Raw genomic sequence first — 72,089 nt, forward strand, 5'->3', positions numbered from 1 at the left:
CTAAAAACTATGAAAAATTATAAAAAGTGCTTGTATAGATTTGTAAGCTAAATAATAATGAAAAAAAAATATTTTAAAAGTATATATATTATTTTAAAAACTATGAGGGCAAAATTGGGTATCAACAGCTGCCCTCTTTACCCGAGAATGATGAAAGAGTTGTCGGGTAAAGAAAATGATGACCAATTTTGGCCGAATTGAATGAGGGATGATATGATTTGAAAAAATGGGGTCCGAACCCTGGTTCCTAAGTTGCCTACATATCCCTGGTGTTACGAAAATCAGGCCGTGTGTAGTTCTGGATCCTACGGCGAACGAAACCGAGGGAGTTGTTATAAGAATGATCGTATGTTTTTAGAAAGGGTTCTTTTGGACAGGACAGTATCGGATGAATTTATGCGAAATCATGAATGTGAATTTGAAATGTTGCGGATATATCACTGAACAAATATCTGAACGGTCATAGAGTGAAAGGCGGGAATTGATGGTGGTCGATTATGTTTGAAATAATTGCAGGATGTGAACGTTGTGAACGAAAATCGGAGCGAAGATTGCTCCCGTTTGGAGAACAGTTACCTCCTGGATTACCTGCAAAACTTAAAACATGTCGCATGCGAATATATACGGGTTATTGTGAGAATTTAAACGTGATGCAAATTCCCTTTGGACCATGAAGGTTGTCTTTGGACGGTGAGGATGATGTCCTTAGACCATGACGTCCTGGGCCATGAATCGTGTAATAAAGGGATTTGCAGGCCATAAAATGATATCCTCGGGCCATGAGGATGGTGCCTATGGACTATCACGCCTTTGAATAATGATGTGCACTTTTGAGAGATCCTTAGTCCATGGAATGGTGTCTCCCGGCTATGAGGATGATGCCTTCGGACTATGGCGCCTTTGGACAAACTGGCGATGTTTCAGCCCATAAAATGTAAAGATATGATGCTTGGTCATATGCGAAATGAGACAAGAAAAGGCTTAGTCTTGTATAAGATGAGGGCAGTGCTTAGCCCTAGGTGAGTAGAGGATAGTGCTAGGTCTTAGATAGCGTAATGGAGATAGTATTTAATCTTATGGGAGGAAAAGGTAGTGCTTAGCCTTATGCAATTAGGGAGGCAATGTTCAGTCTCGATGCGAAGAAAAGCAGTGCTTAGCCTTATGCAATTAGGGAAGCAATGTTTAGCCTCATGCAATTAGGGAGGCAATGCTTAACCTTATGCAAGAAAGGCAGTGCTTAGCCTTATGCAAGAAGAGGAGACAATGCTTAGTCTCATGGAGATAGTGTTTAGTCTCATGCGATTAGGGGAGACAATGCTTAGTCTCATAGAATTAGGGAGGCAATGCTTATCCTCATGCAAGAAGAAGAGACAACGCTTAGTCTCATGCAGGAAAGGCAGTGCTTAGCCTCATGCAATTAGAGAGGCAATGCTTAGCCTCATGCAAGAAGAAGACACAATGCTTAGTCTCATGCAGGGAAAGGCAGTGCTTAACCTTATGAAATTAGGGAGGCAATGCTTAGCCTCATGCAAGAAGAAGAGATAATGCTTAGTCTCATGCGGGAAAAGGCAATGCTTAGCCTTATGCAATTGGAAAGGCAATGCTTAGCCTCATGCAAGAAGAAGAGACAATGCTTAGTCTCATGCGAATAAAGGCAGTGCTTAGCCTTATGCAATTAGGGAGGTTAGCCTCATGCAAGAAGGGAGGTAGAGCTTAACCTCATGCAAATGATGAGAAGGCGGTGAGAAAGTAAAGTATTTCTTAGCTAGAGGTGTTTGCGCTAGGTAATTTGTCGCCATGAAGGTAGTGACTTGATGTATATGCGGATAATGTTGTTTTATCGTGCCTGCATCCAAAGAAAAATTGTGAATTTTGTGGGGGCAAGGTTGGTTCGTGCTTTTGTCTTCTTGCTCGACCTTTCCTCATGTCTTGGGATCCAGTTTAAGTTACCCTAGGCAACATTGGGCAACACTTGGCTGTCATAGAAACAAAATTTTTGAAAAATATGCAATGTATTTGATAAATATAGTTATTTGAAATGTAGTAGTATGCGACATCAAATAATTTAGATGAATCGGTGACTGTGACACATTTTAGAGACATTGCGACCTCCTCCCCCTCAAAATTCTACCCCAGTTTAAATGCATACTTCTGACAATACTTTTGGTTGTTCCGCATATGACGGAGTTGGCTGAACTTGCGATCTTGCCCCAGTTTTTGATCGTGGGGAAAATGAAGATTTTATTAAGATGTGACCGAACCCACAGGGCTGCCTACGTATCCCTTCTTAAACGGAAATCAGGTCAAGCATAGTTCAGTTACATTAAGTGAAGACATGTAAATAATTCTAAACATAGTATCTCTTGATTGCATCCGAGTTGATAGGTTTTGGCCAAATCTCTCCGTCCATTTCTGTAAGTATGAGTGCTCCTCCTGTTAGTACTCGATGAACCATGTAGGGACATTGCCAGTTGGGTGAGAACTTCCCTTTGGCTTCCTCCTGATGTGGGAAGATCCGCTTTAGCACTAACTGCCCCGGTGTGAATTGTCTTGGTCTAACCTTTTTATTGAAAGCTCTTGCCATTCTATTCTGGTAGATTTGACGGTGACATATCGCATTCATTCTTTTGCCATCGATGAGAGCCAGTTATTCATATCGGCTCTATACCTATTCTGCGTTGCTGAGCTCAGATTCTTGTATGATTCTTAGAGAAGGGATTTCTACTTTGGCAGGGATAACTGCTTCTGTACCGTAGACCAGTAGGTAAGGAGTTGCCCCAGATGATGTGCGAACCGTGGTACTATACCCGAGCAGAGCAAAGGGCAGCTTCTCGTGCCATTGTTTGTAATTGTCTACCATTTTCCTTAGTATTTTCTTGATATTTTTGTTGGCGACTTCTACAGCTCTATTCATCTACGGCCTGTATGTGTGGATTTCTTATACTTGATCTTGAAAGTTCCACACATGGCCTTCATTAAATCACGGTTGAAATTGGCGGCGTTGTCAGTGATGATTGACTCTGGTACTCCAAACCGACAAACAATGCGATCCCGAACAAAATCTGCGATGACCTTCTTAGTTACAACTTTGTAAGATGCGGCCTCAACCCACTTTGTGAAATAATCTATGGCCACTAGAATGAACTTATGCCCATTTGAAGCAGCGGGTTCGATTGGACCGATAACATCCATGCCCCAAGGGGAGAAAGGCCAGGGTGCACTTGTTGCATTGAGTTCATTAGGTGGCACTCGTATCATATCAACATGTATCTGGCACTGGTGACACTTCTGGACATACTTGATGCAGTCTGTTTCCATAGTCATCCAGAAATATCCTGCTCTTAGTATTTTCTTGGCTAAGACAAAGCCATTCATGTGCGGTCCGCAGGTTCCGGCATATATTTCCTCGAGCAATATGGATACTTTCTTGGCATCGACACAGCGTAATAATCCCAGGACTGGAGTCCTTCTTTACAGAATTCCTCCGCTTTGAAAGAAATGGTTGGCTAACCTTCGGAGTGTGCGCATTTGAGTATGAGTTGCATGTTCCGGATACTCTCCCTTTGCCAAATATTCTTTGATGTCGTGGAACCAAGGATTCTCGTCACTTTCTTCTTCAACATGAGCACAATAAGCCGGTTGTTTATGAATTCCTATTGGGATAGGATCGATAAAGTTCTTGGATGGGTGTTGTATCATGGAAGACAAAGTGGCCAATGCATCTACGAACTCATTTTGAATCCTCGGAACATGTTTAAACTCTATCTTCGTGAACCTCTTGATCAGCTCTTGTACGCAGTACATATATGGTAATATTTTGGTGTTCTTGGTAGCCCATTCTCCTAAAATTTGATGCACCAAAATATCGGAATCTCCAATCGCCAGCAACTCCTGAACATTCATGTCAATGGTCAACCTGAGTCCCAAGATGCAAGCCTCATATTCTGCCATATTGTTGGCAAATGGAAACCTGAGTTTTGCAGATACCGGATAGTGTTGGCCAGTTTCTGATACTAAGACAACTCCGATACCCACTCATTTGTAGTTTGCAACTCCGTCAAAGAACATTCTCCAACCATCATATGCTTCGGTGATATCTTATCCGACGAATGATACCTCTTCGTCGGGAAAATACGTTTTCAATGGTTCGTATTATCCGTCCACAAGATTTTCTGGCAAATGATCTGTCAATGCTTGCTCTTTTACCGCCTTCTGAGTTACATAGATGATGTCGAATTCATTTAGTAATATCTGCCATTTTGCTAACTTTTCCGTAGGTATAGGTTTCTGGAAGATGTATTTCAGCAGATCCATCCTTGATAAGAGATATGTAGTGTATGCACAGAAATAATGTCTCAACTTTTGAGCTATCCATGTTAAAGCGCAGCAGGTGCGCTCCAGCAAAGAGTACCGGGCTTCGTAAGGTGTGAATTTCTTGCTCAAATAATATATTGCCTGCTCATTTCTTCCAGTTTCATCATGTTGTCCCAAAACGCAACCGAAAGCTCCATTCAGTACAAACAAATAAAGCAGTAGTGGTCTTGTAAAGGGGTCGTTTGACTTTGGGCTGGGGTTACTGGGCTAAGGTGTTGGGCCATTTTTTAGTCCGAAAATTGGTTTAAAATTTGGGCCAGCCTTTTAACACACATAATTTATCAAAATAATTTATAAAACTAATTAGTAAATGAATAAAAATATTTTTATGTACTAAAATTATTTAAAATAATGATTTAGCATTATAAAAATATAAAAATATTATTTTGATGCCAATTATATAAATAAGTAGCATTTGTATATGAATATAGGCTATTATTGCAAGATTGTACAAATAGCTTTAAAATGCTAATGCAATTATATATAAAAAAAATGAAGTGAAACTATTATGAGACATATATGAGGATACAAAATAGTAACTTTTGGATGATTAAGTCATCACAAATAATTCAAAGGGATAATTACTAAATATTTATGTAATTTAAATGCAAGAAAATTAATTTTAAAGCTCTAAAAATTATGAAAAATTATAAAAAAAAAAATGCTTGTATAGATTTGTAAGCTAAATAATGATGCAAAAATAATATTTTAAAAGTATATATATTATTTGAAAAAATATGAGGGCAAAATTGGGTATCAACAATGAATTTACTGTCGATTTACATAGATTAAGAAGAAAGGGGCTGACGATGGAAAGGGAGAGAAAGTGAGGGGTTCAGATAAGTGGGGGAGGTAAAGGAGGAGAGATAAATGGGTACATGAGATTAGAGATGAGTAGCGTGAAGTGGCAGGAGGGGAGGGGGTCGAGTGACTTGGCAGCTGACATGGAAAAAATTGAGGGATTGGGTGCCACGGTGTAAATCCGTTAGGGTTAAGGGCAATTCTAGAAAGTTTGTTAAAGGTAGGGGTGGATCTGAACGAAAAGTATAACGGGGGACAAACTTAAACTATATACCATAGTAAAGGGGCAATTTTGGACATTTTTCCTTTGGACAAACATCTAAATTGGGTATTATTTAAAAAAATATGAGGGCAAAATTGGGTATCAACAATGAGTTTACTGTCGATTTACATAGATTAAGAAAAAAGGGGCTGACGATGGAAAGAGAGAGAAAGTGAGGGGTTCAGATAAGTGGGGGAGGTAAAGGAGGAGAGATAAATGGGTACATGAGATTAGAGATGAGTAGCGTGAAGTGGCAGGATGGGAGGGGGTCGAGTGACTTGGCAGCTGACATGGAAAAAATTGAGGGATTGGGTGCCACGGTGTAGATCCGTTAGGGTTAAGGGCAATTCTAGAAAGTTTGTTAAAGGTAGGGGTGGATCTGAACGAAAAGTATAACGGGGGACAAACTTAAACTATATACCACAGTAAATGGGCAATTTTTGACATTTTCCCTTTGGACAAACATCTAAATTGGGTATTATTTGAAAAAATATGAGAGCAAAATTGGGTATCAACAATGCGTTTACTGTCGATTTACATAGATTAAGAAGAAAGGGCCTGACGATGGAAAGGGAGAGAAAATGAGGGGTTCAGATAAGTGGGGGAGGTAAAGGAGGAGAGATAAATGGGTACATGAGATTAGAGATGAGTAGCGTGAAGTGGCAGGAGGGGAGGGGGTCGAGTGACTTGGCAGCTGACATGGCAGCTGACATAGAAAAAATTGAGGGATTGGGTGCCACGGTGTAGATCCGTTAGGGTTAAGGGCAATTCTAGAAAGTTTGTTAAAGGTAGGGGTGGATCTGAATGAAAAGTATAACGGGGGACAAACTTAAACTATATATCATAGTAAAGGGGCAATTTTTGACATTTTTCCCTTTGGACAAACATCTAAATTGGGTATTATTTGAAAAAATATGAGAGCAAAATTGAATATCAACAATGAGTTTACTGTCGATTTACATAGATTAAGAAGAAAGGACCTGACGATGGAAAGGGAGAGAAAGTGAGGGGTTCAGATAACTGGGGGAAGTAAAGGAGGAGAGATAAATGGGTACATGAAATTAGAGATGAGTAGCGTGAAGTGGCAGGAGGGGAGGGGGTCGAGTGACTTGGCAGCTGACATGGCAGCTGACATGGAAAAAATTGAGGGATTGGGTGCATTGAGAATATGAAACATCTTTATACCAACGGATTAAAGTAAACTATAATAACGGTAACAATCTATAATATGTCTAATTTGATGACTTAAAAAATAAAGTAAAAGAACGTGTTGTAAGAGGTGGTAAAAATATATCAATAGTATAAAAATTCTTTAAACTCCCATTCCCATTGCATATAGGTTAGAATAAAATTCAAATTTAATTCTGTTGAGGTTAAATGACTTGCTTTACAGAGTCCATTCCCTAGTGCAAAGAATTTTAGACACGATTCAAATTCCAAAGTGAGCACTAAGAATTTGACCAACGAATTCACCACCTTAATTAGCAATTATAACATCACCTACTCGTTGGACGTTAACTATAAGATGCGGAATCATGATGGACTTTGCAATATTGCTAAGGATTGACGACGACGACGACGACGACGACAATAACAACTCAGTAAAATCCTACTAATGGGGTCTGGGGAGGGTAGTGTGTACGCAGACCTTATCCCTACTCCGAAGGAGTAGAGAGGCTGTTTCCGAAAGATCCTCGGCTCAAAAAAATAAAAAGACAAAATGACAAAAATGAGACAATATTAGTATCACAACAATAATCATAGGATAAATAGGAACACCATGAAATCTACAAGAAAGATGCAAAGCAAAAGGAGACAATATTAGTAAATATTAGTATCACCACAACAATCATAAGAAAAATAGGAATATCATGAAATCTAGAAGAAAGATGCAAAGCAAAAGCGATAGCTAGTAAATAGGACATGCACTGAAAAGCGAAATAGTAAGCCACAACATTGCCACTAGCTATCTTAGACAAAAACCCTACATGGCTAGTCTCACAATGGTATGAAGTAAGGCACGACTCAACTATCTCCTAACCTATAACCCTAATACTCGACCTCCACATCTTCCTACATGCTAAGGACTGACAACGATATATGATTATCAAGTCTATAGCACAGACAGAGGGGGGGAAATGTAAGAATAAGATAGAGCAAGTGCAGCTAATTAATTGACAATTGTCATATGTTATGTTGCTCGAACTCGTCAAAAATGTTGATGGGTATTGTATGTCGAATCTTTCAAAAATAGAACTTTTAAAAATCTAATATAATTAAAAAAATATTTTTGAAGAATTCGAGTAACATAGAATATAGGCCTAACTACTGAACGTCACCTTCCTAGAAGGATAGCTTAATTTTCCAGTTGTAATGCTCAATCCTTCCAAATTTATATGACATTATTTTCATTTGAGACATCTCGAGAAGTTTGACCATTTGACAGTAGTAATTATTCTAAACTGCTGATTTAAAATGAAACTTTAGGGAATTTGGACTCACCCAAGATTTGTCCCGAGTGCAGGCAAACTATATATCGAGGAGTTAATTAATACATTGATAGGTGAGGCAGTCGCTTCAAGTTGTGTTTAATGTCTTGGATTGTATTCCTATAACACTTGTCTTGTACGCCTAATATACTACGTAAGTTAAAATAAAATTTAAAGTTTGTAATTAAACAAATATTGTCACATAAAATAAGATAGAAAAGTAAGAAATAAGTGAGCAAATAGTGCGTCTGAAATATCACGTCAACCATAGAAGACAAGAGGGCGATTTTTAAAAAGCATTATAAGTGAAGCCTTGGCGAGAAAAATTACTAGTATCAATATTGATGGGAGATAATAAATATCTATCAAAATAATTAAGATATGCACACGATAGTTGGGACTTGGGACATCATGTACCTTACTTTAAAAAAAAAAAAAAAAAAAAAAAAAGCATTATAATAAGACTGGATTGTTAATTTCAGGGGCGGAACTAGGATATTAGGTATATGTTCGATCGGTCGAATTTAATAACTTTTGTTTAAATTCTATATTTGTATTAAAAAATTTATTAAATATATATAAAATAATTACGAATTCAGTAAATAAGACGAGGTATGAATTTCGTAACAAGTTCAAAACAAAACTCATAACTTCAAATCTTATTTCGGGGGTCGGCTGATTGAGGGGGTGCTAAGGTGCTATGATTGAGTTTCAAAGAGAAAGCAAAGCGTGCTGTGGCATATGGCCACCACAAAGCAAAGGAAAGAAAGAAAAGCAGACATTTGTCATTAAAAGAGTGAATTCCAAGAAAGAGGCAGAAACCTCCATTTCTCCACTCCCACTAATAACCATTGAGATGAAAAGGAATTTAGGGTAGGTGAGTTAGTGGCTATTTGTGGTCTTCATTGGTTCTTAGGGCTTCCCAAAATTCCATGTCCAAACCCTATCCAATCAAAAGGCAACATATGTGAAGAACTTCTAGTAACCCTTTCTTGTTATTCAATCAACTTTAGAAGAATCTTTCCCTTTTCATATTGGACCATGGACGCACCTTTGACAAGGATATTTCTAGTCTACCATAGTTGTATATAACAAGCGCAAATCTCGAAAGTATTGGAACGAAATAAACTTAATAGAGACGAATTTATATAGAGAATTAGTTCATATACAATCAGACATCTCTATAACATCATTCATATATAACAGTAATTCACTAAAAAGAACAAATTTCATTTATAGCCGGTCGGTAGAAAATATTATCACTCGCTAGCCATGAATTGATCTATACAATTTATAGCCCCAAACAAATTATAATGGCTATAGCCTAAATTGATCTTCTCTGCATACTGTGTAAAGCCTAAATCGTTCATCCACTTCTCATTAAAGCTGCTGCATGTTCCTTAGGCTACCGTTGGTTTACTCCGAATTAACTTCATCATCCATCTAATTTCCTTTTTTTTTTTTTTTTTGAACAAACATTTCCTGTTGGTTCTCATTAAACAATTGTAAGGCCTAAATTGTTTATCCACTAGTAGAAAATATATGACTTGGCCATGATTAATTTTTGTCCTAACCTCATCATGTTTGGTTTTTGCTTCTGTGCACGCTAAAGCTAATAAGAAGCAAGTTTAAGAGCTGGAAATATTATGTGTTCTTCACTTTGAATGAGGGATTTATATACGCAAAGTACTTATAATTAATTGATTTCGTTGATGCTACCTATGAGGTTTCTGTCTTTTTCGAGTTAATGGTTAAGGACTCAAAGCCTCATGTATTGTAGACCAGAATAACAAGGGGAAATACTTTATACTCTCTGCATTTTATTTAACTATTTTAACACGAAATATAATAAAGAAAGAAATATATTCAAAACTTATAATTTTAAATATGCCATAGTATTTTTTTTTTTGGATAATGGCGTTCGGGATACATTAAGGATATATTGTAAAATGCACGATACACTTTATATATATAAAATTTATACATCGTAGAACAATCTATACACTTTGGATACACAAAAGCGCTCGAGATACATTAATGATATATTATGGATACATTGCAAGATGCACGATACACTCTATATATAAATTTTATGCAATGTATATACTAAATAGACTGTCACTATACAAAAAATATACTAAAATAGACTGTCACTATACAATTTATATACAATAGACTGTCATTGTACAAAATATATACAAAATAGACTGTCACTATACAAAAATATAGTAAATAGACTGTCACTATATAATTTATATACAATAGACTGTCACTATACAAAATATATACAAAATAGACTGTCATTATACAAAAAAGACTGTCACTATATAAAAAATATATAAAATAGACTGTCACTATACAAAAAATATATAAAATAGACTGTCAATATACAAAAAATATACAAAATAGATATTTTCGAGCTATTAGATGCAATAAGTTTGGGCCGAAGGGCCATTTCATGTCAGTGGAAAAAAACATGGGCTATTAAAATTTTGAGGGGCTATAGAGGGTAGTTTTCCCCACTAAAAAAGTCAAGTTTTTTGAGAACTGATTTTTTAACTTATATTTTACCTCTTTATAACAACTTTTTACCTATAACAGCAACAACCATATTTATAGCAGAACGCTCTTTGTAAAATTACCCCTCTATAACAGCCATATAGAATCTTTAAGGTTACTAATAATAATTCTAAATATATACACACAATCTTTTTCATTTAACTAAGTTTCTATTTTGCATAAGACATAAGATTTCAAGATTTGCATATGATATCTTTTCCATTGGACAAATGCCAAAAAATATTTAGATAGAAGATTTAATTGTTAAGCTCTTAGATTGTTTTCAAGGGAAAGCTATTGGATACCTTTTTGCTGAAAATTTGAACAAAAATCTTCACAAATTCAAGCGTTATATTGCTAGTAAAATAATAAAATCTATGAAAGAAGCTACAATTACAAAGTTCCTCCATTAATCTTGAAAGAATTTATTTTCCTAAGTAGCTTTAAAGTGTGTGGTTTAGAGTTTAAATTTTTATACGTTTAGTTATGAATTTATTAATAATGTATTAGCGTTCTTCAATACTTAACAAGTGAAATATGCATATCTTTTGAGATTTTAAATTTGAATAATTTTCTTATCTTTTATATGCAACATTGAAAAAGGAAAAATAGTTGATTTTGGGATAATTTTTATCTATAACGGCCAAAATAATTTAAACCTCAAATGTTGTTATAGGTATATAACAGTCATTCACTATAAAAGTCAAAAACTATCGGAACAAACAAGACTGTTATAGAGATGGTTGACTATAGTCAAGACATAATTGATTGATTGTTGCAAACAATGTAGGAGCACTATTAATTAACAAAACTTTATCTTCATCTTCATTTTTCTAGTTGCTTCTCTAAATTGACCCCATAAGATAATAGTACTACTATATACATGGTTCTAGAGAAAGTGATACTAAATTCCTTTCAATTTATGTGAACTTATTTTTTTTTTAGTCTGTTCCAAAAAGAATGACTCATTTCTAAATTTGAAAACAATTATGCTTAAACTTACACAATTCTACCCTTAATGAGAAACTTTTATAATCACACAAATACTCTGGGGCCCTTTTTAAATTGTTTAGGACCACAAATTCCAAAAAAAAATATTTTTTCTTAAACTCCGTGACTAGTGCGTTGCGCCAAAAAGGTTTACATGGAGAAATAGAAGGAAATACATGTATAAGATCATATAACCTGTACCTAACAAAGAATAATATTAAGCTCTTCATATGGAGGTCACTAAAATTTGTAGTCAAGTGAGGACAGAATGACAGAGTGGGAATGTGTCTGAATCTCCTTGGCCCCATTATCCTAAGTAGAAAATGGGAGCAAACTGTATTCATCTCTAATAATATAATTTTGCATGAAGCTAGATAAGTTTATATTATACTATAAATTATAATAATACAGCCACCTACAATACTAACACCACTATCTCAAATAAACACGTTCATATTTTCCTCTTCCAATAAATTAAATATATATTTAGAAAAACCATGCAACTGAAAAAAGTTAGATTTCGGAGTGCCTATAAATAGGAAGACTACCTTCAACTTGTCATTCACGATCATAAGTATTTCCTCTCTTGTCAAGTGACACGTTCCTTAGAAATATTGCATTAACACAAGTAATTATTATTCTACTTGATAATAGACTGCATTTGGAAGTTTAGAATGGGGTATTCCAAAATTATAGGAGCAGCATTATTGATATTGCTCTTTGTTGATCTTGCTTTTGCTGCAAGATTTTATGGCGCAAGAGGAGGCGGTGGAGGTGGCGGAGGTGGAGGAGGAGGTGGTGGTGGTGGAGGGTCAGCCTTGGGTGCAGGTTCAGGTTATGGTTCAGGGTATGGCTCTGGGGAAGGCTCTGGATATGGTGAGGCTGATGGAGTGTTTGGAAGTGGCGGAGGTGGTGGAGGTGGCGGAGGAGGCGGTGGTGGTGGTGGTGGAGCAAACTCGGGAAGGGGTAGTGGCTCTGGATATGGCTCAGGGTATGGATCGGGTGGAGGATAGGAAGGGGTGGTGGTGGTGGAGGCGGAGGTGGCCAAGGCGGTGGCGGTGGTGGTGGCGGCAGCTCAGGAAATGGTTCAGGATATGGTTCAGGTAGTGGTAGTGGTTCTGGTTATGGAAGTGGTGGTGGAAGAGGAGGAGGCGGTGGTGGTGGAGGAGGAGGTGGCGGAGGAAGAGGTAGCAGCAGCGGCAATGGTTCAGGCTATGGTAGTGGCTCAGGGTATGGATCAGGGTCTGGAGGCGATGAACCTTGAAGTATTAGATGAAGTTCGTTTAAACATAATTCTATTTTTGCATATGGATTTAGAAGTTTGTGAAATAAAATGCATGGTTTCACTTGCCTTATTTCTGTGGTTGGGGAACTTTGCATGAGTGAGTGTAATGAGCTTTTCACTGTATATTTTATATTTGCATGTTCAATACCATAATTTTCTGGCTTTGGTTAATAATATACCCGTAATGAAATTTTCTTTTAGATGTGTTTGGTACAACATTAGTCATTTTTCAGGAAAATTCACTTGTGAGCAGAATGTTATAAACACTTACACATCATTATTAATCTTTAGTACTAAATGATTTTTCCAACAGTCCAATTTACTAAAATGAATGCAGTAATTAGTCATAGAATGGAAGTGCAATTCTGGAGCTTACCCAAGTCTAAACTGATTCTCAGGCGAATTATAAATGCAGACTATATATAGAGAGAGAGAGAGAGACTGTATATATATAATTGTTTCATATATTGTTGCTAATTGATGCATAAGCTTAAATAGATGTTGATATTGATGCCAATGACCATTTCTCTACAAGACATGATAAAGGAATAAAAATAATGTATCGTACCGATCCAAGAAGCCTCTCATCTCACCTCAATATGTAACCTACTGAAAAATTAAAACTGTATCGAATGGTCATATATTCAGTCAATTGAATCAATTGCAATAGTTTTATTGCCGTAAGCTTTTGTTTCAAGAGAACAAAATTCATGCACTGTTCTCTTTCACTGAAACTTCTCGTCTGCCATGGATCAGCCTTTCACAAACTCATCACTGTATAATTGTCAACATAGTTCCAAAATCACCACATGAAATTCCAGCTATCCATTAAGAAAATAATAAACAAAAATCTAGAAATAGAAATCACCCACGTCACCTCTCAGAAACTCTAGCTACTTTCTGAGATATCATGGACTCGGCCATGCTGATCGCTCTTTGAGATCCTGTAATAGTTACCTTCCTGCAAAAGTCAGGAAGTTTTTTAAAATATTTGTATGCTATTTATATACTACATATATCAACACGCAAACAGAACAAATAAATCGAGGAAATCTTACCTGTCTGAAGTACCTGAAATGAAATCACCCCTATCTGATATCTTTATTCTAGCTCCACTTTGCTGCAAAGACAGCAGATACTTTAATTAGAACATATAGGACAGGAAAAGATTGCAACTTCTTTACGCACCTGACTGATCTCCATTATACTCCTTCCGTTCCGGCCAAGCACTAAACCAATATGCTCATCAGCAACACCAATAGTGACAGAATTGTTCCTATCTTCCTGCAAAACCACCGTAGTGCAGGTCAAAACTGATATCTAATCTGACAGGTTTAAAAATTTTAAAAATAAAAAGCAGAATCTTATCCAGAAACATGATAAGAACATTTCCATTATCAGCTTCAAAGCCAATACAAAGAAAAAGAATAAGTTGACTTCAAGTAAAAACAGGTTGCAAATCCAGTCAAAAGCATTAGGGCCAAAAAAATTGTGTCCTCACAGAATTAGACTGGACGTTGTTCTGATATCTGTTAGCCGGAAATCTCCCTCCGACTCCATTTCGTGGTCCATAGTTCATTCCAACATAAACTGCTAAGAAAATAGGCGGAAGTAAAAGTAGAATTCGTAATCAGAATATGACATTAAAAACAACTTTTAGATGCTGCATCAACTACTACGATGATGTCCTAAATAAAACACCTAATAATTTGGAAAACATTACAAAAGAGATGGCCATTACTGTAGTAGAAAAGTACGCCAAACAAGAAACTAGTACTGTCTTCCCTCCAATAATTCATTTACATGCCCCATGTACTGTAGAAAGCGCTACCAAAAGAATTGCACAAGCACAGATAATGATTAACACAGGGGAGCAGATCCTATTCCTCCTGAGCTATCACTTAAATGGAAGTATTACAAATTAACTAAATTTGAACAATACCTGCATAAGGAAACGGAGCATTCATGTTCTGTATATAATGAGAGTCTTCAGCCAACTTATGTAGAATCAATTCAATAGCCCGCATCTGCTCCCCAAGAGTTCCAGTCACTATTACTAACCTATCATGCAGTCCTGGAAAATTGTCATCCTGAGATGATATTTTTATGCCAGCATGAGAGTCTTCAATAAATGCCCTGGAAAAGAAAACCATATGTGTTAACACTAATTTGATGATTTCGTCGACCATCTTTGTTCTGCATCTCAAAGTTGTACTTAGAATATAGTAAAACCTGTTCTGTTACCTTTCTCAAAAAAAAAAAAAAAAAAAAAAAAGTAGTAAAACATGTTTCCTTCATATAATTTTGGTCGCAGATGAAGTTCACGCACTTTCACACTATGGTTACAACTTCATTAATTAAAATAGTCAGTGCTGTCTAAGGGAACCCAGCCAGATCAACAAGAAGAATTGAACCAAAGCTTCTAATCGAACATACAATTTGTTTTAAAGGGGTAATAAACTAGGATGCAATGCTTGCATGGCTCACGCAGTTGATCAAACTTTACTTAAAGTGAAAAATGGGAATATCTTTCTTGTCAAGGTAAAGTCAGCTAATTCATTCCAGCGCAAGGCTATGCCACTGCATACTCTATAAAACTGCAAATGCAGGTTGATTATTATCATTATTAAAAGCAAATCAAGCATCTCCAGATCAGTAAATCTTTGCTCGGTGGAAGAGCTAGTTATTTTAAATGAGTTATAAGACTATGAAACCTGCATGCATTTTCAGGAGCAACGTATTTTGGGGGAGGGGGAGCAAGCAAAATGCTTATAGGACAAAAAATTAGGAAAATTCATACTTTATCATAGCTCCTCCCTTCCCAATAATTCCACCACAAGAGCTGTTGGGCACAACTAGTCTAACTTTTGATCGCGGGTCAACATTACCACCATCTTCAACATAAGACTGAATTGGAACAAGATAGTTGTTTTAATCAATCTGTCAATAACAGTACAGCAAATAGGATTTAAAACATGATATTACCTCACATAGCAGTTTATTAAGAATAAAATCAACTGCCTTGAGTACATCTTCAACAGGCCCAGATACCATTACAATTCTATCCATGGTACCAGGGAAAAATTCATTGTTGCGTGACAACTGAATTCTTGCCCCAGAACGAATCTGAAAATCACTGATTGTTGAGCCACCCTTTCCAATAATTGAACCAGCCTCAGCATTTGATAGAAGGAACTTGACAGATATTGTGTTCCCCTCATGGTCTGGAAATAACACAAACACAAAGGAGAAACATCAGCATTAAGTCAGAAGGGAATGAGAATCTGTGGCATAATCAATTAAAAAGTTTGAACAAATTACTGTAAACATGACGAAAGAACTTGATGCTCGAAATAATAAAATGTAAAATGAAATCATATACACATTGCTAGTGTAATGATACCAAGCATCTTTACAGGCATAACCCCTAGTAAATGAAAGAGAGTTAGAACGTATCCTTACTTCTCAAAAGCAGCAAAAAAGACACATTCTTGTTTTAGGTACAAAACCGATAAGATACATGATCTCTCACTACAGCCCATTAAGCACATACTATCATCACAATGCAGGAAATCAAGTCAACCAGAAAATAATCAGACAGCATTTGACACATAGTTAAAAGTATATGCAAAATATAATTTTGTAATTACCAAATCTCTGAATATGAGGAAAAACAATGTAGCAGAAAGATAATTCTTTTAATTGGTAAATCTCAGCCTGTTAAAGACATTTCTTCTCGCCACAAAATGGATGTAAGATTAGAAATGCCTACAAAGAATTATGCCCATTCACTGTCTGACATGGTTCCTTTGACCTTAATGAAATTGCTGCTTTTAAGGTAAAACATTTGGCATAAAAGAAAGTGACTAGGAGGACTAGAAAATTATTATTAGCAATGATGTTACTGAACCTACTAGGTTGCTTAACTTGTAGCTTTTGTACATGCTTGAACCTCCTTGTTGCCTCCTTTTGCCACACAACACTAGTCTGACTTATCAAGAGGGGGAGGAATAGTAAGAGACGCATCACCAAGGTGCATTGACGCATCAAAAGAGAGTTCTTTTCCCACGGCTATATAGTTAATAATGGTAACAATGCAGTTCTGCAACACAATTAGATGCGAGACAGGCTTTCGAGATCAAGCACCTTTTTTGTTTAGTATTTCCGGAAGCAAAAACTTCTCCTCCAATCCGTAATGTAATGTGTTTGAAAGACAATATTCTATTTGGAAATCAATAACGACCTCATTAATAGCAGCACATATTTAGAATGTCAAGGCTCCACGTAAGGAATCAAAATGCAATGAAGCTCAGTGAGATACATTATGTGACAAGGATCAAAATCTTTGTCAAATAGCGTGTGTCTTTAATCAGAAACACCATGTGACCAGGATTGCAGCTCTCTCAGCTAAATATGAAGATGAAAAATGGAAAATGAGCCTTCATCTCAAGACATAGGAGAGGTCATGCCCTTCCAAAAAGTTATCATAATATCTTTTATAGAAGTTAAGGCTTCCTTCCAACAGAAACTAAAAAAAATCAATTATACCAAGAAATGCTTCTCAAGTTAATTAACACAACTAAGCTAGCCAAAACTGTTTTCGTCTCAAGACAACAAACAGGCACGCTGCACAGAAATGAAAGAAGCGCCAAGACATCTGGTTGAAATCTCAGACTTCAGTCCAGTAAATACCAAGCTTACTAGTCTCATTCTAAAGGGTCCACCTCACAAACAGAATATTGAGCATGCAACAAAACTACGCAGATATGTACTGTATGCAGGGAAGTACTTATCATGGTTGAACCAAACATCCCATCATTAATTCACAAACTGTCCACAAACTTGCAAGCTTCAATTATCCTTATGGAGTGTTTGGCTTGAAGCCCAAAACACTCATTTTGAATTTAGTTTATCAAAATTGAAGGCAAAAAAATCCTGTTTTGCATCACTTTTTGTAATTCTAAAATTGAAAGACTGACATCTTTTCTTATTTAACTCCCTAAATTTCTAAATGATCCTTTTTTTTTTGGGGGGGGGGGGTGTCTATTGTTTGGATCTGATGGCCGGAAAATCCACCCCCTTCAATCATACAGTTCGGCATGGACATGCTGAAGCTGAATATCATCAAATTAAAAGAAAGGAGCTGTGCCAAAAGATTGAAAAATTTGATCCTCATCATCCTAATTCTACATGCCCCATGACAAAATGGAGACCACTTCCTAAAGATATGGACCTTAGGGTTCACTTCAATGACAAAAGGGATACTCAACACCTTCAGAGCAGATACAGGACAATACCAATGTGTCCCATGTCGAGCATGCAACAACAACAACAACCCAGTAAAATCCCACTAGTGGGATCTGGAGAGGGTAGTGTGTACGATCTTACCCCTACTCCGAGGGAGTAGAGAGACTGTTTTCGAAAGACTCTCGACTCAAGAAGACGAAAAGAGACAATATATCAGTATCATCAACAGATACCATAGGAATAATAACAGCATCATAAAGACCAGAAAATAGATGAAAAGCATCAGCCAATAAATAGACCCGACACTATGAAAAATGAAAGAGCAGTGAGAACACAACATTAACCACTGGCAGTCTAAGACAAAAATCCTACAAGACTAGCCTCACGTAGGTACGAAGTAGAATGTCGAGCATGCTCAACATCAAATTATCCCAAAATATCTTGTACAAGCTATTGCAAAACCCTCTGGAAATTGAAGTGAAGAATGTTAGCCCTCCTATAAAGCATAATGTCTAGCAACGAATGTATGCGCAAATGTCCGAGCAGGCACTTCTGCCTATTCAGTCAAGGGAAAAGGGTCAAATTTACCCTTCTACTTTCAAATATTGACTACATTTACCCTCCATTATACTATCCGGTCAAATTTAACCTTACGGTTATAGTATCTGGCCAAATTTACCCCTACCTCTAGCAAACTTTTAAAAATTACCTCCACTTCTAAAGGCAACCCATAATAGCCCTAGAATATGTACTCGCGCGATGCGCGGTGAATGTAAAAGAAATTAATCATAACAAATTATAATTTTAAACACTATCTATAGCAAATTGTCTATTAATACTAAATTTATAAGATGTTAAAAATAACTTCTAAAAAAAGTTTAATATAATACTCCTTTCTATTAAACATACTTGGAGTTTCTCAATTGTATTAATCGAAACATGAACTAATACATTCATGTTATTCCAAATAAAACAAATTACGTACTATACATAAATTATAGCATTCCACAAAAACACAATCAAATATTATAGTACTAATTATATGCTTCTATAAATGTTTCAATGGATGTTTCAGAGATATTATTAGCAATTAAAATAGAACAAATTCTATTTCTCCAATTTTACTCTTCCCAAAAAGTATGTATGGAATCTGGACTGTATCCACTGCACTGATGTGAGATCAGCTTATTATATTTGAACTCCAAAGATTTTCATTGATCGTAATAACAGGAGAGTACATTAAAAAAAATTATTAACTCTAGGAAATATCCAATCACCACTCAAGAATTAGTTAATTGATCAAACCAACTTACGTATTATTTTATCCAAAAGAATACAACTACTAAAGTTTAGCATCAGAAGAATGTAGTTTAAGCTTCTGTATGGTTGAGGGTTTTTTTGTGGCCATTTACTCGTTCAATTAAATCAGAAGTCCTTTCATCTATCTCGGCAAGCTTTCCATTGTCAGGAAGTTTTATTCCTCCTTTCTATTTCTCCCCATTGCATAATTAGGTTCATTAAATTATTTTCTTCAATATAACAATGTAGCATTTCAACCTAGTTAAGCTTTAATTTTTTTGCAACAACTGACTTCAAATTGTCAATGTAGCTGCTTGAAGCAAAAAAAAAAGTGCCTTTGATAAAAGAAAGTTGGGAGATTGTGGGTAATCATTAGAACTTGGGGTAATTTTTAAAAGTTTGCTAGAAATAAGGGTAAATTTGGCAGCAATACTGCGTGAAAGAATTTGATCACCTAGTCCATTTGTATCTGATCAGGTTCTACTTACTCAAGGTACTTTGCATGACCATGTTACCTTTGGTCCTAACTGCTATACATAATATTTTTTTATGACACTGAAGTGGAAACTGAGGATATGGATGTTCAAGACAAATGTATCATATCCCCGCATCCTTGTTATTCCATCTATGTTCCAAAGTGAATATCTTTATCCTAAAACTTACGCAGCAATTAGATGGTATGCACACCCTTAGGAAGAATTGTTTTGCTTAGAATCCAATAGAACATTGATACAACTTTTCAACAATGTCTTGAGGAGGTAGGCAGCCAACTTCAATTGGATTGTTCTCTGAATGTTCCTATTTTCTTTAAACCTGGCTAAGAAGAAAGAAATGAAACTCATCTTGATATGACTCATTCAATCTTTTATATTTAGTTTTGGAACTCTTTTGTATCACTATGGGTAGTCGATAATCTTTTTTTCATGATAGTGGTGTCTTTGCCAGCTTGCATGCACCTCTACTATTCATTGGACTTGCGCGCACCTGACTATTCCACTATGTAGTTGCTACCTCCCACTAGCACAAGTATCGGCTAACTCTAACCACCAGGCTTAGGCAGATGAGAAGAAATCCTTAATCTCCAAAGTTTACACCCACTTCAATGTCCACAAGGCCACACCGTTGAGTGCATTATGTTTAGTCTACAATCTCAAGGTCAATACCGAAATATTTCTACCTTATACATTTTTTGTTTCCTCTATCTTAACTTAGCTTAGTTAGGTTAGATTGAATGTGCTACCTACCTCACGCATTGCTTCTAATTTCTTTCTTTGTTTAACATAAAGCAGCCACCTTTGTTTTAAAAAAAGGATAATTGCACTTTCGAGCCCTCAGTTTCTCATTTTGGTCCTTGTGATATTTCACTGCGCATATATTCCTTGAATTTATTTCATCGTGCATGTATTAGCTTGAATTTATTAAAACGTGTGTTATTAATTAATTCAACAGTTAATAATTGTTAAATTTGTGAAGATTCTATCAGAAGAATCAAAAATGCATATTTCAATTAATTGAAGGCCGAATGTGCTTAACAAGATATCACAAGCATCAGAATCAAAATTTGTCCATATATAAGGGAATAAAAGTGCAAATTCTCCATAAAAATCTAAAGGAACTTGCTCATGTTGCAAGTTCACACAGTTTCAGCCGTAAATAGTCAACAATTTGCAAAATCAGAATCTAAAACCGCATTATTAATAAAATTTAACAACAGCTAAACAACATAGAGCAGATCCGAAACCTGAAGAAGGAGGAGGAGAGAGAGATTTGCGAGGCGAAGAAGAGTGCTCCTGCAGACCTTCAGTAGACGAATTGTAGTCAGATTGTGCTCCTCCTTCCATTGCCATTATTATCAGAATAAATTATGTGTGTAAAAATACAGAATTTATAGAGAATATATGGAGAAGCAGAAGTTGAAGCTGAAGATGTGATTATGTAAATATCTCTCCGAGGAAATGGAGAGAGAGAGAGTGGAAGCATATGCTAAGGAAGTGCTAATATAAAGAAACTTCAAAGAGAAATAGACTTTTCTTTTTTCGTTTTTTATTTCTTTTGCAACTTGTTTCCCCTTTTGTTTTTGCCAATAAAACCCTATGTACAGTAATTTACTTCGAGGTACCCTATCTGATTTTTCTTTTCTTACACAAGTTTATCGAGTGAATTTGTAGGTTACAGTAGTCAAGTTGTCATTGGATTTGAACTCGTGTGAAAATGATTAATTTCGTACTTTCTTAAATTATGTTTAAGAGTCTAAATAACAGATGCTTTAAATTTTTCACAAAAATTATATTCGAAATTTAGACTCACTTCTTCAAGTTTATTCAACAATGATGATTATTTTTACAATCTAATCTTCACCATCCAAATTTTATAAAATTAGTACTCTAACCATGATTTGAGCTCCAAACATAACAACAAATCAAATTTTGTCGACTAACAATCAAGAGGTTATTGCGTGAAAAAGATAAATAGATATATTCGATATACTTTTTTATTTTTTCAGGTGATATGACTTAGTGATAGTGAAAGTAGTGGAAGAAAGTATAAAAGGAATAAATAATGATTCGTGATAATTTTCGTGATAAACATTGTTAGTAAGAAAATTAAATTTATTATTGTTTCTATAGCTCCTCTAATTGGATGTGCTTGTATGTACTTTTTTTTTTGGTAAACTAAATAATTTTAATTAACTAATAATTACATCACATCCATGTTTGTTTATAGAGTTGTCTAGGCGGTCAACATTGTAACCAAAAATACTAGCAATATTACATTCCGTAGTTTTTTTATCAAATGTACCTAAGATATCGTCCAAACTGCATTATTAGGTATTAGCAAACACCAAAGAAACTACTAAAATCTTTGGTTTGTTAAAAAACTTCGTCTTTGCTTCTTCTTTAGCTAGAAGGTCTGCCACTCGATTGTGCTCCTTGTAGTTATAGCTAATAATTGGGTTCCCTGGTTGAGCTATCAACAACCCGCATTCAAAAATAATAAAATTATAAGGCAACTGTTTTGATTTCAACATATTAATAATTTTCACTGAATCAGTGTTGATGTGTAGTGGAATCAAGTTTAAATTCCCCTGTAATTTTAAGACCCTGTAACAAAGCAGTTAATTCAGCTAGGTTATTAGTGATCTTAGGAACACCTTTCATGAAGCCTACTACCCACAGGGGCGAAGCTACGTTGGTCAACTGACCACCTTTCGCCGAAAAATTATACTATGTATAAGATAAAATATTACTTGTTGTTGATTAAAAATAGACTTTGAACACCCTTACATAGTCCATTGGCAATTTGAACACCCTTATTGAATTTCCTGACTTCGCCACTAACTACCCAGTCTCTATTATTATCCCTGAAGACCCCACATATTCCTCTTATACCTGAATTTCCAAATGAAGACCCATCAGTGTTGAATCTTATGCCCAGTTGTGTTGCTATTAGTCGCATAATGATATTCTAATGCCATAGTAATCAGAATATGGACTAAGATGGGATCCCTCTTGTTGTTGAAGAGATTATTGTTCATAGTGAGCCATATGCTCCAAAAATAGAAGGGAATGAGCAGTTCCCACCAGATGTTATTATTGAAATCTTTGTTCCTCATATTTGACCAAGTGACGTTCCAAGAGTTTTGATCAAATTAGAGGGACTATACCGGAGGTTGATTAGTGGATTTAAGGCACAAGTTAGCACATAAAGCCTTGGCTTTATTGCATTCAAAGAAGATGTGAGATATTGTTTCCTCAAAGTTGTTACAGAAGGAGCAGATGGGGTTTATGTTCAGCCCAATGTTGTGGAGATACTTACCAGTTGTCACGACCCAAAATCTATTAAAGGTCGTGATGGTGTCGTACACCACTGTCAGGCAAGCCAATAATAAATATTCAATCAGGTTCTCATTTTAATATTTTAAAATCATATTTTCTTCCATTAAATAGTAGAAGATAGAATTTACAGAGTAAATGATAATATTTTTAACAATTTCACTACAGAACAACTCATAATCACCCCCAAAACCTAGTGTCACAAGTGCATGAGCATCAACTAGGAATGTAAAATAAAATACAGCATATGTCCGGAATACAAATTTGGATAAGAGAAATATAAATACTTTGAAGGAGACTCTTCAGGTTGTGGGTCGTAATGTGGAATGCAACTCACGTAAGTCCCCGCATGCATACACGCCTCTGCTCTCACAAGGCCACTAGTCACATACGTACCTGCATAAAAATGTGCAGCAAGTATAGCATGAATATGTAATCAACGTGTACCCAGTAAGTATCTAGTCTAACCCGGAAGAATAGTGACGAGGGGTCGACATAGACAATTACTAGTGGTCCAATAACACCAGGTACAGTAAAGAGATAAGTAAATATGAGGCAAAGTAAATAAATGATGGATATCATCAAATAGATCGGCATAACTCAAATCGGAAAAACTCACAGATATACTGGTTTCTTGCCAAATATTACGCACGAATCCATGAGGATATGATATAGAAAATGCCGAGGCGTACGGCCCAATCCAGCATAAATATTTAACATGTGCATTGCCGAGGGTCGAACGACCCAAACCATAGATACATCTATTAAACTGATGAGGCGAGCAGCCCGCTCCCATGAGAGTATGGTACATAAATCCTGTCGAGGCGAACGGTCTGATCCCATAAGAGTGTGGTACATAAATTCTGCCTAGGCGAACGACCCGATCCCATTAGAATAAGAAGTTTTACTGGGTCCTTGACCCCACTCACGAATAAACGTGTGAGTTGTAATTTCTTTAACAAAAACCTTTCAATGAAACATATATACCACAAAAATATGCCGTAAGAGGAGTAAAATTATTCGCTGACTAATCATGAACTCGTGAAGTCTCTACAATAGTAAGTCTAGTCTCAAGTAGTAATGTAAAAGATATGAATTTCATAGGTGAGAGACTGCTCAAATAGTACAGCTATAGCATGATGTGAACCTAAGCCTACACGGACAATAACATGAATGTAGCTACGTACAGGCTCTCGTCACCTCCCGCATACGTAGCCCCCATAATAAGTAGCACACATCAATATATAATACATAGGGGTAATTTTCCCCTCACAGAGTTAGACAGGAGACTTACCTCGCTCCGAAATTTCATAACTGGCTCCAAATCCCCTCTAACACCTCAAACTGATGCCCGTCGCTCCAAAATTAGTCAAATAAGATGGAACCCAATCAAAATATACTCCAATACTCATAATTAATCAATTTATAATATTTTTCAACTCCGCTCGAAAAATCGATAAAACAGCCCTCAAGCCCACATGCCCGAATTCCAAAACATTTCGAAGACAAACACTACCCATAGCACTATGAACTCAAATATATAATTTATTCTCAACTTCATGCCCAAATTCGTGATCAAAATCCAAGAATATCAATTTCTAGTTTTTTCTTTAAAATCCCAAATTAAGCCAAATCCCGCTCTTAAAACGATTCTGCCTAGCGATTTTTTTTGCACCTGCGGTGCCTTGGCCGCATCTGTGGTCCCTCACCAACGGCAAAATCCTCGCAGGTACGCATTTCCCTTACCTGGCCAAGCTCCACATCTACGGACAAAAGGGATCTCTTCTGCGAGCCCATCCCTTTCTGCGACCACTGCTCTCGCACCCACGGTCACGCAAGTGCGCCAAAACTTCTACACTTGCAGTGGCTGGGCTACCCTCACTCATTCGCTTCTGTGGCAGCAACTGGGAGCTTCAACTGTTGCTCCCAATTTCCATCTTGGTCTGAGCCTCGTCCGATTGCCGCTTGGGGCCCCGGGGGCGCCCGAACATACCAACAAGTTTGGAATCATAAAATGGACTCGCTCGAACCCTCGGAACACCCGAAACAACATCAAAACTAAGAATCGCACCCCAATTCAAGCTTAATGAACTTTAGAACTTCAGACTTCTACATTCGATGCCAAAAACTTTTAAATCACACCTGATTGACCTCAAATTTTGCACACAAGTCACATTTGACATTACGGACCTACTCCAACTTTCGGAATCGGAATCTGACCCTGATATCACAAAGTCCACTCCCGATCAAACTTCTCAGAAACCTTCGAATTTCTAACTTTCGCCAAATGACCCTGAAATGACCTACATGCCTCCAAATCCACTTCTGGACGCGCTCTCAATGTCAAAATTACCATACGGGGCTATTCCCAGACTCGGTATCCCAAACGGACATCAATAACATTGAAATACACCTCAACCTATTTTTTATGAAATTCTTCCAAAATGCCAACTTCCACAATAGGCGCTGAAACGCTTCCAGGTCATCCAAAACCCGATCTGGACATACGCCCAAGTTCAAAATTATCATAAGAACCTGTTGGAACCTTCCAATCCCGATTTCGAGGTCGTTTACTCAAAAATTAAATCTTAGTCAAATTCTTCCAACTTAAAGTTTTCGAAATGAGAGTTTTCTTTCCAAATCAACTCTGAACTTCTCGAAAATTAATTCCGATCACGCGCACAAGTGATAATACCCGATGTGAGATTACTTATCGACTCAGACTGTCGAACGACACGCTAGTACTCAAAATGACTGGTCGGGTCATTACACTAGTATGTAGCCTCGAATGGAAGAGTAACCAAGTGAAAAACTTGTCCTTGTTAAGAGCTTTTAGTTTTCAAATTCAATTGAAACAAACTTCTTGAGTTGGTGGGGAAGTCATATAAGATTATAGAAAATAATAGGCAGATTTAGAAGAGCAGTGCATGTTACTAGTTAGTCCCTCATATGAGATTATCATTCTCCTTGTTGTAAATTGGAATGAATGTGTTGTTGATATTATGGAGGAGTGTATCATAAATGTTGAAGAAGAGGTTGCTCAGATCTATTTTCCATTAACAAACAATGAGGAGATTTTGACATTGCAAAAGATAACATTGTCTAAGAGGGCATGTTTGTGATTCAGCTGTCAGTAAGAAAATTGACTCTATTACCTTTCTGAACTACTCACCTAAAAGTTTCAGAGTATATTTTCCAGCCATCTAGGATACACTTCCAGGTCATGGACAATAGTTTCCTTCTTATATAGATATTATTGCAGTGTTTGGCAACTAAAATTTTTTACTACAGTGCATCTAGTTTATGAAACAACGTCCAAGCAAAACCTGAGTGACAAGCCTTATACTTTAGTTCAGCTTTTTGAATGCCAAGCCTACTATGCCCCTTAGGTTTAGCAATATTATCCTAGCTTAGAAGGTGCATCTTTCTCTTTTCAATAGTAGTACCCCCAATAAAATCACTCTTAGTTTTATTGACTTGCTTGATAGTAATACTAAGGAGTTTGATATAGTCCATTACATGGCTAGGGATGCTTCCTAGGCAGGGGTGGCTCAATGGATTTTGTGGCCTAAAGCCAAAACATATTAAAAGGCCCTTAAATTTCCTTTGTAAAATCCATATAATAATAAGATACAAAGCAAACTCTAGGACTTTGGCCTAGTGGTAAATGTACAACGCATGATGTGTAAATTAGGTACACGTTACGGTTTGGAACTTTATCGTAAATAAAAATATGACATTAATTAAGTGGAGAAGATAAATGGGGCACAACGATCATCTGTCGACTTTCAAACCTTGTGCCCCATTACATTTGGGGATTTCTCTTAAAAAGATGAACCAAAAAAAAGTTGCCTTCTAATGGATGGATCAATAAAATAAAGTGAAAAGAAATAATCAACTTAGAGAAACCGAAAATTAGAAAGTAAAATCATTAGAAACATTAGAAAAAAACATGAGTGTACATGCATGAGAAAAAATTAGATTTGATAACAAAGGTAAATGCATCATTCAATTAAACGAGAAAGAAACGTATCACTATTTATTTGCCTTACCCTTAGGCTGCCCCTGTTCCTAGACAAGCCTTTGCTAGAATTACACGCCCAACCATATTGAGTAACTTGGTCTTGCAACCTGCTAATCTAGTATTCATATTGTCACGACCCAAAATCACGTGACCGGCACCCGGCACACTACCCGACCCGAGCGAACCAAACTATGTGATGCACCCAAATCATATGCATGAAAATCAATTTAACTGCAGAAGCTCCTTGAAAATCATATACATTTTCAAGTTAAATGATAAAATATTTTCCAATTCAAAATCACACATGAAGTTTTTCATGATAATAACAATGAAACTAAGTAAAATAAATATACTTTCATGTATGTCGTGTACAAACCCGTTACTACAATATTTCACAATTATTTATGAAGCCTATATACCAAATAATAGAATTAAACACTTGGGTTAATATCCGACTAGCGTAAATTAAGAAAATAACATGATAGCTACCGCGAAATAGGAGTGGTGCCTCGCCATATACCTCAGGAAGAGAGTCATCCTAGCCCTAACTGCATGTCACGTATCATACCTCATCCTGAAATATGTAAAATAAGCGGGACCCTGGAAGGGCCCCCCTAAGGGTTGAGTACACCGCAACGGTACTCAATAAGTGTCATAGACTCTCTCTAACTTAAGTTCTCGGGACAAGTTTTATAAAAAAAAATAATGCATCAATATTTGATATAAAATAATAAGAAGTTTTATCAATTCATGATCCTTGTCATTTTAAATAGAAGACAAGTAAAATATAAACCATAATATAAACTTTTAAAATATTTACAGCAATCCAAGATTTTGGATAAAATCATTCCATTTGTTTTAAGTCATTGAAATCACTTTCGGCTCCTTAGGCTTAAACATACAAAAATCATCCTTACCTTTCACTTGGGGTACTATACCATCACCGACATAAGAAGGTCAACTAGATTATGTACCTAGCGACAAGTATCATGTACCCTACTTGCTCAGGTCGTCTCATCGTAGTGTCGTGCGAATCGACTCAGTCATGTTAATAATAGCACAAAATAGTACTTTCTCGAGGGATATCACTCTCTCATAGTCTGTACCACAAAGTGGCCATCTACGCCTACACTGGCACGTGTAGTTTCATGATAACGAACACAATATATCTGAAGTCAATCTCGGTGAACACGAGTAACTCCCAAAATATTTGATACTTCAAAAATAGATTCATATCATAGCAGCTTCAAAGGACCTGCTTTTATCAACTCGTATCATTTATTGAAAAATCTAAATTATTTGAACAAATATTAAATAAACAACATTTTACATGCTAAAGCATTTAGAAATTTAACATCAATCTTTAAAAGATACCACAAGTGCTATTTTGTTCGTCAATTTCCAAAAGAAATACTTTTCATGAAAACTTATCTTTAGCACTCAAATATGTATACTCTTATCAATATGTAAGTTTTGATAAAAACTTATAACATTTATCTTGAGTTTTATTTTGCCAACAAGATTTAAAATAAATTTTATAATAGAGCATGACACTACATATGCAACATAATACTTTAATACATGGAGACATCCGTACTTGTTTGCCCCCACAAGTACGAAAGCACATTTGCAAATAACTTAAGTATTAACTCGAAACATGCTTTTAGAGAAAGTCCCTCAAGAAGAGTAAGTTTTAATCAACTTACCTAGCTTTCGCTTTATTAACATTCACAAGATTTCAATCCTCATCCATCATTCCAATGTTGATTAAAATGCCCAACATCACCAACAAGTCGATATCTACAATTAGATATCCTAATTGCATCAGAATATGACCTAACATATTGATCAACATCCATATATGGCTCATAAGTTGGTTACAAGCCTCCAACAACTTAAATCGTCAAATAGTTTTACATGCTAGACCATCCAACTTCATTCTTATATTTTAATACCCATTCGAAGTCATTAATGATACTATATCAATTGTCTGTCACCAAGTTACTATTCATCATCTTCCATAATCAACACTTACAAAATATACAATTCTGGTGATTACTTAGTTGATCACCTACATCTTTTGCTAACAAATAATTCCATAGGTTCATTGTATTCATAAATTTCATCGCCAAGATTAACATTCATCTTCTCTTATTTTCTCAAAAGTACTATACATGCCATGAACTAGAGTTTTATAATCCAATCTTTCAACTATTTAAAACGTGTAACAAGTGCTTCAAACACTTCTAACTACTCATAATAAATGAGTTTGAAGCATTGAAATTACCTCTAGTAGATCAATCTTGAAAAATCACAACTTCGGTGATTTTTATGTTGTTGAGGATTTGATGATAAAATCTAGTATTTGAATGTAAGAATGATGTTATAACTCATGTATATTGAGTAAGAATCAACCAAAAACATCATTTACAACTTACCTTAGTTGATTGGACTTGATTTGAGCTCAAAATTGTCTTTTCACCATTAAGAACCCTAACCCCCAATACACAAAATAATCTCTTCCCCCGATTTTGTATTTATAAGCCCAAATTTATGGTTTTTGGATGTGGCCCCGGATGCTTCGCATCCCCTCTTCACTCATCTTCAAAGCTCGGATGCGAACTCGGACGCTATGGCAGTACTTCACTGCCATCCATTCTTTCGGACGCAGCCCCGGATGTTGCGCATCCGCAGACTCCTCTGCCAACCTTTGGTAATTTGGTCATAACTTCTTGTAGCAATGTTCAAATGACAAACGGGTTGAAGAGTTAGAAACTAGACTCAAAGATCTTTCATTTGATAGGTTTTACATTACATAAATCCTTATATATGTGTAGATATTATCGTCCAAAGTTTGGTCGTGTGCATACTCATTTGGAATTTTAGTCTATCGTGTAATTTCCAACTTAACTTGGACTTAGGGATATCCTTAGACCCCACATCACTTATAATATGCCTCGTACACTTATTATCATATAAAATTGATATCCATCATATTAATAGTCCTAGTATGCACACAAAATAATATAATTAGCGCACATCAACTTTCTTAATAACGCTTAAGTACTTCGAAATTTTTCGGGGTGCTACACATATTATCAAGGATGAATTGGAAGTCTCCATTGGTAGGTCTCTTATGGAAGACGGGAATGTCCATAAGGACTTCTTGTGTAGTCAGTAGTTATATATGTGTTTTTTTATTAGTGCACTAAAGTCAACTAGATAACGAGTGCAAAACACAACACGAAATTGATACTCGCTAATCAAAGATAGTATAGTAAAATATCGTCTCCACATAGATTGGATTTAAACAATTTTCAAGTAATTTCTGGTTTAATTGTTATTTATGAGAATCAATACTTGAGTTAAATGATTATAAACTATGTTTAAATACTAAAATAAAACAACTACACAATTGACGGCAAGGAATTAGAGATTTGCAGAGTTAATTTCTTATCAATGTGAGTAATAAGGGTCGTGATAATATAGGTGCAAGATAGCTATTTGGGATTTAACTCTAATTTAATTAACTCTAATGTTCTAATAATTCTTACGAATTCATTCAATTATTAGTTCAAACGTGTTGTCAAGACTCCTCTCTCGATTAAATCCTAATTCTACGAGGTGAACTAATATAAGCATTTCGAAAGTATGCAAGCATCTGTTAATGAATTAGTCTTTAGGAAAACGTCTATTGAATATTCTCCTAACTTGATTTAGTCAACAATTCAACAAGCTCTTTCGATTACTTAGGAGAATCATTGAATTAAATCAAACAAAATAATGCAAAGATAATCACCAAAATACTCCTCTTTCGATTAAATAAACTGGTGAATAAAGTTACAATAACTCAAAACTCCATAAACGAATTCAAGAAAGAACTAGAGTCAAAATCCACAAATATTAATCAAAACACCATATCCATCAAACCTTAAGGTAAACTACTCCATAATTATAGAGAAAGTCATCACAAATATTAATTAAAGAATAAGGAAGCATCAATCTAATGTTACAATCCAAACTCCTGTATTGAATTGATGGAAAGATGATGAAATCCTGAGTCTTGTAGCCTCCAATGCTCTCCCAAAACTCCCAAGGTCAAAAGTCCCTTAAAATGTGTTTCCAGTATATTTATACCAAGTAGGAACAAACCCGGACGAAACTACCCTCTTTGAGCCGAAATGGAAAAACCTACAAACTTTTTACACTTCATGCGTCGCACAGTGCTATGCAGGGTGCGTCGCATTAGTGCATTTTGCTCGGTTGCAAACTCTCTAAACTTAGTTTGTCTGACAAAAATTTGTACTAGTGCCACGCATTATGTGTAGCATTAGTGTATTTTTCTATCAGACCCAGAAATTACAAGCCTCTGAACTTCTCAAATTTTTGATGCACATTTGCACTGATGTGTCGCACTGTGCTATGCATGGTGTGAAGCATTAGTACAAATGTCACTACCCTTGCGTTTTCTTCCAACTTTCGTATGCAATGCCGGTTCACGAGCCCCAAACGCGATTCTAGTTTAATTCATTGGCTTTTACTCGGACTTCAAAGCTTCAATTATTCGATTTAGCTTCAAAACACCTTTTTAACTCGGAATTATCTCCTACAAAGCATAAAATATGTAATAAGTGCAAATCAATATCATTTCATCTCAAACAAGTTCAAAATGCAATAATTAGAGTGCAAAATGCAGCTAAAACACGTGTTCCTAGACTACCATCAACACCCCACACTTAAACTATTGCTCGTCCTCGAGCAATCAAACTACACTTCACATAGAGACGACTTTCTCATGAGACAACTTCCCTAACGCATCATGACAAGAACATTTAAAGAAGCCTAAGTACCATATCATAACATCCTAACCTCAAGACTCGACTCAAAAGCACCACACATTTTTCACAACATGTTCACTTACTCTAACACATAGATCAAAGACTTTACCTTACCTTCGCAAATCATGTGCCTTCACACAACAATAGAGAGTAGTTCCACACTCAATAAAATTCAAGAACAAATAGGAACTAAAGATAGAAGGAATTCACTCACTATCAGAAATCAAATTCATGCACCACAGAAAACGTACCATATGCTTGTTCGTAGTGTAGTACTCTGCTAATTTGAGCTCATTCAATCAAGGATCAAGTAGGACTTTAATTGGTTGTAATGTAGGCTACATGACGGGTATGATACATTTGGATATAGTGACTACACTTCCCTAAGCACTTTAATATATGTACATTAACACTTCAAACCCCACACTTATATTGAACCAAACTTCAACCTTCACAATATAACAACATCAAGCTCCCCTATTTCTTTAAGTACAAACAAGATGAGAATTACCACTAGCAAGGAACCTATTTTTTTCTTTTCTAAGTTCTGATTTTTTTTCAAGCAAACTCACTTTTCCCCCCTTACAATTCCCTATAAGTGGCTCTCACAGTTTTTCAGACAGTGCACCTTTCTCTTTTTTCTATAGTTCCACTCAAAAATCCGACCATACATTAACTTAGCTTTTACAAGCCCATAACAAATTCAAGTGCTCAAGAGAGGTAAAAGGTTCAAATAGATAGACAAGTCAAACAAAGGGGTCAAGCTTGTAGTGTGGTTGTCAAAGAAATAGGAATACAAGCTCAACGAGGCTAACTACGATATACATTAATTAGGTGGGTAAAAGCATATAATTGGCTCAACAAAGAAATGCCTATATCACTTCCTAGATGAACAAGACTACTATTTTGCTTTGCAAATACACGGGAGAAGTTCCAGACATCAACTAACATGCAAGAATATCACCAATAACCTCGCACACACATGGAACATAACTCAATCAGAATCGGATCTATCCCGACTCTCTAGTCAAAGCAGTTAAGCAAAGTCACAAATCAACCAATTTAAGGCACATATCTATGAGTCAAGAACTGAGCCTAAGTATCACAACTAAGGCACTCACTACTCTCAAGGCACAACAACATGAAGAAAAGCTATCTCCATTTAATACATAGCACAAGACTTCATTATTCCTAATATATAAAAAAACTAACTATCCCGGTCCAAACAAAACCCTTGAAAAAGAATCGCGACACAAAGAAGAACCAAGGAGAAATTGTTACACTACCTAAGAAAATAAAACAAAAATAAATGACTATTTTTTTTCTTCGACTTCGATCCCTCAAGAAAACAGTCGAGGAAATTCATCGTCAGGAAAAGTCAACAAAAAAATTCAATCAAAAGAAACGGAAACAAACACGCATATACATATTTACATCCCCACCCCATATTTTAAATTGTGGCATGTTCCCATGACATACAAATAAAAAGCAAGAGGTAAAGGAAACTTCCCTAATTCATCTAGTCAAAGTCTGAATCGAAGTCGGGATCTCCTTTGCACACCCGACCCAGCGCACACATCCATTCTAAGGGATTATTTTCGGCCTTATTTGGGCATACCCCACACTTATTCATTTGACCCTCTCCAAGTTTCACCTTTATCCCCCTCCCCTTCTGCTTCCATCTTGAAGATCAATCTTTCTTCCCCTACTCTGAGCATGAGTTTCCTTTCCTGAATATCCTGAATTGCTTTTCTAGTATACAAGAAGGGTCTCCCTATAATCATAGGGACCTCCTTATTCTCCTCCATTTTTACCACAATGAACTCCACAGGGAACACAAATTAATCCACCCGAACTAGCACATCCTCCACTATTCCTTTAGGTATGATTGTGGTCTGATCCGCCAGCTGCAATGACACGGGTATCGACCTGATTTCTCCAATATCTCCCTCCAATTTCCTGAAAATAGACAAAGGCATAAGATTAATGGAAGCACCTGAATCACACAAAGTTTTCTTAAACTTATTACTTCCTAAAGAGCAAGGTATAGTAAAACTCCTTGGACCTCCGCATTTTTTAGGGATCTTATTTTGTAGAATGGAACTACAATGCTCTGTGTTGTTTGAACATCGATGTCTCTTTCACTTTTCGCTTTTTGGACAACATCTCCTTCAAAAATTTAGCATAAGCTGGCATATGTGAAAGCATATCTATGAAAGGTATATTCACATGCACGTGCTTGAGCACTTCTAGAAAGCCCCCAAATTGTTTATCCATCTTTTCTCTTCTTTGCTTACGGGGAAGGGTAGAGCATGCATGTATTTACTTTCTCCAATCTCATAATTACTTCTTTGTTGGAACATCAAATTTGTTCTTCTCCTTCATATCATCATCTTGCTCTGCCCTCACTTTATTATAAACTTGATTTCCCTTCAAATCATTTTTTTGTTACCAACGGATCTTGCAATACATTTCCATTCCTCAATGACACTAAATATATTGTTTCCTTTTGGTATCCACAAAGAGGGTTCCTGGAGACCACTCAGATAATAGACTAGCAATCTGCCTTACTTGTCTCTCTAAGTTTCGAATGGTTGCACTATGAGTTTCAAATCTCTCATATGTTTTAATAATGAAGGCTTTTATTAGATCTTCCATGCTAGACTGATTAGAATGTGGAGGCTGGTATTGTTGCCTCTGCTGATTCTGAAATCCTGGAGCTCATTGTCCCAGAGGTCACAGATTATTCTACTGCCAGGAGTTCAGGCTACCACTTGGAGAACTCCAAGAAAAACCTGGGTGCCTTTGTCCCATATAGTTAAAATTACTACCACTCTGGTAGTTGCCTCTACTAAAGCTCCCCACATCATTTACCACTTCATATGCACCTGAGGCCTGACACTCATGAGTTGGATGATCCATTCCACATAAATCACAAACAAATGATGGTTGGATGTGGACCTTGGCTAAGGTCAACTTTCTTATCTCTTTGGCCATGACGCCTAGCTGGGCTTGCACTGATGCGTTGGAATCTACTTGATAAACCCAAACTAATTTTCTTTTATCATTACTCTCAGCAGGACACTAGTTAGCATCTTCAGAGAGCCCATCAAGAATTGCCACAATCTCCTCAGTAGTCTTCTTCATTAAAAGACCTCAAATTGTAGTGTTCAGAGTTCGTCGTGGGGGATGTGTCAGTCCATCCCAAAAATCCTAGAGTTACATCCATAATTCAACCCCATTATGCTGATACTTCCTCACTATCTCCTTGAATCTTTCACAAGCTTCGAAAACTATTTCAGTGTCCGTCTGGCAGAAGTTGTGTATTTCCCTTCTGAATTTCACTGTATTTACAGCTGAGAAGTATTTGTCAAGAAACTTTTTAGTCATGTCTTCCCATGTCATGATTGACCATATTAGTAAGTTACAAAATCAGTGCTTCACATCATCCTTCAGTAAAAAGGGGAATTCCCTTAAGTATATTGTATCTTTTGGCAGTCCGTTGTATTGGACGATGTTCATGATTTCCTCAAGATCCATCAAGTGAGTGTTAGGATCTTCATTCACCTTTCATCTGAAGACACATTTTATTCTGGATAGTTTGAACAAGTCTTGCTTCAACTCGAAATTATTTTCTGCTACTGGTGGAGGTCTGAGTCTGGACAATCCCTGATTGTAGACTGGTGTAGCACCCCGGGAAATTTCAAAGTGCTTAAGATGTATTAAGAAAGTTAATGTGTGCTAATTATATTATTTTATGAGTAAACGAGGACTATTAATATGCTGGATATTAATTGGATAGGCTAATAAGTGTATAAGGCATATTATAATGATTTGAGGTCTAAGGATAACCCTAAGTCCAAGTCAAGTTGGAAATTACATGATAGACTAAAGTTTCAAATGAGTACGCACATGATCTAAATTTGGATGAGTATATCTATATGAATATAAGGAGTTATGTGGGGGACAACCTATCAAATGAAAGGTCTTCGAGTCTAGTTTCTAACTCTTCAAACCGTTCGTCATTTGTATATTCCTACTATAGGTTATGATCAAATTACTGAAGGCTGGCAGTGAAGTATTGTCGGCAGTGAAGTACTGTCATAGTGCCCGAGTCCGTATCCAAGCTTCGAAGATGAGCGAACTGGGGATGCAAAACATCTGGGGCTACGTCCGAAACCCAGAAATCTGGGCCTCTAAGTACAAAATCGGGGGAAGAGAGTATTCTGATTATTGGAGGATAGGGTTCTTGAGGTGAAGGGGTAATTTTAAGCTCAAATCAAGTCCAACCAGCTAAGGTAAGTTGTTAATGATATTTTGGGTTGATTCTTACTCAATATACATGAGTTCTAATATCATTCTTGCATCCACATACTAGAATTGATCATCAAATCCTCAAGAACACAAAAATCACCAAAGTTGTGATTTGTCAAGATTGATCTACTATAGGTAATTCCAATGCTTCAAACTCGTTTATTATGAGTAGTTAGAAGTATTTGAAGCACTTGTTACAAGTTTTAATGGTTGAAAGATTGGATTATAAAACTCTAGTTCATAGCATAAATAGTACCTTTGAGAAAATAAGAGAGAAGATGAATAGTAATATTGGCGATGAAATTGATGAATACAATGAACCTATAGAATTATTTGTTAGCAAAAGTTGGAGGTGGTTCTTGACTCGACGTAGCTGCTCAAAAAAGTGAGAAAGCTAGGCGACATTCAAAACAAATAGGACTTCACGTAAAGACAATTAAAGGCCCAACTTAGCCTCCACACATAGACAACAAATGCATGCGGCAGAATAAGCATTAGATGATTTTATAATTCAAGACTTAGAGTCCTATATGCATGGTTTCTAAGTGATTATGAATTACAACATCATATATGCAACGTTATTGTTCTCAATGGCTTAGACGAGGAGGCGGTAAACTGTTTGCAAACTCAGAATTATTAGCGTTGATTTCATAGATATGCGTCTTAGGCAGGTGACTTTGTCCTATAGGCATAATTTCTAATAATTGACAACCGGACTTGATTTTATAACACCTTACTCTCATAGACACGTCATCCATGCGAGATAGTGTAATGAAAACAACAAGAGTAGTTGATTAAAATATTAGTGTCCTATAGTCATGATATCTGGATGGGCAGTACACTAAAGTTATATAAGCAATCGACCAATTGATTATTTGAAGTTCTATAGGCATGGTATCTAGCATATGTTTATACATCCTATAGGCATGCTATCTAAATGCACAATAGTATCATATAAACGAACATGGCAAATACTAACATGTTTGAAAAGTGTGCAAGTGAGATGTACATGATTCCTATAGACATGATTTCTACTGATGTACAGAAATAAAGCAAGTTAAACGAAATAGCATAGAAAGCACATAGACCCTATAAGCATATTTTCTACCTTTTCATGCAAATATTAGAATACCCCTACCTCTTTCCATTAATCCCAAACTGTTTGTTTACAAGTTATTACAACCCCAAGAAGAAATGACAAATTATAGTGTGAACGAATACAAGCCCAATGAGGCAGTTACAGGCCCAATACAGAAATAATCCACGGATGCCCCCAGAACTTCGATAGGGTTCCATAGGGTTCTAAGGACTAAGGTCTTTCTAGCAATTCCATATGGTTCTAAGGTCTTTTACGAGAAATTTTCGTATTTCTCTAGAACCTTCCCACACATGCTCGTCTATTTCATATGTAAGCTTTCCATATATAAAAAATATATGCCAAGCAGCACCTACGTGGCATGACGATGTGGCTGGCCATGGCACTGGGGCGGAGAGAGGGTGTTTGTTATTTACGGGTTCGAACGAACCCAGTAATTTTTTGCTTAGACCCTGTAGTTATACTAGAAAATCTATTAAATATGTATAAACGCTTAGTTGCAAACCCATAAACTTTAAATTATGGCTCCGTCTCCGCGATGACATCAAACTTCATTAGCAAATATTGTTATTGTCTCGAATCAATTGTGTCACTTATGCATTACTAAGCTCAAAGCATTAAAGTTTTGAATTGAATTTTAAATTCTTGCACACCGTCTACTCAAGTCCGATGAACCTTTGGGTACATCAATAGACATTTAAAAAAAGGAAGGAAAGAAAAATTTACATAATACATCTTTTCATTTCAGAAATTTTGAGTGTACATTGTGGTGGTTTTATTTCTTTTGGTCAACAAGCAAAGTTATGTATATATGAACACAACGGTACGACCTAAAATGATAATCCAACTTAATTTTACTTTTGGTTATAGTTAAACAAATAATTTTTTTTTATATCTTCTAGATATTTTATCAAAATGAGTAGTATTAACATTGCTTCTCAAAAGGCAAACGTGGCATATAAGGTAGAGAACAAGAAAAATGACACGGATCCAAAACAGACTTCCAAATCGCCGTTGATTAAATACATAGATCAACGGCTGTCAACAACGATCCGCGTCACTAGGCATTAACCAATCACAACTCCTGTCTAAAACACTATAAAATTAAAACGCTCTACTTGTTTTCTCCTCACAACTCAACTATTCAATCAAAGTCCTTTCTTCTTCGCTCTAAAAAACTCCTTGTTTATTTTCTCAGTCTTCCTAACAATGGCACCAAAAGCCGAGAAAAAGCCCGCCGAGAAGAAACCAGCAGCAGAAAAAACCCCCGCCGCAGAGAAAACTCCGAAGCCAAAGGCCGGCAAAAAACTGCCGAAGGACAGCGGTGCTGCAGCTGCCGGAGACAAGAAGAAGAAGAGAGCGAAAAAGTCAGTTGAAACCTACAAGATCTACATCTTCAAGGTGCTGAAACAAGTACATCCTGATATAGGTATTTCAAGTAAAGCTATGGGAATAATGAACAGTTTCATCAACGATATTTTCGAGAAGCTTGCTCAGGAATCTTCTAGACTTGCTAGGTACAACAAGAAGCCAACTATTACTTCTCGGGAAATTCAGACTGCTGTGAGACTTGTACTTCCTGGTGAATTGGCTAAGCACGCTGTTTCTGAAGGCACTAAGGCTGTTACGAAATTCACTAGCTCTTGAATGTTGTCTTAGGATTTGGGTTCTATTTCTATGGTCTTAATCTTGGCTTTTATGGATGTAAAAATAGTTTAAGTAGTTTGCTTTTAAGTAAAATCTATTGTAATCGACTGCTAGTTATGAATGGAATTAATCAGCTTTCTACATTGATTTGCTTTATTTTGAATTATGATGATTAATATTTTGAAATTGTACGGCGTATTTTAGCGAGTTTGGAGATATTTAGCGCCAGGTAAGAGGGTCGGTCAAGTAAAGTTTGTCATGTGTCTGCTAAAGTCCAAATTCCGTACACAGTTTTTGTTGCTAAAGTTGTTTTAAATATGTAAATAATTACTACTATAAACTATTTGGTTTACGGTGTATAAACTCAATATTATTATTAATTCTAAATTATCATATTGGATTGTTATACAAATATTTAGTATTTTTTTAGTAGGTATAAATATAAATTGAATAGTTTTAGTTTAAGAGATTAAAATTACTTTTTTCGTGTAATATTTGTATAAGACATAATATTTCGTTATGGAACTTATCATATACACTTTTACATAATTAACGACAATCTTTAGATACTCATTTGAAATAAAATGTACTCCTAGATAATTAGACAACTATACATAGAAAGCACTAACGCTGTATAAATCACTTCACATTTTTTTTTTGTAATTTATAATTAAAAATTTAGTAAAGAAATTGCTTTACACTTTGGGAAGTGCTTTCGTCACCGGTTAAGCCCACAAGCTAAAGTGCGCATCTACTTTCAAGCTAAGTTGCGCCTCTTTTGGTGACGTATTCAATTCCTAACCACACTCGTGAGCTTATCCTCAGTCTCACATCTCACAACCATAAAACAAACTTTGAAACCAATCAAATCCCTATTTGTTTCAGTGAAAATCCATGGCGCTGAGTTCAGCTTCTTCTTCACTAACAAATCTAAGCTACATTCCCTTTCATTACAAAAACCCTAGATTCCCTACAACCTCTGTTCCTTATGCATTATTGAACTTAACCTCTTCGTCTGACGATTCTTCAAAGCGTTCACTCCGCATTACAGCTGATTCTGCTCCCAAAGCTCGATTCATTGCCCGACGTAAAGAATCTCTTTCCGTTAAACAACTTCAACGTCCGCTAAGTAAGTTTCTACAACATTCTACTTTTTGTTCTCCTTATGTTTATGTAGTTGACTCTTATTTTACAAAGTATAATCTAAATTTAGAGTTAAGAAACTAAAGTCATTGCTATGGTCTTTGTTTTAATTTATGTGAATCTTTGTGCCTTAACATGAAGTTAAGAAAAAAGTGCATACTTTTGAAACTTGTGGTGTCAGTGATGTCATAACATTTGTATGATTATAAGACTTTTGAAACGTTTTAAACATGCCATACTATTTTTGTGGTAATAAAAATTGTCACTAAAGGGTAAAATAAGAAATTTAAGTTAAATTATTTTCAAATTTATTACAACTGAACAAGGTCCTTTTTTTGAACAGAGTAAAAATTAAATCGGGTCACATAAACTGGAATGGAGGGAGTACTAATGAATAATTTGAATATTATTCATATAGCTTCTGTTAAATTGAGACGTAGTTGAATGATTGTTTGAAGCAGTGAGTCTTGGTACTGTTTTGATTCTTCTGAGCTTTTCTTTTTACTCTTTTTGTTGATTTAGTGGAGTATATGAGCTTGCCGGCGAGCCAGTACTCGGTGTTGGATGCGGAGAGGATTGAACGAGTGGATGATAGTACATTCAGGTGTTATGTATATAGGTTCAAGTTCTTTGCATTTGAAGTGTGCCCTGTTTTGTTGGTTAGAGTTGAGGAGCAGCCTGATGGATGTTGTATCAAGCTGTTGTCTTGCAAGGTATATTGCATTTTTATGCTCAATTATGGATTTTCCAGTTGCTTTAACATTTTACTAATTTATGGCCATCTAATCATGTTATATTTATTTGTATTCTTCGAATTCTCAGCTTGAGGGATCTCCTATTGTGGTCGCCCAAAATGATAAATTTGACGGTATGGAGTCTTTTTAAGTGCTATTTCTATCATTTTGGATATTTGTGCGTGAGTCTCTTTATAAGTGGAAATGTGCTCGTGTTCAAAGAACAATTTTTCGGTAAGATCTTCGAAAGATGCACTGGTTCAATCGGGCTGCAATTTCATTTATTTGTTTCGTATTGGTCCATAACAGTGAAATAATGCACTTAGAACCGGATTACTTTTCTGGATGCAATTTGATGCTGCACTCACTTTGATTTGGATATTGTTGTATATCTTTCTGTGAGTACATTCTTGTTAGAGGTGTTGTACTTTTGCAGTTAGGTATAAGTTCTCTGGGAATCAAAACAGGGAACACATTTGATGAAGAAATAAAATATTGGCGAACAATTTAATTTTTTTTGTCCTCTTTACTAGTCATGAATATCTACATAAATCCAATCGATCCTTTTTTATGGACATGCCATTTGTAGAATAATGTAAACAAATCAGAATATGTGTTTTCTTTTTTAACAATGAATCCGTAAGTGGTTGTAGATGTCCGAGTTCTTCAGAAAACTACAATGTAATCTTAGTCCCGTTTCTTATCAAAAGGAAAACAAAAATCTCCTGTTTAGAGGATGGCTGCTTTAGTACTGTCTGTCAGTTAAGTGCACCATTTGTTACCTTTCTTCTCATAAAAGCTGAAATAGCTACATTTGTCATCCTTTTCAAAGGTTGGATACTTTCATACTGTTGGAAAGATGATGCAGCATTAGTTACCTTTCTTGATTTAAGGTAAATCTAGGATTCTAATGGCCAATTAGCGAATAATTTTCTTCTTGCATCGACTTGGGGAGGAAAACTGGATGTCCTTATAAGTTCAACTTCAGTGAAAACCCAGTTTCAACTTGTTTCCTAGACTTCCACTAGGCTGTTGTGGAAGGTTTCTGTTGAGAACATTGTATAAATAATTGACATAACATGATTCAAGTCGGTATGTTTTTGTCTTTAGTTTACTTATTTTTGACAAATTACCTTGAGGTGAAGTGGTCTTCCTTTTCGTCGGCAAAAGAACTTGATGTGACAAGTTGTCTGCAATAATAATTGCTCTCTTCGTGTGTGTGTCGTTCTTAATTGTTATTACATAATTCTTTTCAGGAGTGCTTTGACACTGATTTGGTATGGGCATGCAGCTTCTATGGTGAACAAAATATCGTATGATAGCGGGAGAAGAGACTCACCTGTGCAGCAACTCACTTCAGATGCTGTTATCGAGGTACTGAGTCTACTGACTGAGCTTCTCCGCGTTGCAATAAGAGTAAACACATTAGAACATTGGTTAGTTTGCATCACTTCTGATCGATTCTTTATGCAGGTGAACATTGAAATTCCCTTTGCATTTCGAGCAATTCCAGTGCAGGCAATCGAGTCAACTGGTGCTCAGGTCCTAGATCAGATACTGAGGATCATGCTTCCTAGGTTTATGGCACAGGTTTGTTGGTTCATTGTCCACTTAACTTTTTCTTCATAGTTTGCTTTCTGTAAATTTTGTTCTTGTACTATAATTCTATAAACTATTGGCAGCTACTTTTCTTGTCATTTCCCTGCTTCAACTCTCGAAATGCTAGAGTCCCTTCCATTAAGTTGGCATTTGAATCTAATAAAAGACCCACAACATCGTTTTAACCTTATTGTTGTCCATGTCACTTTTATATATGACTCTAGTATCTCTTAATTTTCACTATGTTTTATTGTTACTTCCCTTTTTTTTTTTTTTTTTCATCACCATCCTTTTTTTCTTTTTTTGGCAAGTAATGATAGTCTATAAATAGTATAAAAGCACTAAGACAATGTGTTAAAAATTACAAATTGTGCAATGCCTCGATCATATCTAACATGGAATCTACATCGTTTACAATGGCCATGTTGCACAAAAAATCTAACAAAGAAATATATTTGTGTTTACGACTATGTATGTTGCTAACTTTGCCTTCAAAAATTCTTTTTTTTTTTCATCACCATCTTCCTCACATTCTTCGTCTTTTTAACCCAGAGCAACTATCGTCACAAGTCATTATTAACACATTACTGAAAGTAATAGGCATATACAAAAGTGATGGTGATGACCATCTGACTGGATTCACCAAAAGTTGAGATTTTAATGTGGATACATCTTATTAGTAAGGGTAGCTTATTAGTGAATCTATCTCAGTTTATGGATTTTCTGGATATGTTAGGAGGGCTTAGGGGATGATTACTGTTTCTGGGATGCTGTTTGCACCTTTTTGCTATGTTGCTTGGATTCAAGTGCGGGTATCCGATCCGGGTGCGGATCTAGAGGCTGGATCATTCATAATCTAAATTTTAAGATTCCGTGGTACGGATCCAGCCATCCAGGCATGGATACGGGTGCGGGGTTTCGGCTAAAAATAATTCAAAATTTTAACAATAGATCTATATAAATATCCTAAATTATGAGAGATATTCTGTGAAAAATTTATAGGTTGTGGAGTGCAGCCAATAGCTCAAACTTTCATTTTGGGAATTTCTCAAGCTGTAGGCACTAAGCACTAGCAAGCAGCCAGCTAAAATTCAATATTTCTTTTTTCATTTTTCCTCAAATTTGTCCATGGATTGTGGTCAAGTACCCGATCTTGATTCACCACACCTGGTACGAATACCACACCCTTACCTGTATTAGTGTCGTGTTGACACGGGTGTGGCGGTTAAAATGAAGAGTCTGCGCAACATAACCTTTTTGTACCACCTTGATACCTGATGAATAAAATTTACTTTATCAAAAAAAAAAAGGTGGCACTAAGGTAAAGTACGGAACTGGTATAACCTTTTAATTGATGGAGAACGACCATCTGATTGGATTCACCAAAAGTTGAGATTTTAATGTGGATACATCTTTCTGCTTTTGCTTGGACTGAGGCGCGATGTATATATGTTTATTCGCGTTTATCCTTCATTATTATTTTAAAGCACTTACTTTGCTTAGACATCTCTTCTTTTTAGCTTTGTAGTGGGTATATTACTACCCTTCCTAATGCAGTACATATGAGATTGTTTTCTTTGGTCTAAATAGTTCAATGAAAGGGTAGTTTTATTGTGTATTAGGCCCTAGAAAAGTTTTGATAAGAAAATAAGGAAAATAGACAGATAGGTGTCATACTGAGGAAAGAAGAGTAGAAGTGACAGAAAAATGCTGCCAAGATTGAAAAGGGGGGATAGCCTGTCGGGAAGGGGCCTCTTTCGCCATCTGCAATTATGACAATGATGATTCGAGTCACCAAGAGAGTAATGTGGGAGGAGCCACTGTCTGACTTCTAGGTAGAGGGGTTTCTATTTAAGTTGTGTTTAACCCAATGAATGTTCTAGCATTAAGTTTAGGGCGTTGGAGGGAGAACTTCCAAAACATCATAGTTTTCAAAGTACCGGGAGGGGAGGGGGGAATCGAACGCACGTGGTATACAAAAAGTAGAGGACCTACACAAAATATGGGTCTCTGAAATGAACCAACTAAAAAAATTAACAGGAACCTTGTGGGTGCACAAAAAAATGACCAAAAACAAAAGGCATGCCGTAGCTATACAAACTTGTTTTCCACCTGGATATTGAATAGAAGCCACCCCTGATCCACAATGTTAGTCATTAAATAAAATATTAAAAAAAAACCTAAAAAGTAACGATTTTTGGACCAATGATGTTTTAGAACCAGAGCCAAAGTTATTTTTCTCTTATCTCACTCTTCTCTCTGTAGTTTCACCTCTAAGACTTTCAGAGGGTGACACTGGATTTCACTAGGCAGCTGAACTTCACCAGAGAGACCTCTATTTTCCTCAAAAGTTAATTGAACTATTTGTCATTTTGGTTTAGGTTAAAAACTCGAGATTTTTTTGCAAAAGTGATTGACTGGAATTATTAAAGAGATTTATCTTCTTTCATAGATGTTTTGCGTAAAAAGGGATTTTCTGCTATGTGAACTTTGTTCTCGCTGGCTAATCCAAAGTCACTCTCATAGTTTATAGTAGTATATTATAGGCATGGCTTGCTTGCCAGATTGCCTATTCATCTTTGTGCTAATTGGCCCAATATTGAATTTGATAATTAGGCCAACTGGTCAATAGTGATTTGACTATCATGAAAATTTGGGTGAAAAGTAAACAAAATGAGCAAATGAACATGGGTAAGGAGTGGGGTATTAGAAAAAAGAAGTGAACACAACAAGTTTGTTAGAGGGGTGGTTGTCGGTGGGACGCTGCTTGTATGAAGGAACCATTACAGTGTAAGGTTACAGGATTTGTAGGCTCAAATCGAAGCTGGGAATAACTTTAAAAGAAAAAGCCCAAAATGTTTTTGTTTTTGTTTAGATTTGGTTTATAAAACTGTCCCAACTGAGAAAAAGAATCCTCAAACACTCCTCTTTTTGTTAAAGAATCAAACCAGTGTTGGTGGAAGGTATCGAGTATCTAGTGGACAATCGATGTGCACGTAAGTTGGCTCGGAGGCCACCAGGAAAAAAAAGAAGAAACGGTATCATTATAGACGATACTAACTTGTTAGAATCAAGTTTTAGTTGTTTTTATTAAAAAAATATAAAGAAAAAGGTTTAGTTGTTGTTGCTACACGTACATTAGGTTTGCTCTATGACATGAGCCTTTTCCATGTAGTTGGAGATTATATGTCAGATGTAATGTTAAGTTTGGAATTTGGAGAATCGACAGTTTTGGAGAACACAATTGTTCAATTAGACGGATTATTGAGTATTAAAGTGAAACATCCCAAATAGTGCAGAATGGATATGGAGAATTCATATAATCGACCCAAACTAGTTTGTAATTGAGGCGTGGTTTGTTTTTGTTTTTGTGTTCATCTTTTTGTTTAATTTGGTTTCTTTTGAGATTGACGTCAAGTTTATCCATCAGAAAACTAAGCACAAAAGTACTACTCCTATTCTTTTGACCCCCAGAGAAATCTGATTGGTAGGAATAAATACAGATTGTATCCATCGAATGGGGTTCTTGAACCGGGTTTAGGTTCTGAAGGACCAGTGTTAGTGACCAATTAACTCGGTTAGATTAGGTAACGAGTCTAGTAGTATGGATCAAGGTAAAATGACATATTGATATAACTGACTAGATAAGTATGTACATCTAATTACCCCCAGGGGTTTGGTCTAGTGGTTAAAGTGTAGCTCGTGATGTGTGAGTTATGCGCACGTCATGGGTTCGAACCCTGCCGCAGACTATCCTGGTATTTAATTAGAGAAAGGTAGAGGGGCGGCCCCATCATCCACCGAATTTGAGATGTGCCCTGGCCCTTGAGGATTTCCCGGTTATCTAGAAGAAAGGTAAGTACTCAAAAATTCAATCCAATGTAAACCTTAACAAAGATGGAGTTCTGGGGTTCTGTGAATTGCCTTTCACACACTTTTCTATGCTGTTGTTAGTTGTGAATATTGTGGGTGTGATTATACACTACATCAGCTGAACTCTACAGTTACTTCCACTTTTGGGCTTTAGCTATAAAAGTAGATATTTCCTATGTTTCAGAGTTAGTGATTCTTAATTTTTAACCTACGTGAGAATTTACATCACTATTTCTCGAAAATCTCTCTTTTTAAAAATAACTTTTCTGAAAATCTCCTCACTTTTCCTTTGCTCTGCTCTCTTTTTTATGCGTTGGGTTTCTTGCATCCAGCTAGCCAAGGACTATCAAGCTTGGGCGTCAGGTGACACTTCGAGGCAGCCTCTAGGAACTGGTCAGATTTGAGACAGCAAGAATCATCATCCTACGCAAGTCTCGTTGGTTGCTTCTGTAATTTACTATTGCAAGAGAGCAGAAAGTTCTTTGGTGTCAACAAATATTCTCCGCCAGTTTTTCCCTGTAAAGCACAGAATTTGATTTTCTCAACTTATGCTTGGTCAGTGGATAAAATTGCAACGCAGAATCTCAGTCCAAGCAAGTGATCCTGCTGAGCGCCAACCATAAATGTGTAGAAAAACATGGATGGATAATCTGTATGTATTGAATTTTTGTTGCCAGATTACATCTTTAGGCCCTGCATAATAGTTGAATACTCATGAACAAAATGCTATCAAATGAGTTTCTTCATATATCTGGTGTAAGACAGTGAGGCTGCCATTTATGTAGGAGTGGTCTCACCTAAGTTACTGGACATGTTTTCCTTCTTTTTTGGTGGCGACGTGATGCAGGGGTCAGTGTTAGATACCTCTAGCTCGGGAAAAATTTATCCACACTTCGTGTTTACACTTAACAGATGAAAATATGACATGTTTTTTTTCTTATGCACTTCTATCACTGACCATGTTTAATTAATCTATATTGTTACCTCTTTGATTCTATCTGTCACTTATGGTAAACTAATGTGGTTGGTGTAAGAACAGTTTGTAGGTAAGTTTGTTTTGCCATCTAGCTCTTGGCTGAAAGTTGTTTCTGCAATGAGCTTTCTCAGATTATATTGAATCATAGCTGGTCCATGTATATTTATTTTCCCCTCAACCAACTCTGTGTTTGAAAAATTGCTCAAGGTTTTTTGGAAATAGTAAAAAGGCTGTTATTTTCACGTGTACCCCCAGGCAGAAAGTAAACTTGGATTTTCTTCTATACGTTTATCTTATTCATTGAAAATCGGAGATCATAGTTACGATTGGAAAAATTTATGAGATATGCATGTAAACTAAAATCATTTAACTATGGTTAGTGATGTGTATTCTCACTTTAATTTATAACTATTATGATTAAATTGCTTAGTTTACTATAAACATTTAGGTGCATGTAAGTATTTTTTGCTACAAATTAGACCGGCGTTGATGTAAATAAACTTGATGTTTTTGAATTAAGTTTGCTTGTGGTGTTACGCAAATAAATTTCAGAAAAAAAGAAAAAACTTGCTTAAAGAAATCGTATTCAATGTTTGGTTGTGTAGAATACTATTCCGTCAGAGTCGCTTATGGTTTAAGCTCCATTTTGACTGTGGTGATTGGTGAATGTTGATTAGTCAACGTTAATCTCGTTTAACTAAGTAGGTAATCCGCATATGTCTTTGTTTATTTTCACTAATCGTTTACTTTTTCTTTTGTAAATGTACTACGGACACGTAAGAGTGAAGTTTACTCCTACATTGACAAAATCATAGGCAATAAATAAGGCAATGAATATGATTTGCATCTGCATGGGCCTATAATTTATGTTGAGTCAATTAATTGGTTGAATTGAAACAAGTGACTGATATTGATTCTTATGTAGGCTTTCAGACCTAAAAACTTTACTCCAATGTCAATTTGTATTTTTCTTTCATTTAGTAAATATTTTTTTTTGTTTGATTTCATTGAATTATTTATCACATGGGATGCATATTTATTAATAGATCGGATATATGGCCCCATATTTATTATTTTCTTAGATCCCATTAAATATTTTGTCAGTGCAATTCGGCTCATCAATTTCTTGTTATGCAATTCCTTACCACTCGAGCATGGGCGAATTTATTAATGTTGCACCTATGAAGACATAAATATTGGGATCGATAAAGTGAGGAATTGAGCCTAGTTACGATTTCGTCTTGAAAACCATATTCCTACAATTAACATGCGTACTGTCATGGGCGGCTTTCCAGCCATGCCCCATGACCTCTTGGACGCGCCCCATGGCTTGCAAGCCTCCCAATGCCTAGCGTCATGGTTGGCTCCATGGTCTTGACCGCGCTAAGTGACAAGCGCGCTTGTACCTATGTCGCCCCACCGATAGCCCTCGCCAGCGCCCAGCCGTAGACAGATGCCAACAACGCCGCGCGCGCAGACCTTGATGATAAAGACAAGGTTGCTGCCAACAGACCGGCTTCTACTTTGTAGGAATCTAAGTCCTTTTCATTATAAATATATAGCAACTTTATTTCATGTATTTCCATTATGTCTCTCTAGCTTAGTTAGGTCAAGTCCTGTACCTTTGATTTTTTTTTTTAAGCACTATTAGGGGGGATCAAGCAATCAAATTTTCTAGCAAGCAATTAATTCTCTGTACTAGTATCTCTCCCCCTCGACACCGTGTTGCTTTTATGTAATAGCGTTCATTAATACAATCAGGCTTTCTTTCATTCTCAATTCTCATTTCTGTGATCTCAATTACTCTTGACATTGATTTTCCCGTACGACACTAACAATCTCGTCTAGCGTACGGAGAGGACCTTAATTGGCGGAGAGTAATTGCACTGACATCGGTTGCTTAGCCTTACGCCACCCTTCCAAGAAAACTCAGGAAGGCGCCGCGTAACAGTTGGTATCAGAGCCTAGGCTCGACATCGGATGAGGGAATACATTGCCATTACCACCGTTTCTAACCAAGGGAATCATGGGGACCGCATTGTGGCCCTTGAAGAGACGGTTGACGTATTACGACCCATCATGGATACGGTGCATGATCTAAGAACCAACCTAGTACAAAGGTTGGACGATCTGGACCGCATGATGCGGGTCATGCGGCAGGCTGAAGGTGACATTGCGAACATCATACGCGACTGAGGGAGACCGACAAACGGTAGCCATAGAGGCAACCGAAATTTTTGGTAAGCTCGAGGGCCTCCAATAGGAGCGTGCCGAAGATTTAACCTACAGGGCACAAGAGGCAGCCAGGGGACTGCCATGCAGTAAACTATAGACAACTTGATAGGCCAACTCAATGTTGTCAATGCTGCACTACAAGGCCTACTTCGAGGAGGCGGAAACCATATCGGGGGTGTTGTGAACCTCGCCCTTGTGCCACAAAAGCTGAAGATTCCTGAGCCAAAACCATACAATGGAGCTAGGAATGCCAAAGAAGTGGAGAACTTCATTTTCGACATCGAATAGTACTTCAATGACGTGGGGGAGTTAGAAGAAGCAAAAAGGTAGCAACTACTGCTATGTATCTTCAGGGTAATGCTAAACTCTGGTAAATGGTGAAATACGAAGCCATCAGGTCCAGTGAAGATAATCTCGAGACATGGGCAGAACTAAGGCAGTCATACGCCTACAGTTCTTTCCCGAAAATATTGAGTACAATGCGCGGAGGAAGCTACGGGAGCTCCGCCAGACACAGTCAGTGCGGGATTACGTGCGGGAATTCTCCGTGCTCATGCTGAACATAGGGGATATGGGGGACAAAGACAAACTCTTCACATTCCTTGAAAGTTTGAAACCTCATGCTCATATGGAGCTGCAAAGACAAAGAGTAGACACCTTACCCAAGTCGATCCAAGCAGCGGAATGCCTTGGGGACTATCAAGTGGAATCTCGGAAGGATATGCCTCAACCGCCTGTCAGAGCGGGATACAAAGGGGGCCAGCTTAGCAATGGTGGCTCTAGCAGAAGTGGATGAGATCAGAGTGGAACCAAATCTAAGGCTCCTTCATCAGACAATAATAGTACTGCATCAAACAACAACGATCAGGGGAGAAAGCCCCCTTCAGGATGCCGTCATTGCGGCAGACCACATTGGAACAATGAATGCCCACATGCACATATGAACGCTCATCAAACTTTTGATAATGGGACGGATGATGACACGGATGATGCTGACCAGACCGAACCACTAGGTGCCTTCAACGCACTTGTTTGTTCCATTTTTGAGGTCTTAGCGGGAACCAGTGCTGGTATCCGTAAGAAGAAAGACCCATGCCCAACGACCAAGAAAAGGAAATAGAAGGCGGATGAAGGGCCTTCTCTTAACCAAGGGAAGACCTTAATGTTCATCAAGATGAAAATTAATGGTAAGCCCATTCGGGTGATGATAGACACGAGTGCTACTCACATCTACTTAGCCTCAACTCAGGTAGAATACCTTGGTCTAGTTATGGGAAAGGGCAGAGGTCGTGTCAAGGCTATTAACTCACCACCTCAGCCGGTGGGTAGAATAGCCAAATGAGTGCTAGTGAAGCTTGGCCCTTATGAAGGAAAAGTCAACTTGCGTGTGGTGATCATAGATGACTTCGAGCTGATAGTTGGATTGGAATTCATGAGGCAAACCAACACCATTCCTGTACCTTATGCCGACATGCTACTGATGATGGGAGCAAACGGGGCCAAGCCCTGTATTATTCCATGCACAACCATAATTATGGCCGCAGAGAATATATCGGCCTTGTAGTTGAAGAATGGAGTCGATAGATATGAACCTACATTCATGGATACCCTCTGTATTGAAGATATAGAATGCTCATCGGTTCCCATTCCTGCACCCGTGAAGGAGTTGTTACTGGAGTTTGAAGACGTCATGCTATAAGATATGCCAAAGAGACTCCCGCCTAGGTGCACTGTGGACCATGAGAGCGAGTTGGTTCCGGATGCGAAGCCACCCACCCAGGCGCCTTACAGAATGTCACAACCCGAGCTCACCAAGCTTCGGAGACAGTTGACGAAAATTCTAGACACGGGGATCATTGTGCCCTCCAAGTCCCTTTATGGGCCCCCTGTGCTATTCCAAAAGAAATATGATGGCACCCTACGACTCTGTGTGGATTATCGGGCCCTAAACAAAATCATCGTGAAGAACAAGTACCCTATCCTGCTCATGGCAAACTTGTTCGATAGATTGGGTGGTGCCACAGTGTTCACCAAAATAGACATGAAGAGAGGTTATTGGCAAGTCCGAATTGCTGAAGGATATGAACACAAGACGACCTGTGTGATAAGATATGGGTCGTATGACTTCCTAGTCATGCCATTCGACTTGACTATTGCTCTAGACACATTTTGCACATTGATGAACCAAGTCTTCCGAGAGTACATTGATGAGTTCGTAGTAGTCTACTTGGACAACATTGTGATATATAGCAAAACATTGGAGGAACACCTGGAGCACCTGCGGAAAGTCTTAGCCCGACTGCGGGAACACGAATTATATGCGAAGCTGTCCAAGTGCGCATTTGCCCAAAAGTAGATTAACTTCCTCGGACATGTCATCGAGGAAGGGCAGATAAAGATGGACCAACAAAAGATTCAAGATGTCACAGATTGACCGCCGCCTAAGGATATCCACACCTTGAGGGCGTTCCTTGGCCTATGAAACTTTTATCGGCGATTTATGAAGAATTACTCTCTCATTGCATTGCCGTTGACAGAACTCCTGAAGAAGGTCACGCCTTGGGATTAGGGTCCTAGGCGAGGCCTTCAACGCATTGAAAGCGGCTATGTTTAGCAGCCCCATCTTGGCTCTTCATGATTTGGCCAAGCCATTCGAAGTATTCGAAGTACAGACGGATGCCTCTGAATATGCTTTGGGCGGAGTTTTGCTACAAAAGGGGCATCAGTGGCGTACGATAGTCGGAAGTTGAAGGATGCAGAACGGCGCTATACCGCCCACGAAAAAGAATTATTGGCTGTCGTCCATTGCTTACACTTTTAGAGGCACTATTTGCTGGGAACCCCGTTCGTGGTTATGACAGACAACATAACTGTTGGCCATTTCATGACCCAGCCAAAGCTGAATGGCCGATAGGCCAGGTGGCAGGAAATCCTAGCGGAATTTCACTTCAACCTAGAGTACCGAAGCAGGAAGACCAACCAAGTTGCTGATGCGCTCAGTCGAAGGGCCGACTTAGCATCGGTGTGCCTACTCGCCACCCTAAAGGGGAGCAAAGTGGCCACCATTATAAGAGACCATATACAAGATCTATACCCAAAGGATCCTGCTGCACAATATTTGGTCGATTTGGTAGGACAGGTCAAGACTCGCCAGTTCTACATGGAAGACGGGTTCCTGCAGGTGAAAGAGAACCGACTTTATGTTCCTAAAGGAGGAGATCTGCAAAGGACTCTTCTGATGGAATACCATGATAATTTGTGGGCCGACCATCCAGGTGAATAACGCACCAGAGCATCGTTGCGCCGTGCTTATTATTGGCCTCAAATGGCTAATGATGTTGCTCAGTATGTGACGCCTTGCTTAGAATGCCAGAAAGACAAGTCAGACAACTTGACACAAGCGGGCCTTTTGGAGCCATTGCATGTTCCAAAGAGACCTTGGGAGAACGTTTCACTGGATTTCCTCACTGGGCTGCCCAAGGTCGGAGATCTTACAACTATCTTAGTTGTGGTAGATCAATTTTCCAAGTATGCTATATTTATAGCTGCCCCACAATATATATCAGCAGAAGATACATCTCAACTCTTCTTCTCTCATGTTGTCAAATATTGGGGTCTGCCTAAATCGTTTGTGATTGCGACTCTCGTTTCGCTAGCAACTTTTGGACTCAGCTCTTTAAGTGCCTCGAGTCCAAATTGAGCCATAGTTCAAGTTTTCATCCGCAATTTGATGGCCAGACGGAGCGGTTCAATGGCATGCTGGAGGTATATCTCCGCCATTTTATTACCGGATCGCAGAAGAATTAGATGAAGCTTGTGGATGCTGCTCAACTGTATTTCAATTCACAAAAGAGCTCTAGTACAAACAAAAGCGCTTTTGAAATTATTACCAGACAACAACCGCTACTCCCACATATTGTGAATGCCCAAAACATGTCGGTCAAAGCCCAAAAGCGGATGAAGAAGCACACTGATCAAAACCGTCGCTTTGTTGAATACCAAGTAGGAGACAAAGTGATGGTGACAAAGCGATACTTGTTTGCAGAGGTCCATGACCCTCGTCTATTGCAAAAATACATTGGACCTTTGTCCATTGAAAAGCGCATTGAGAAAGTTGCATACCGGGTGGATACCCCAGCCTGGTGGAAGATTTATCTAGTCTTCTATGTCAGTCTTCTGAAACTTTTTCGGGAAGACATGGAGGATCCTTCACGGAGCCAACTCACAATACCCAATATTCGAGGCCCTAATTCAACCGAGAAAATGGGGGTAGAAGCTATTCTTGATGATCGAGTGGCTCATGCTTCAAGGAAGATCACCAAAAGTTCTTGGTGAAATGGCAAGGCTATGATGCCCAAGAAAATACTTGGGAGAGGGGAACAAACCTCAAAGCCTACAAGAGCATGATCGATGATTATCTTGAAAGTAAGGCGCCGAGTACGTCGCCAACTCAGGTGGGGGAGAATGTCATGGGCGGCTTTCCAGCCATGCTCCATGGCCCCTTGAACGCGTCTCATGGCATTCTGGCAAGCCTCCCAACGCCTAGCGCCATGGTCAACCCCGTGGTCTTGGCCGCGCCAAGTGACAAGCGCGCCTATGCCTATGTCGCCCCACCGATAGCCCTCGTCAGCGCCCAGCCGCAGGCAGATGCCAACAGCGCCGCGCGCGCAGACCCTGATGCTAAAGACAAAGTTGTTGCCAACAGACCAGCTTCTACTTTGTAGGAATCTAAGTCTTTTCATTGTAAATATAGAGTAGTTTTATTTCATGTATTTCCGTTATGTCTCTCTAGCTTAGTTAGGTCAAGTCTTGTTACTTTGGTTTATTTTTTTTAAGCACTATTAGGGGATCAAGCAAATAATTCTCTGTACTGGTGCATCTCCCCCTCAATATCGTGTTGCTTTTATGTAATAGCGTTCATTAATACAATCAAGCTTTCTTTCATTCTCAATTCTCATTTCTGTTATCTCAATTATTCTTGACATTGATTTTCCTGCGACACTGACAATCTCGTCTAACTTACGGAAAGGATCTCAGTTGGCGGATAGTAACTGTACTGAATCGGTTGCTTAGCCTTACGTTGGTCTCCCTAAAATACTAACACAAGTTTTACGTTATAAATGGGGAATGAGTTAACATTGCACATTGTTCCATACAAATACAAATCCTCTTTCTGTATCCATTTATAAACAAAGAAAATCAAATTCATCAATCCCAATGTGGTGTCATTCTCTCAACTTTCAACGTGGATGTCAGCGAAGTATATTGAGTAAAGATCATCCCTTCTTACACCCACTTAATTAGACAATACTACAAAACTAATTAATCCAAATAACAATATATCAACAAAGAAGAAAGCCCGATCTCTAAGTTACAACTTCCTTCATACAAAAGGAATTAACCAACCACTCCAAAGTTAATAAAAGCCGGGTTCAGAATTTTAACTTAGTGAGACCAACTGTTAAATTTTTTAATACTATTTTCATTGTACTTTAAAAATCAAAGGTTCAAATCTAAATTTATTTAAATTTTCATATAAAAAAATTATATTACGCGTCAAAAATATAATCGGATAAATCTGAGGTCAAAGTATTAGATCAGACCTTAACCCTACCCTGAGGTAAAGAAGAGATACTGTTTCAAATAGATCCTCAGCTCCCTTCCTCCAAAAACTATCCACCTTGATTCCGGAGTGACTCGAACTCACAACCTTTTGATTGGAATTGAAGGGTGCTAACCACCAGAGCAACCCACTCCTCCGAGAGTGTTAGATCTGCCCTGAAGCTAATTAGTGTACCCAAAAAAAAAAAAAAAAAAAACACAGCATTTTTCCTCATCTCTTCTCTCTGCAGCTGAAATCCATAGTTAGTAACATTCTGAACAATCTATTAGCCCAAAAAAAAAAAAAAAATCATTCAGAACAATCGCTAATTTAGTGTCACAGTTTTTCTCTAGTAAATATCAGAAAATTTGGCGATAATTGCTCATTAATTCATCAAAATGAAACGCAACAGATATTTCTCTTATGGAAATCAAAATGATGATATAATGAATTGGCTGGACGTTTCATTAATTGACATCTACTATATATATGATTCATAATTCAGATCCACTTTATATCTAAATTCTTGAAAACATATAACAACTTTTATGTATGTATCTAAACTAAAATAATTCACATAGTATTATAAGATGTAAAAGAAAAAAAAAGTATGACAAATACATACTTCAATTTCTTGATCTTGTATCCGTGTATAAATCTTTTCTTTATCTTTTGTGCCTTTTGGGATTCACCCGAATCTCCTCAGCCGAAAAATCAGACGGTATATATACATACAAGTTCTAATTTTAGTTTTCTGTATATATAGCAAATATCAAACCCGTTGATAAAAATTCTGTCTCCGCCACTGTCTTTAATTTACACAAGGCATCTTCTTTTCTTGGTACCCCCATTAGAATTCACATCAACAAGCTTGAAAAATGAATCTATTTCATCTCCTTTCACAATCTCAAAATAATCAAGTAATTTCCTCTTGCATGAAGGTATACTTTTTGTTTTTTTGGGTGCTGGTGGACAGTTGATAATTTTTGGGATCAAATATTGAGGAGATTTTGGAGTTTGGCATTTCTCTTCATCATCTCTAGTAATAATATCAGAATTCTGAGATGAATAATTAGTTACTTTGATATTTGGTGATTGGATTTCTAACAAATCTTGCCTTAATTCTAGATCTGTAGACATGTTTTTTTTTTTGGTGGAATTCTATGGCCTATAGGAGGGGGTGGGAGAGAGAATTGAAAGGTTGTGGACAAGAAATGGGAGGGATGATTGTTAAGTTAGATGTCAATTTATATAAGAGTTAAAAAAGGAGTGTCGCTTGCCCCTTTTTCTTCAATGTGGCTCTGCCACTGATGGGGTGGGGGTGGGGTTAGGAGAATGGGGAGAGGCGTGCAAAGGAAGGTAATTGAGTGAGAAAAAGAGGCTTTTGATATTTCTTCATTCTTACACAAATATATTAAACTTGAGCTCTAACTATTTTTTTTTTTGCTTTGTTACATAATTTTTTTTTTTTTGAATTTAAGTTACATTAACGGTGGTTATTCAAAGTATTCATCTATTGCCGGAAAATCATTATTCTTTGATTTTGACATGATAATCACTCAATTATTCATTGATTCCTTTATAAAATGGATCTAGGATTTTTTTTGGCTGTAAGTGGACTCATAAATAACTGATATATATAATATATATTCGGTGAAAGTGACTTTTATTTGGATTGGTAAATAGTTGAGTAATTTTTGTTGTGATAAAACAAAGAATAGTAACTTTTCAGTACAATAGATGAGACCAATATTAATTGGATGACCACCCATTAATTCTTTTTCATTATTAATGTAATTTATTTTGCTATAGCTACTTTAATTTATTTACTATACTAAGTTGTGCTATGAAGAGTTATTTGATGTATATCAACTTAAATTGATAGAATACATATATCTTTTTAATCATTTTTATTAGATTACTAATAATAATTATATATTCCAAAAAGAAAGAAAAACTACTACTATTAACACTAAACTAGAATTCTTTTCTAACCAAATGAGAAGAAAATAAAAATATTTGATGGCAGTAGAACGACAAAAGATAAGATAGATTGATTTAGAGGATGTGAGAGGTGTCTCTCTCGATACTCGGATCTGAAATTCATGAGATTATTCAGCTTTTTTTGGAGGATTGTGAGGTAGTAGAAGTTTACAATTCACGTTTGAGACAAAAAGTGGTACAATTAACTATATAGTCGGACTCAAATACGAGTACCAATAAGCCAAAAAAAATTGGTACAACTAATTATATAGACTTTACATCCTTAAAAAAAAAAAAAAAAAGGGGAAGAAAGAGATAGCTTTACAACCGTCATTAACCCTTTTTTTCACCCTTTCTACTCACGTCTTCTCTTTGGCATGTTCACGGAATTTTAGGCAATTTGGATACCTCTAATACTACCCATTGTATATACTAGCGCTAAATGATTACATGCATAAAGTGTTTATACCATCAACTAATATAGAGAAAAAAAGGTCGAATTATTTCTTTGCTTTGAGAAGTAATTCACATTTAACCTTAGTTATACTTTATAAACAAAATACCCTAATGTTAATAAAGTGGTTAAAAATATCCTCCACCCGTTAACACTTTCTACCATAGAATGCCAACAAAAAAAAAAGGAAAAGGGAGGGGGAGGGGGAGGGGGAGGGGGGAGGGGATAAAATAAGGTTCCTGGAAGGTGTTAACAGTTGAGGGTGTTTTCAACAACTTTGTTAATGATAGCGAAGTTTTTGTTCGCAAAATATAACGAAGATAAAATGTGAACTAGTATTTTTAAAATTAAAGGGGTAAATCTAATATTTTTCATTCACATATATTTAAATACTTCTATCGAGTGTTTACACATAATTAAACAATTCAAGACACGTTAAAATGTGTTTAAGAATCAACAAATCACAATAAAATGTATATAACTGTATAGGGTAAAATATGCTATGCTACGTGGCCGTCCAAAAGAGGGACACATGGAACCTAAAATGGGGGATAGCTAAAACCGAAGGCAATTGTCCCGTCTGTCACCGGAAAGAATAACGCTCATAAAAATACAATAAATACTCTTCGTCCGGTAACATTTAATGGTGAATATTTCACAGCATTTAGTGCGTTGCACGTTACAGAGAATTTATGCTCACTGTTACACCCTCTTCAATGGCCTTCATAATTTACATTAAAAGACGGGCATAATCCTAGGACCTAGTTCCCTAGGTGCAACTATAAATAGTGAGCTCAGTTATCATTGGAATTGTGACGACTTTCTTGGCAAACCTACGCTATAATCAATAAAAAGCTTTATACAACTTCACATTCATGTTCTTCGTTTTCATCACTGTTGTACCCGAAAGCTTTGCTCCCGAATCATTATTCTTCGTGATTTTATCTTCATTTCAAGGCTAAGTATTGTGCATTTTCTTAATTATTTTATTATTTCAGGATCAAATTAATTCACTTGTCTAGAAATCACGAATAAGTTTAACTGTACCGTTTTACGGAAAAACAAGTTTGACCCCCACCGTGGGGTCTAGACAGTTGCGTAATTAAGTTGATCCTTGTCTTTTTACTAACGTGTTTTGGTTATTCATATTAGCAAACAATCATAAGAAATGGCAGAAAATGGTGTTAAAAATGCACACAATCCTGAGGTTTAAGGAGACCAGCCTCACCTCGAGTATTCAGTCAGTGACACCCACAATGAGGGAAATGATGCCACGCCGGTCCACGACAGGCAGTGCCCACAATATGTTCGGTAAGCAACCCCCGATGATGTTGAAGAGGAACATGTTGTTGATGCGGTAAAGGTCCTACAAGAACAAGAGGCGATCATTCTAGGCCACCTCACGCAACAAGACAAGATTATGATGCAGTTGAAACAGGTGCTGTCGGGGGCTTCGAATAACGCGAATAGACGAGGTCCGGTTCCTCCCGGTGCTCCCATGAATCAAACAATGCAGAGGGTCGACAACAACACCCCAAAGGGCAAAGTTGGCTCCGATGGGGCTAGGGGGAGCGGATCTGGCCCCAATAACAAAAACGATCCCTTCAAGAATGAACTCTTATAGTTTATGAGGGAAGTGAACGCCCGCATGGACCAAATCTCGGGCACACCATCGGTGCTAAAAAGTCTGGACTCAAAGAAGTATACTCAATTGCTATACAAGCCAAGCGCGTCACCAGAATTAATCCCGAAGCGATTTAAAATGCCCGATGTGCCAAAGTATGATAAAACTTCAGACCCTCAGGTGCATATTACCACCTATACAACGACGACGAAGGGGAATGATTTAGTTTCTCACGAAATTGAATCTGTTTTGCTGAAGAAATTTGGAAAGACTCTCACGAGGGGAGCCTTGACGTGGTATTCACTGTTACCCGAGCATTCCATAGATTCCTTTAAGATGCTCGCAGATTCTTTTATTAAGGCTCACGTCGGGACTAGAAAAGTGTAGGCCCGAAAGGCCGACATATTCAGAATTGTACAAGGAGAATCCGAGTTACTACAAGAATTCGTTACCCGATTCCAAAAGGAAAGAATGTTGCTCCCGGTTGTTCCGGATTAATGGGCGGCTGAAGCATTCACCAAGGGACTGAATCCGAGAAGTTCGAACGCTTCCTGAAAATTGAAGGAAAGCATGCTTGAGTTTCAAGCAACGACTTAGGCGGATGTCCACAACCTGTACGAATCAAAGATAAGGATCAAAGATGATCAGGTTGGCTTTCCATTGTCGACAAAAGGACGGGAAAAGAATAGAGAAAAATCAAAAGACGATCTCGACATGGACAAACGATATTTGAGGGGCCAGTTTTTGCCCTACGAACGGACCAAAAACCGCGGCAGAGGCTTCCAGTCAACGGACAGGTTCACCATCAATAGAAGGATTGATCGCTGTCTGAACAATGGATCATTGCAGGACAAAGAAGCACCAGGTACGCGGGATCCTTCTTACCCTAAGGTGTCAGAATACAACTTCAACGCCAGTGTAGTAGAGTTGGTGTCAGCCATGAGAAATATCAAAGAAGCACGGTTTCCGAAGTCATTGAAATCCGATCCCAGCCAGAGGGATCCCAACTTATGGTGTGAATACCACATGATGAATGGCCATCAGACTGGGGATTGCCGACATCTCCGGGAAGAAGTGAAAACACTGTTGAAGAAATGGCATCTCATAGAATTCTTAAGTGATCGGGCCAAGAATAACTACAGTCTCAATCGGGATAACGCGGAACCCTCGAAAGTAGGAGAAGATCTTCCTCGACAGACGATCAACATGATCTTCGGGGGGAATAAAATCAACGGGGTCACCTTATCGGCAGCAAAAAAGATGAAGGTATTAATAACCCATAGCAAGAGACTCCGGAAAGTTGCTGAAGACGACATCACTTTCACGGAAGAAGACGCAGACGGATTGTTGCTACCGCATAACGACGCATTGGTAATTTCTTTAAATGTGCTTGACTTTAAAATCAAATGTGTTCTAGTGGATCCAGGAAGTTCGGCCAACATTATACAATGAAGAGTATTGGAGCAAGCTAAACTCACCAGAAACATCATTCCAGCCACAAAACTCCTCGCCGGATTCATCCTTGCGAGTGTGAAAAAGATTTTTTCGCTTGAAGAGAATTGGAGAAAGTTTGAAGAATAAGATGCAAGTCGAATGGGGAGAGTTTGGAGAGCTATGAAGTATGAATGAAAAAGGTTGATGCGTATAAGTAAAGGTTTAGGCGGCTAAGCTCGTGGCCATGATTACCTTGATAACCGGCAAAAGTTATGCTGAATCGTGGGTTGACGAGCGTTCGGGGCGTTAAATGCGGATAGACGTACGTCTAATCAACCGTCAGAAACTTTTCAGAAGGAATCATAGTAATTCCCTCCAAAAAGAGTGCTTCTACCAACTTTCTGGTGACACAAAGTTATGTCACCGAAAAGCAGGGGGGATTATCTATATAAGGTAAAATATGCTATGCTACGTGGCCGTCCAAAAGAGGGACACGTGGAACCTAAAATGAGGGATAGCTAAAATCGAAGGCAATTGTCCCGTCTGTCACCAGAAAGAATAATACTTATAAAGATACAATAAATACTCTTCGTCCGGTAGCATTTGAAGGAGAATATTTCACAATATTTAGTGTGCTGCCCGTTACAGAGAATTTATGCTTACCGTTACACCCTCTTCAATGACCCTCATAATTTACTTTAAAGAAGGGCATGATCCTAGGACCATTTTTCCTAGGTGCAACTATAAATAGTGAGCTCATTTATCATTGGAAGGGGGACGACTTTCTTGGCAAACCTACGCTATAATCAATACTTCGTTTTCATCACTTTTGTACCCGGAAGCTCTGCTCCCGAATCATTATTCTTCGTGATTTTATCTTCATTTCAAGGCTAAGTATTGTGCATTTCCTTAATTATTTCATTATTTCAGTATCAAATTAATTCACTTATCTAGAAACCATGTATAAATCCAACTGTACAGTTTTACGAAAAAACAATAACCTAGCTATAGTTAAGTATTTAATATGTAAGATATATACAAACAGAGGCGGGTCCAATGCAATAGCTACAACTTCCCGTGAATCCATTAATTTTTGATTAGATTATATATTTGTATTAAAAAATTTATTAAATGAATAAGAAAATTTAGCTTGCAACCCAGTCCATTAATCCAATTATTATTGTATATTAACTTGAGATATTTGTAGGAACCTATAAACATAAAATCCTGAATCCGCCTCTGTGTACAAGATATATGTTTTATATTTTTATGACATTATACTCTATTTCTAATAATTTTGCACAAAATGTTGCACTGAGAAATTTACTGTTATACTACCTGGTTATAACTATCTTATGTTTTCTATGAGTTACTTATACTTGGCTTTTAAATAACTTAACAGAGTAAAAAAGAATTATTTACAGTACAGTATGTATAAATTGAACGCAAATTTTTTTGGGTTTGCATCTGACACAGCAATTACAGTTAAAGTTTTAGTTATATCAGATATAGGTCTACTCATACCCTTTAATTGTTTTCAGTGCATTGCTAAAAGTGTAGATGTATAACTTCAAAAGTAGGGACTATGTAAATTACAGCATTTTGATGACAAAATCATAAATTTGAAATCCTTTCAATAGATCAATCTTACAAACAAAAAGGTTATTGTCACAATTTTGGTTTTCTTAGTAATATATACTAATAAGTTATATACAGTTTGTGCTTCCCGTGAATATTCTTTGGGTGAGATCCTGCAAAATTTTATATATATATATATATATATATATATATATATATATATTAAATTTAAAATCTACTAATATTAATTTTCTCGAGTGATCAGTAAACAAGCCAAAATATTTTCTAAAAGCAAATACTTTGGACGGTAAACAAAGAATAAGTAAAGGGTTGAGAAAATAACATAAGTGAACTCAACTGTTGAATAATTATTAAAAAGAAAAATCAAGTCCTTCATGTTATGAAATAAAAGCAATTTAGTAAAATATGAACAAAAAATTAAAATAGAGAGAAAGAATAGATTTTCTTCTTCAATTGTGTGTTATTTCCTATTATTACAAGGCTGGAAAGTGAAGAAATATGTCATTGAATATGTCATTAAGAATTTGAGAGGAAGATCATGGAGAAAATTATGGATTTACAATCATAACTTTATAAGTATTAGAGTAGTGTGAGTTATGGAGATAATGGAGAAGAATAGACATCCACCATAATTTAATTTTTCTTATAACACCCCCTTGGATATCCACAGATAATGTGCCTCGTTAAAATCTTGCTAGGAAGAAATCGCATGGGAAAAAATCCTAGTGAAGGAAAAAGAGTACACATATCATGTCATACGCATTGCTTGCTGCCTCATTAAAAACCTTGCGAGAAAAACCCAAAGGGATAAAACCGTAGCTAAGGAAAAAAGAGTACAACGCGTATTTGCCTCCCCCCTGATGAAAACATTAATTTATTTCACCGAGATGATGTGCTCCGATCCTGTATAGCAATTTTTCAAATGTTGAGGTTGATCATGCTTCGTTGAATAGAATCACCAAATTATCAAACGAACAAATTTATTGAACATTATTTCACCATTCGATGAAGATTGTGTCTGATAAAGAATTTTGATGAGATATATGATTTATTTTGTCTCCTTCAATATATCTTTCTTTCAATTGAGATAAGCAAATATCATCGTCTTCACTATTATTGGAGTCTTCTCTTCAAAGAATAGTTACACATCGGTTGTGTGTTGAGTGACTTGATTTATCAGTTGCTAGTATATTGACATGACTTGAATAAATATCAATAATTGATTGCCTTGTGAAATAATAATATGATAGTACTCTCACATACATATAGATTGTTTAAAGAATGAACTTCAGAAAATGCCAACATTTGCATAACCAACTAAACTTTAGCAATATTTGTTAAAATAAACAAATCTGTATCAAAGATTACTTTTGTAATATAATCATAATAGTATTCCAATATCTTCATATATGAATAAAACTATATCTTGCTAGTATATTGCTATACTCATAGTTCTAGCAAGATATATTAGTGCACCAATTTCACTAGACACGAAAACAAATCATGTACGCCATGATCGTTCTAATTCACATAAGAATTTGCTGAAGCTTTATTTAATAAATTTCTTGGGAACCTTAATATGCTTAAAAATAATTTAAATACTTCAATGATTTCCATTATACACATATCAAGTTTTTCATGTATTGCCAGATTAAAACTTGAAATGACTACATCCACCACAGGAGAACATGTCTTTATATAATCAATGCCAGGATATTTCCAAATCTTCTTGTGACACAAGTTGTCTTTATGTCTATCGACTTAACTTTTTTCGCACAAGAACACATTTATACCTCTACTGGCTTTATAATTTTAGGTGTTAGGACTATCCGCCCGACTTTACATTTTTCAGGCGAAGTCAATTTTCATTGCGTATTTTTCATTTGGCTAATCATTTATCTGTCCAAATTTTATGACAGATCTGAGCTCAAGATCCTCATCAATATTAATAATATTGAGCGCTATATTATATTAACAACATCGTCGACGATCATTTTATATCGGTTCCATCATCACACAATAAAGACATAACTTATCGAGATCTCATTATTTTCAGGTACCTGAGCCTCTTCCATGAGGTCTTATAGAATGTTATGCCGTGGTGTTCTTCCTTATTATGGCCATCTTTATCATTTGTTCCTCTCCTTCTTCAAGGAGTTTTATCTTTGGAACCGATTGGTCTGTTACGCTTCTTGTGTGCCATAGACTTTGTCCATCATGGACTTTATTCTATTTGGAGCATTAGAAGCTGAAATATGATATTTAATTTTGTGTCAGCAAATGCGTCTGGGAATAATTTATAAATGAATTATCACTTGAACTTCAAGTTCATATTTTCTTGTACGAGGATATATATGTATTCATAATAATTCATTTCACATATCACTTTCTCAGCTGCCCATTTTCTCCCTAATATTGGGATCACCAACTGTCACGACCCAAAATCTCACATGTCGTGATGACGCCTATCTCAATACTAGGCAAGCCGATAATATCAATAAACCACAATTTCCTTTAAGATTGAAAACATAATTTTTAAATACCATACAAAATCTCAAAAATACCGATACAAATACTCCCAAAATCTGGTGTCACTGAGTACATGAGTATTTATACATTACAAATCTGGAAAACACGATCTATAATAGCCTGAGACCAAAATACAACAAACAAGGAGATAGGGAAGGAGAGACAAGGTAGCGAAACACAACAGCTACCTCTGAATCTCCGAAAAAAATCAACTGTGCGAAATAATCAACACCCCCTGTGTCCGGGATCATTTGTATCTGAATAAGAAGTGCAGGGTATAGTATGAGTACAACTAACTCAGCAAATAACAATAATAAATAAGGAACTTGTAATGACCCGATCATTCATTTTGAGCATTTATGCTCTTTCAACTATTTGAAGTCTTGAATAACTTCCTTCGAGGTATTATGACTTGTGTGAATTATCGGTTTTGGTTTTAAGGTATTTCGGAGTTAGCTTGGAAGAATAAAATTTTATGTTGGAAGCTTAGGTTGAAATAGTTGACCGGATGCTGACTTATGTGTAAATGATCCCAGAATAGAGTTTTGATGATTCCAATAGCTCCGTATGGTGATTTTAGAATTAGGAGCGGGTCTGAAAAATTATTTGGAGGTCTGTAGTGGAATTAGGCTTGAAATGCCGAAAGTTGAATTTTTTGGAAAGTTTTACCGGGGGGTTGACTTTTTGATATCGGGGTTGAAATTTGATTTTGAAAATTTTATTACCTCCGTTATGTTATTTATGACTTGTGTAAAAAATTTGAGATCAATCGGACTTGATTTGAATAGGTTCCGGCATCGTTTGTGGAAACTTAAAATTTCAAAGTCATTAGGCTTGAATTTGGGGTATGATTCGTGGTTTTAGAGTTGTTTGAGGTGATTTGAGGATTTAACTAAGTTCGTATGATATTTTAGGACTTGATGGTATGTTTGGTTGAGGTCCCGGGGAGCTCGGGTGAGTTCGCGGGGGGAGAGGGGCTCGGATGAGTTTTGGATGGTTAACGGATCATTTTTGGCCTTGGTGAGATTGCTAATATCTGCTGCTGCATTTTTCTGATTTTCTCTTTCGCGTTCGCGAAGAGTGTTTTCTAAGTGTGAGGTTTTGTTCTGAGCGTAAGATTTTATTCTTCGCGTTCGCGAAGGGGAGGACGCGAACGCCAACGTAAAGGTATGGTCTGTGTGTGCATCGCGAACGCGGGAGTGGTGACGCGTTCGCGATGAGGAGTGAGGCAATTGGGGACCCCAAGTCCTTGTTCTACACGTTCGCAAGGTTGTGGTTGTGTTCGCGAAGTTCTGAGTTGATAAAGCTTCGCGTTCGCGAAGCCATGGTCGCATTCGCGAAGGGTGGGATTGGTAAAGCTTCGCGTTCGCGAAGGGACAAATTCTGGGCAGTCGAATTGTGCTTCGCGAACGCGAGGGGCTTGTCGCGTTCGCGAAGAAGAGAAGTCTGGACAGAAAGTTTAAGTTCAGAATTAACGATTTGGAGCTCGAATTGAGGCAATTTTTGGGATATTTTCAGAGGAAATAACGGGGTAAGTGTTCTTAACTCAATATTGGTTAAATAACCCAAATCCATGGTTGTTTTTGTCATTTAATTGGTGAATTAAGTTGAAAAAATTTGAAAACCCTCTTGGATAAATTTGAGGATTTGAGGGCCGAATTGTTATCGGAATTTAGTAATTTTAGTATGGTTAGACTCATGGTTGAATGAGCATTCATAATTTGTAGCTTTTATCGAGTTTCGAGACATGGGCCCCATGAGTGATTTTTGGAGTTAAAATTTGGATTTTTATGGAAACAATTGTATTTTTATATGGAATTAATTCCAATAAATTTTATTAACTGAAACGAATTAATTGTGATTAGATTCGAGGCGTTTGGAGGCAAATGCATGAGGCAAAGGCATACCGGAGTAAAGAATTACACGATTTGAGGTAAGTAACACTAATAAACTTGGTTCTGAGGGTATGAATCCCCGAATTTGGTATGATATAAATTGTTTGGAGGTGACACACACGATAGGTGACGAACATGTAGACGTGCACCACAGAAAGTGTGTCTTGAATAAATCCTGTGAAGTAGTAAATTAAAGAATCATGTTATTATTTGAACATGTGGCACGTGTTAGAGGAATTAAGCTGAGGCTAGTAATAAAGATCATATTTAGGCTATGTGCCGATATTTTAGGACCCATGGGCTCATGATGCTGTTGAATTAATTGTTCTAAAATATACATTTCACACTTAGTAATAATTTTCCATTGTGAGGATATTTATGGGATTGAGCTGTGCAATGCAGCAGGCTATAATGACTTTATACATCATTATTATATGGACCAGGGCTGCCCGCCTGCAGCAGACCTTATAGGCTTTACTATTTTATGGATCGGGGCTGCCCGCCTGCAGCAGGCCTTATAGGCTTTGTTATTATACAGATCAGGATTGCCCGCCTGCAGTAGGCCATATTGACTTTGTATTACACTTGGGCTGAAGGAGCCCCTCCGGAGTCTGTACACCCCTAGTGAGCGTAGATGATTATATATATTCGGGATGGACTTTCTAGGGCATGGACTTGCCTTACTTACGATGATTATATATATATATTCGTGATGGATTTCCCAGGGCATGGACTTGCCTTACTTATTTGTATTGTAATGAGTTTACCTGGACATGGATCTTGTCCGTATCAGTTATATTTGGGGATAAAATTATCCCAAGGCTGGATTGGCCTTATACGGTACTGGGTGACTGACTGTCAGTCGATGTGTATTTATATACGGGTTGGAACACCCTGGGATGGATTGGCCATAAACAGTACCGAGTGACCGGATAATTTGTGACCATTATTTACATGAGGCCCTTTTACTGAGATGTCATATTCCTCATGTCATGTAGTGTTGATCTATTTCACTTGTACTGAGTTTAACTGTTAAATTTGAAAGCATGACTATATTTTATACCATTATTTATACTGGACTCTACCTACGAAGTTCATCATTGCTTTCAGCCCAGAGGTTAGTCTTGTTATTGAGTTAGTTGTACTCATACTACACTCTGCACCTTGTGTGCAGATCCAGGTACTCCCGGATACGAAGGCTGTTAGAATTCGGAGTTCTTTCCATTGGAGACTATCAAGGTAGCTGCTTGAAGACCGCAACCTCGATTCTTTTCCTGTTTAATTATTGTACTGTTCTATATTTTCAGATAGTAATTTTTATCCGTTAGACTTTGTATTCATATTAGATGCTCATGTACTCAGTGATACTGAATTTTGGGAGTGTTATATTTGAAATTGTGAGATTTCTTCTGCTGAATCTAATTATTTGTTTTCAAATCTAAAAGATATGATGGCTCATTGAGATTTTCGGCTTGCTTAGTATTAAGATAGGCGCCATCACGACAGGTGAGATTTTGGGCCGTGACAGAACTGAAAGTATGACGAGCTTCTCAGCTAAGTTCAAATACAATACTTTCCAACATAAATGGGTAGGCATGCTTTCAAGTTCAACATTTAAAACTCCACAGTAATTTCATATCAAATTTGACTGAAATAGAAAATAATATTTTTTTGAAATTTCCATAAATAGTGATATATGACACCTGAAGTGCAACAATAGTGAAATCAATGCATCCTCTCAGAGTAACAGTCACTCAGTCCTCCCATTCACTCCAACATCACAGTCACTCATTCCTCTCAATCACTCAGCACTCGGTACTCGGCACTCGCACTCAGTAGGTACCTGCGCTCACTAGGGGTGTGTACAGACTCCGGAGGGGCTCCTTCAGCCCTAGCGCTATATCAAGCCAATCATGACATATAACAATGAAACATGCTGTGGCGCGCAACTCGATCCCACAAATTCCTCACAATTAGGCCCTCGGCCTCACTGAGTCATCAACCTCTCTAGTATCTCAGGCTCACGATGTCATAAAAATCTGCCCAAAAATAATAATATGATGTATCAATAAATAGCAACAAAAACTCAGATATTATATGAAATGAATGAACATGACTGAGTTTGAAATTACAATTTGAACATATAATTCAACCACAAAAATGACCCCAGTGGGTACCAATAATAACATCATATGTCTAAGCATAATTTTTTTTTATACGAGTCTCAACTCAATTTTCTCTAACACGTAGAGACTGTACTGATATAAACAGACTATTCAACTACACAGTTCCACGGAATTTGACCAAGTCACAATTCCTACGGTGCACGCCCACACGCCCATCACCTAGCATGTGCGTCACCTCAAAACCAATCACATAACACATAATCTGAGGTTTCATACCCTCAAGACCAAATTTAGAACTGTTACTTACCTCAAACCGTGTAATTCTTTATTCTGCTATGCCTTTGCCTCGCGAATTGGCCTCCAAACGCCTCGAATCTAGCCACTAATAATTTGATTCAGTCAATAAAATTTATTGAAATTAATTCCATAAGAAAATAGTAATTTTCTAACAAAATCCAAAATTTAGCTCAAAAATCGCCCGTGGTGACGAGCTTGTACCAAGGTCAGAGTCCAACTCCAATAACCAACAACAGTTCATAACAACATAAAGCAAGTAATACAAGAAATAACTCAGAGATAAAATACTCAGCTTAAATCATGATTTCTGAAAATAGTTCTGCCTTTCAAGTATATCAGTGAAAAATCCAAATCGTTTACCGAAGTTGCTAAAAATATGAGTAACTTTGAAAACCATAATTTTCCCAAAATTCCTTTCCACAATAAATAAGATGTTTCATTTTCTTTCCAGATATCCAGTAAAAAATGTATCACTATGCCCATATGTCACGTGTGCATGTCAATGCAATGTACCTCCCAGATGAAATCATGTACTCACACTCTCAGAGTACTCATTCTCACAATCTCACACATTTCACTCATCATGCTCAATCACTCGGTACTGTATATGGCCAATCCGGCCCAGGGAATATCCATCCCAGAATATACACATCAACTGATCATCAGTAACTCAGTACCGAGTAGGGCCAATCCAGCCCGTGGGGAAGATCCAACCCCAGGTATAAATGCTTCGGACAAGATCTATGTCCAGGGAATATCCACCCGTCAATATAAATCAACCGCGCTCACTAGGGGCATGTGCTTACTCCGGAGGGGATCCTTCAGCCCAAACGCTATAAACCGCACGGATAACTCACGTGCCATAGTATCAATATCTCAAAATCAGGCCCCCGGCCTCACTCAGTCATCAACCTCTTCAGTCTCTCGGGCTCACAATGACATGAACTAGCCCGCAATGATGATATGATGTATCTATAAATAACAATAGAGACTGAGATGTGATATGCAATGAATGAATATGACTAAGTATGACATTGCAATGTAAGAAAATAACTCAACAATAATGACCTCAGTGGGTCCCAACATAATAAGCATGTAGCCTAGACATGGTTTATAATACGAATCACAGCTCGATAACTCTAGTACGTAGAGATTTCATGATTATAGATAAGTTCAGGTAACTACATAGTACCACGAAAATAACGGAGTCACAATTCATACGGTGCACGCCCACACACCCGTCACCTAGCATGTGCGTCACCTCAACACCAAATACATAACACTTATAATCAGGGCTCGTACCCTCAGCTCCAAGATTAGAAGAGTTACTTACCTCGAACAAGCCAAATCCAATATCGAGTAAGCTAAACAATGCTCCAGAAATTCCATTCTGCGCGTAACAACTCCTGAATGGCTTGAATCTAGTCACAATTAATTTGATTCAATCCACGCAATCAAAATACTAATGTTTTCCCACAAAATCTGAAATTACACTCCAAAAATTGCCTATAGGGCCCCTGTCTCGAAATCCAATGAAACTCACAAAATCTGACATCCCATCAAATTACAAGTTCAACCATACTAATTTCACTCAAATCCGACTCCGTATCGGTGTTCAAATCTCAAAAATTCATTTTATAAAATTGTAAAAAATTCCTCTGATTTCTCTTGAAAGATCAATAATATAACACCGAAAACGAAGATTAATTCATGAAATATAATCACAAGGGAGTCAAGAACACTTACCCCAAGTTGTGTGGAAACATTTCTCTCCAAAATCGCCCAAACCGAGCTCCAAAATCCGAAAATGGCTAAAAATAGCTAAAACCCCGAATTTAAGCTTCTGCCCAGCGTCTTCCGCATCTGCGGACAGGAGGTCGCTTCTGCGGACGAAGCTCGCATCTGCGAGCCTGGGCGCTTCTGCAGCACGCAAACCGCATTTGCGATCGCGCTTCTGCGTGCGTTGAGCTGCTCTTGCGACTTCTCTGTCGCTTCTGCGACCATCGCACCTGCGCAAATTCAACCGCAGTTGCGGTTACACCAGCAGCAGCAACAACCAGCAATAACAACATGAAGAAAAATGACCCGAAATCAATCTAAAACACGCCCAAGCCCCTCGGTACCCCGTCCGAACATACCAACAAGTCCCATAACATAATAGGGACCTACTCGAGGTCCAAATCACATCAAACAACATCAAAATCACAAATCATACCCCAATTCAAGCGTAATGAAATTAAAAATTTTCAACTTCTATTTTCAATGCCGAAACCTATCAAATCAAGTCCGATTGACCTCAAATTTTGCACAAGACATAAATGATATAATGGAGCTATTCTAATTTTCAGAATCGTATTCCAACCCCGATATGAAAAAGTCAACCCCCGGTCAAACTTCCCAAAGATTCAACTTTCTCCATTTCAAGCCTAATTCCACTACGGACCTCCAAATAATTTTTCAGACACACTTCTAAGTCCAAAATCACCATACAGAGCAACTGAAAACATCATAATTCAAATCCGAGGTCGTTTACACATAAATCAACATCCGGTCAATTTTTCCAACTTAAGCTTTCCATTATGAGACTAAGTATCTCAATTCATTCCGAAATCTCTCATGTCCCGAACTAACTAACCCGGTAAGTCATAAAATAACTGTAAGGCTTAAATTGAGCAATAAATGAGGGGAACAAGGCTATAATACATAAAACGACCGGCCGAGTCGTTACACATGCCTGGTCGTGACCTCGACCTCGTCCCATGCCTAGCCGTGACCTCGACCTCAGCCCAAACCTGCGAGCTAAATTCTGCAGGTGCGATTGCACCAGAAGGCTAAAATCTCCAACAACTGTTTAAGTCCAAATTTTGATCCGTTAACTATCTGAAACTCACCCGGGGCCCTCGGGACCTCAACCAAATACACCAACAA

General features: G+C 37.2%; 3 protein-coding genes across 5 annotated transcripts; 2 read left to right on the forward strand and 1 right to left on the reverse strand.

The window, feature by feature from the left end:
- Positions 1-13,206: 13,206 nt before the first annotated feature.
- On the reverse strand, positions 13,207-21,318 carry LOC107778299 (protein BTR1). Of its 3 annotated transcripts, none has more exons than XM_016598524.2 (9): positions 21,048-21,318; positions 15,746-15,984; positions 15,561-15,667; positions 14,703-14,896; positions 14,262-14,350; positions 13,949-14,044; positions 13,819-13,880; positions 13,638-13,721; positions 13,207-13,534 (listed from the first exon to the last, which is right to left on the reverse strand). In XM_016598524.2, the coding sequence occupies exons 1-9, from the start codon at positions 21,151-21,153 to the stop codon at positions 13,513-13,515; spliced, it is 999 nt and encodes a 332-aa protein (XP_016454010.1). In that variant the 5' UTR covers positions 21,154-21,318; the 3' UTR covers positions 13,207-13,512. The 3 variants fall into 3 exon arrangements, with proteins under 3 accessions (XP_016454010.1, XP_016454009.1, XP_016454011.1); XM_016598523.2 differs by having other exon boundaries at positions 14,262-14,353; XM_016598525.2 differs by having other exon boundaries at positions 13,371-13,534; positions 13,633-13,721; positions 14,262-14,353.
- A 17,210-nt stretch (positions 21,319-38,528) lies between these two features.
- Positions 38,529-39,201, forward strand: LOC107778300 (histone H2B-like). Its single transcript, XM_016598526.2, has one exon. The coding sequence runs from the start codon at positions 38,621-38,623 to the stop codon at positions 39,056-39,058; it is 438 nt and encodes a 145-aa protein (XP_016454012.1). The 5' UTR covers positions 38,529-38,620; the 3' UTR covers positions 39,059-39,201.
- A 429-nt stretch (positions 39,202-39,630) lies between these two features.
- Positions 39,631-47,355, forward strand: LOC107778302 (uncharacterized). Its single transcript, XM_016598527.2, has 6 exons — positions 39,631-40,187; positions 40,724-40,914; positions 41,024-41,069; positions 42,227-42,309; positions 42,409-42,525; positions 46,740-47,355. Exons 1-6 carry the CDS (start codon positions 39,953-39,955, stop codon positions 46,809-46,811), a joined length of 744 nt encoding a protein of 247 aa, XP_016454013.1. The 5' UTR covers positions 39,631-39,952; the 3' UTR covers positions 46,812-47,355.
- The last annotated feature ends 24,734 nt before the right edge of the window (positions 47,356-72,089 follow it).

This window comes from Nicotiana tabacum, chromosome 13 (genome assembly GCF_000715075.1).
Source record: "Nicotiana tabacum cultivar K326 chromosome 13, ASM71507v2, whole genome shotgun sequence".
Classification (NCBI taxonomy): Eukaryota; Viridiplantae; Streptophyta; class Magnoliopsida; order Solanales; family Solanaceae; genus Nicotiana; species Nicotiana tabacum.

What these genes read in the sequence shown, in the direction of transcription:
- LOC107778300 (XM_016598526.2), top strand. Translation starts at nt 38,621, where the DNA reads ATGGCACCAAAAGCCGAGAAAAAGCCCGCCGAGAAGAAACCAGCAGCA.
- LOC107778302 (XM_016598527.2), top strand. Translation starts at nt 39,953, where the DNA reads ATGGCGCTGAGTTCAGCTTCTTCTTCACTAACAAATCTAAGCTACATT. An exon ending in TCAAGCTGTTGTCTTGCAAG is followed by an intron (nt 40,915 to 41,023) that starts GTATATTGCATT and finishes TCGAATTCTCAG; the next exon opens with CTTGAGGGATCTCCTATTGT. An exon ending in CCAAAATGATAAATTTGACG is followed by an intron (nt 41,070 to 42,226) that starts GTATGGAGTCTT and finishes ATGGGCATGCAG; the next exon opens with CTTCTATGGTGAACAAAATA.
- LOC107778299 (XM_016598523.2), bottom strand. Translation starts at nt 21,153, where the DNA reads ATGGCAATGGAAGGAGGAGCACAATCTGACTACAATTCGTCTACTGAA. An exon ending in CTCTCCTCCTCCTTCTTCAG is followed by an intron (nt 15,985 to 21,047) that starts GTTTCGGATCTG and finishes TGTTATTTCCAG; the next exon opens with ACCATGAGGGGAACACAATA. An exon ending in GTAGCTAGAGTTTCTGAGAG is followed by an intron (nt 13,535 to 13,637) that starts GTGACGTGGGTG and finishes ACAATTATACAG; the next exon opens with TGATGAGTTTGTGAAAGGCT.